General features: G+C 34.4%; 7 protein-coding genes across 8 annotated transcripts in view; 4 read left to right on the top strand and 3 right to left on the bottom strand.

Moving 5' to 3' along the window:
* LOC114194120 (ubiquitin carboxyl-terminal hydrolase 12-like) overlaps window positions 1-3,299 on the top strand; it is a 13,573-nt gene extending 10,274 nt beyond the window's left edge. For both annotated transcript variants that reach the window (XM_028084181.1, XM_028084182.1), the window contains exons 20-32: window positions 1-44; window positions 123-233; window positions 462-517; window positions 656-833; window positions 916-1,017; window positions 1,093-1,164; window positions 1,353-1,418; window positions 1,579-1,644; window positions 1,825-1,911; window positions 2,029-2,145; window positions 2,300-2,374; window positions 2,478-2,564; window positions 2,729-3,299. The exon at window positions 1-44 is cut by the window's left edge and continues 25 nt beyond it. In XM_028084181.1, the coding sequence (XP_027939982.1) occupies window positions 1-44; window positions 123-233; window positions 462-517; window positions 656-833; window positions 916-1,017; window positions 1,093-1,164; window positions 1,353-1,418; window positions 1,579-1,644; window positions 1,825-1,911; window positions 2,029-2,145; window positions 2,300-2,374; window positions 2,478-2,564; window positions 2,729-2,770 (1,103 nt within the window). In that variant the 3' untranslated portion in view covers window positions 2,771-3,299. The remainder of the gene's footprint in view (window positions 45-122; window positions 234-461; window positions 518-655; window positions 834-915; window positions 1,018-1,092; window positions 1,165-1,352; window positions 1,419-1,578; window positions 1,645-1,824; window positions 1,912-2,028; window positions 2,146-2,299; window positions 2,375-2,477; window positions 2,565-2,728) is intronic.
* A 9,451-nt stretch (window positions 3,300-12,750) lies between these two features.
* Window positions 12,751-20,341, top strand: LOC114193690 (receptor-like protein Cf-9). The gene is made up of 3 exons (XM_028083582.1): window positions 12,751-13,685; window positions 18,250-18,332; window positions 18,477-20,341. The coding sequence occupies exons 1-3, from the start codon at window positions 12,754-12,756 to the stop codon at window positions 20,183-20,185; spliced, it is 2,724 nt and encodes a 907-aa protein (XP_027939383.1). The 5' UTR covers window positions 12,751-12,753; the 3' UTR covers window positions 20,186-20,341.
* Window positions 20,342-29,072: 8,731 nt separating this feature from the next.
* On the top strand, window positions 29,073-31,642 carry LOC114193193 (ubiquitin carboxyl-terminal hydrolase 12-like). The gene is made up of 8 exons (XM_028082911.1): window positions 29,073-29,146; window positions 29,278-29,397; window positions 29,867-29,989; window positions 30,377-30,457; window positions 30,558-30,646; window positions 30,733-30,841; window positions 31,032-31,100; window positions 31,181-31,642. The coding sequence occupies exons 1-8, from the start codon at window positions 29,075-29,077 to the stop codon at window positions 31,265-31,267; spliced, it is 750 nt and encodes a 249-aa protein (XP_027938712.1). The 5' UTR covers window positions 29,073-29,074; the 3' UTR covers window positions 31,268-31,642.
* A 947-nt stretch (window positions 31,643-32,589) lies between these two features.
* On the bottom strand, window positions 32,590-34,903 carry LOC114193150 (polygalacturonase 1 beta-like protein 2). The gene is made up of 2 exons (XM_028082855.1): window positions 34,642-34,903; window positions 32,590-34,497 (listed from the first exon to the last, which is right to left on the bottom strand). The coding sequence occupies exons 1-2, from the start codon at window positions 34,699-34,701 to the stop codon at window positions 32,707-32,709; spliced, it is 1,851 nt and encodes a 616-aa protein (XP_027938656.1). The 5' UTR covers window positions 34,702-34,903; the 3' UTR covers window positions 32,590-32,706.
* Window positions 34,904-35,984: 1,081 nt separating this feature from the next.
* On the top strand, window positions 35,985-38,130 carry LOC114193976. Its single transcript, XM_028083988.1, has 4 exons — window positions 35,985-36,306; window positions 36,889-36,925; window positions 37,604-37,687; window positions 37,939-38,130. Exons 1-4 carry the CDS (start codon window positions 36,010-36,012, stop codon window positions 37,989-37,991), a joined length of 471 nt encoding a protein of 156 aa, XP_027939789.1. The 5' UTR covers window positions 35,985-36,009; the 3' UTR covers window positions 37,992-38,130.
* Window positions 38,131-44,356: 6,226 nt separating this feature from the next.
* Window positions 44,357-45,247, bottom strand: LOC114195152. The gene is made up of 2 exons (XM_028085542.1): window positions 45,105-45,247; window positions 44,357-45,020 (listed from the first exon to the last, which is right to left on the bottom strand). The coding sequence occupies exons 1-2, from the start codon at window positions 45,245-45,247 to the stop codon at window positions 44,357-44,359; spliced, it is 807 nt and encodes a 268-aa protein (XP_027941343.1).
* Window positions 45,248-48,900: 3,653 nt separating this feature from the next.
* On the bottom strand, window positions 48,901-55,330 carry LOC114193060 (CSC1-like protein At3g21620). Its single transcript, XM_028082761.1, has 12 exons — window positions 55,080-55,330; window positions 54,098-54,449; window positions 53,791-53,937; window positions 53,319-53,454; window positions 52,988-53,089; window positions 51,753-51,872; window positions 51,537-51,617; window positions 50,772-51,112; window positions 50,314-50,559; window positions 49,851-50,175; window positions 49,503-49,736; window positions 48,901-49,316 (listed from the first exon to the last, which is right to left on the bottom strand). The coding sequence occupies exons 2-12, from the start codon at window positions 54,415-54,417 to the stop codon at window positions 49,086-49,088; spliced, it is 2,283 nt and encodes a 760-aa protein (XP_027938562.1). The 5' UTR covers window positions 54,418-54,449; window positions 55,080-55,330; the 3' UTR covers window positions 48,901-49,085.
* Window positions 55,331-58,449: the final 3,119 nt, after the last annotated feature.

Raw genomic sequence — 58,449 nt, 5'->3', positions numbered from 1 at the left:
TGTGTGAACCTATTGATAAGAAATTAACATTTCGAGCTAGCCAGGTAAATTATAAACGCCATTGGTGCACTTTATCTTACTATCTTTGATTGGTTTATTGATTTGTTTTTCTATATTTGCAGTTAGAAGATGGAGATATTATATGCTTTCAGAAAGCTCCTGCTGTATACAATGAGGAGCATGTCCGCTATCCAGATGTGCCATCATACCTAGAATATGTGCACAACCGCCAGGTACTTTTCCTTTTTTGGGTTCAATCAAAGGCAATCTGTGTGGATTGATGTGATGTTAAAATTCACCACCCAACATTCAATTGTATTATGTTTCATTTTCTCCTCGTTCCTCCTCTGTCCATGCCTGCACATATCAGTATGTTTGTAACCAATACACCATGTGTTATTCATTATGTTTTTACTGCAAGATGTTTGCTAGTATTTTAATATCCAATTCATGTATTTTAGGTTGTTCACTTTCGGTCTCTTGATAAACCCAAGGAAGATGACTTCTGCCTCGAGATGTAAGCATTGTGTAATTTATTGGAGCAAATCATTAGATCTAATATATTGTAGTTTTAGCTGAGAGAACATGCAAGTATTTACTTATTATTTTGCTTGGAATTACATCCTTACCGTATATGCTGTACATGAATTTCTAGGTCAAGGCTCTATAAATATGATGATGTAGTGGAGAGAGTGGCTCAACAACTTGGTTTGGATGATCCATCCATAATCAGGCTTACGCCTCACAATTGTTACTCTCAGCAGCCAAAACCCCAGCCTGTTAAGTATCGTGGTGTGGAGCATTTGTCTGAAATGCTGGTTCACTATAATCAGGTAATCATTGACTTAATGCATAATCTTTCATTTTGTTTCTTGTTTAAAATCAAAACATCTTATTTCCCTTGATGCATGTCAGACTTCGGATATATTGTACTATGAAGTACTTGACATCCCTCTGCCAGAATTACAAGGTTTGAAAACTCTGAAAGTTGCATTTCACCATGCTACCAAGGATGAAGTGAGTATATAGTCATCTGATTTTCTTTTGGTTTTTATCTAGATCTTTTCTGACATTTTTTAACTGTTTGTTAAGGTGGTTATTCATACCATCAGGCTTCCAAAGCAGAGCACTGTGGGGGATGTCCTTGATGATCTGAAAACAAAGGTTATTTTGTCCTAGTATTGCATGCCTAAATTGTATTCTTACTGACCAGTGAAATCATATCCTCAATCTGTATTTTAAAAAAGTAGATACATGAAGCATGTTTACTGTTTTTGTTGAGTGCTCCAGTTTGTTATTGAAGTGGTGACTCTTTTGATATAAGTCTTGCTCATTTATTATTTTTCTCACAGGTGGAATTGTCGTCCCCTGAAGCCGAGCTTAGGTTGCTTGAAGTTTTCTATCACAAGATATACAAGGTGTTGTGTTACCTCTATTTTAACTGATCGTGGATTTATTGCTTATTGTTTATATTTTTCTGATCAAAATTATCGAATAATCGGAATTCAATATAATATTAAATTTACATTTACTTGTGATCTTGCAATTAATTGTTACCCTGCCTCTCTGTTTGTGCAGGTTTTCCCTCCCAATGAGAAGATTGAAAATATTAATGATCAATACTGGACTTTACGTGCAGAAGAGGTAGTAGTCTCGTTCTGTTTTTGAGTGGGCTGGGAAGGGAGATGTTAGCTTTTAATCCATGAAGTGTTCCTGCTTTGATTTACCTATATGATTGCATCAGTGGATTCTTTTATGCAGAATCAATTATTCATTTCCGTTTATGTGACAATATAAATGAGTTGCTACTCTTGTGGTTTGCAGATTCCAGAAGAGGAGAAAAATCTGGGTCCTCATGATCGCCTAATCCATGTGTATCATTTCACGAAAGATACGGCTCAGAACCAAATGGTATATAATTGTATTTGATCCATTTTGCGTAGCACAGTTTGTAATATCGTGAAAGCTTCCGACTTAGTTGTATGCCAAATGATATGTAATGTGTTTCCATTTGATTTGTTATGACAGCAAATTCAGAACTTTGGGGAACCATTTTTCTTGGTCATACGTGAAGGGGAAACTTTGACCGAAATTAAAGTTCGAATACAAAAGAAACTGCAAGTTCCTGATGATGAGTTTGCAAAGGTATTTCCTCTTTTTGTGTGTTCGGTGGTTATATTATGTTCCTTCCATTTTGGTTTACACTTTCTTTTGTTTTGTGGTAGTTTCATTGTCCATAAATATTATTAAATTTGATGTAATTTTGTCTAATTATTTATTATATTTTTTGTTTGGCCAGTGGAAATTTGCTTTTTTTTCTTTAGGGCGTCCTGAGTACCTTCAGGATTCTGACATTGTATCCAGTCGTTTTCAGGTACTCCCATTTACAGGCGAATTGTTGTTTTTTCAGTTGTGTTAATTCCATTCACTTTCTGTAACATTTGCATATGTGTGAACTATTGTATCTTGTGATATAGAGGAGAGATGTTTATGGTGCTTGGGAGCAGTATCTTGGCTTGGAGCATACTGATAATGCTCCAAAAAGATCATATGCTGTCAACCAGGTGAGTAATCTTGTCTGCAAGAACTATTTTCTGAAGTAAATTTCTTGTCTTGTATTTATTTATGTTGAGTTTGTCCACCATTCTGGTAATACTGGAGTTTAGTTCTAAAGTTTAAGAAAACTTGTTTGATTACACCATTTCAAATTTGTTGGGTTTTGTTTCAGAATCGCCATACTTTTGAGAAGCCCGTAAAGATTTATAATTAGAAAAGTTGGTATTGACGAGCTCTCGTCTTGCGTGGGATGAGTTTGGCATTCTTGGACATGTATGGGCTTGTAAAAACAGGGAAACAGCAAAAGGCTACTCTGTATAGGCCAACTAGTGAGATCAGCAATCCAGGTGGTTTCTGCAGATTTTATATTAAAATTGTGGTATGTAATTCTTTCTGTCAAAAGGAGTGACATTGCTCTCAACACTATCTGCTGACCACAGCCCGTTGAGCTTTACTACTTCCAACTGTGGAAGTTCTTCAAGTTGAGGTCATTGATCATCATCATCACTGCACTGTATCAGTACATAAGATTTTTGGATTAGTGAGTGTATACAGGGTATAGTTGGTTGACTTTTTTTTGTTTATCTTAATTGCTTCCAGATTTTGTTCAGTCAGTAGTTGTCAAATTAAGTGAGGGCTGTGGAATGGTGTAGCAGAGTTAATGTAATGTTGTAAAAGAGACTTGTCAGCCTCAGTATAACCCGATAGCATAAATATAGTTTCCTGCCGCACCATTTGCTCCATTTCCTTTGATTTCTTACCTTTTTATTTCCTCTTTCTTCCTGCACCTCATCCATCTTCCTGCGTTACCGTGCTAGTCTCATTTCATTTTAGAGTAGAAGTGATGCGTTGATCTATGGTTATAACCAGATGTGCATATTCCTTTATTTCATATTTTAAACTTTGTTGCACATAATGAAGATAGTATAATCTGGTTTATATAGCAGTTACTTTTTCTGTCCATCCAATGCAACAGAAGAGTAAATTTATAATAGGTATCCAATCTCGAAGTCCAGATTAAATTCTCATGTTGCGTGGTTGGAAACATTTTCTCCAATAGTTCATTAAAAGAAATGCAAGAATTGCAATATGGTTAGTCCTTCAGAATTCAGATTGAAAGTAAAATAACTGTAAAATGGCTAGTGCTGACTCACTTTCAGGTACCCGGGGTGGTTTTATTGTGGTAAAATTTTCTGTGTGGTTTTGGACATTTGACAGCTGGTGAAGTATTAGCAATCATGATGGAAGAAAAATATTATTTTAGCGAAATAATAATTCTTCTAATTAGATAAATTAAGGGTTTAATAGAAAAAAAGATTTATATGATTTAATATTTTAAAGGATTAAATATGTTTTTGGTCCTTTAAATTTTAAAATTTTTTGAAATTAGTTCATTTTAAAATTTTAAACTAATTTAGTTATTTATTTTTGAAAATACGCGTATTTAGTTATTTTAATCAAATTTTATTAGGTTTATTTGATTTTTATATGTATTTCAGGATTGTATTTGAGTTGTTTATACTATTTGACACATTTTTGTTTTAATGTTAAGTTAAATATTATTATGAAATGTGCTTGAAATGTTAAATAAATTTAACAAAATTTGATTAAAAGGATTAAATTCACATATTTCGAAAGATGAATGATTAAATTGGTCTAAAATTTTGAAATGGATTAATTTTAAAATTTACTAAAAGTTAAGAGACAAAAGAACGTATTTAATTACATAAAAAATAATAAATATAAATATTAGAAAAGGAGTAGAAATAAATAAATATGTATACTAAAAATTATCTAATTCAATGATATTGAGGTTTGTGTTTTTTAAAATATAATATACCATTAAAAATCTATATTCAAGATTCTGATAAAGATAAAAATGTTTCGGTAGTAATTTAAAACGGAGAGAGTATGAGATTAGAGCAAGGAAGGTAGGTATATACATATTTATTCCCAATTTAAAAAGTTGGATACAACCTGTACACACACTCATTCCTACCTGGTCAATATACCTATTCAATGCAAAAAAATCAAGATCGGACGATAACCATAATAATGTATTTATTTGCTACTCCTAAATTTAAAACCTCTAACATTTCTTCAAAATGTCATTTAGGTGATGATCTTTGATCATAAACAATTATATCTTCCTTTTATAAACTTAGATTTGAGAAAAAAATTTCTAGAGTTCCTTTCCTAGAAGGAAGAAAATTCTTTTCTTACTTGTTTCATTGTCATGATTGATTAATTCATATGAAATGTTTTAAATGGTTAGCTCACTTTTATTATTTATATTTTTTAACTATATATAAATTATATTATTCTATATCAAATTTCAAAAATATCGTTGTTTAATATATACTTATACTTTTAATAATAATAATAATAAATTTGTACATTATTATTAATTTATATCTAGATACATTTTTTTAAAATTAAACATTTAAACCATTGATAACTCTACTGATGGTGGAGATTTTCGCAAAAAACTGTTATTTTCTTTTAAGAACGGTCTCTTTATTTTTATTTTTACTATTTTTAGTTAATTTGAAGTGATAAAAATAAGTTCTATTTGAGATAAAGTTGATGATCTTGGATGACCTAATCTCGTAGGCAATGGCGGAGCTTATCTTAGTTTTTGAGGGACTTTGACTTCTAATTACTTTAATATATGTAAATTAATAATAATAATTTATTTTAATTTTAGTATATTTTGTATACATGTCATCCTCGAAAATATTGTATATTTCTTTTAGCTCCCTTGTAAGAATAGTGGACATTGACAATTTTGATTTTAAACTTTTACGTAAATTAGAAGTTGGAAAATTGTGACAAAATACTTTTGTTCCTTTGGGAGTTTCTACATGTAAGGATAAGAGTTAGGACCACATCTATTCGATATTCAAAGTGAGAAAGTATTATTTGTATTTTATTTTTAGTTATATATTTCACCAGACATGAGGCAAACAAATGATTAATTATGTATTTCCTAAGACTTTTTTTTGTTCTCATATTGGTATCACACTTGAGTACACGGTTGGAGGTAAACTCAAATTATAAATGGATGTAGTTGAGCTTTTCATGCTAACAACTTGGTTTACAATGAATTTTAAGAAAAATAAAATAAAATGATAATAATAATAACATTTTTTATAATAGGGGACAGAAGAGAATGTGTTTGTTTAACTTGGAAATTCATTTTTGTTTAACAAAAGAGTAAGGTGAAGTTCCAAAATCTGTGTTTTTCTGGTTTATCATTCTATACCCATTTGAAGTCTCATCTCATTCCAACAAGTCTCACTCATACATATTAACTGGAAGTTGTCATTTGTATTACAAAGACTTTAGACCTTTAAATGGATGCAAGACTTGGAAATTTCAAACATAATACTTTTTCTGCTCCACCAAAAAGGGAAATGACAAACCCAGTCCGAAAATATCTTCCAAAGCGGACGAACAAAAAACTTGTAGAATGAAAAAAAAAGAAAACTACGGCTATGGAGGAAGAAAAAAATTAGAGGGGTGATGAACAATAGACTACGGAGATGGAGAAAAAAAAATTTGGGAGAAAGGGAAAAAACCAAACCTAGGGATGAAGAAAGGAAAACGATTATTTGACAAACAAAATTTGACAAACTTTTTAACAAAGCTGAGCTGGCTGTCACATTTAAGTAGTTCTAATTTTTTATTTTATTTTAATAAAATTTTTCACGCTAGGAAAGGAAGAAATACTTTGCCCAATTGCCTTTCCTTAATTTTGCTTTTCAACTTTCACGCTCCACTCTCTCTCTCTCGCGCGCGCTTCTTCCAAATTTTCTAAGTTCTTTCTATGCTTCTCTTCCATACTCGTTCCTATAAAGTTGTTTTATGTTTCTCTCGCATTGGTTCTCGATAGAGTTTGATGTGTTGTTTTATGGATTGTGCTTTTGATTTCTGTTTGGAAGATATTATTGATAACTTTTCCTTTTTCTTCGTACTCTTTTTTTTTAGGTTTTTCTACGAAGTACTGTTTTTGGACCTGTCTTTGGTCCTCTATGTATACTTTGTTAAACTCCTTAAAAAGACAAAAACAAACCAGTTAAATGAGAATCCCCTTGTTAGTCATCCAAATATGGTAGCTCAAGTCCTGGGGTGTGGGTTTCCTTGTGATATGCAATTAAAATGATGTGAAAAAAAAAACTCCAAAATATTTCCAATAAATATGTACTAAACACATTGTAATTAAGTGGCAAACACAATTAGAATTTTTGCATAATAAATTAAACAGATTCCAGATTCATATTGACAATATATTTTACATTGTATTTGAGGTGGGTGACAAGTCCATGTGGAATCTAACAAAGGTTGTGAGGTGTGGGTTTCCCCTATGATGTGAAATTAACATCATGTGCAAGAAAAACTCTAAAATATTTCCAATAACTATGTACCAAAAATGTATAATTAAGTGGCAAACACAATTATAGTTTTTGCACGACAAGTTAAACATATTCATATTGAAAATATAATTCACACTGAATTTGAAGTGGGTGACAAGTCCATGTGGAATTCAACAAAGTTGTCGGGTGTGGGTTTCCCCATGATGTGAAACTAAAATCATGTACAAAAAATTCCAAAATATTTCCAACAACTATGTACCAAACACATTGTAATTAAGGGACAAACACAATTAGAGTTTTTGCACAACAAGTTAAACAGATTTATATTGACAATATATTTCACAATGTATTTGAGGTGAGAGACAAGTCCATGTGGAATCCAATAAAGGTTGTGGGTTTTCCCATGATTTAAATTAAAATCATGTGCAAAAAAAAACACCAAAATATTTCCAATGATTATGTATCAAAAATGTTATAATTAAGTGGCAAACACAGTTATAGTTTTTGCACAACAAGTTAAACATATTGATATTGAAAATATAGTTAACACTCTATGTTTGATACCTAATACTTGGGAAAATAGTTAATATATATGTTTTAAATTAATTTTTTCCCAATTGCATGAGTCCAAGCCTACACATTTTCTAAATATCATTCAAGTTTGACCTTGTAAAAGTTGTTCATAAGGTATCCAAGGTAGTTAACCACTTATTTATTATAATTATGAAAAAAATAGTATTACATTTGCCAGATAATTACTCTATGTTTGGTACCTAATACTTTGGAAAATATATTTGGAACTTTGTTTTTGGAACACATTTGATTGTTTCTTTTTTAATTAGTTCATGTCAACTTAAAAAAACTACCACATAATTATTTGTCATTATTCATCTTGATTTGGTTAACCCTATGTGCTAAAACTTGTATTGTGTTTGCCACTTAATGACAAAGTGTATGGTACTTAAAAAGAGAAAATATTTTCTAGTGTTTTTTCCACATCATTTCTATTTCACAACATGGAAAAAAACACAAACCCACTAAATTTTTATAAACCCCCAAGGACATGTGGTCCAAGTCAAATACACTTTGAAATAAAATGTTCATCTTGATATGGTTAACCTTGTGTGTAAACATTTGTATTGCGTTTGCCATTTAATGATAATGTGTATGTTACTTAAAAATTGGAAATATTTTCTAGTGTTTTTTCCACATGATTTGTATTTCACAACGTGGGGAAACACAAAAACCCACTAAATTTTTATAAACCTCCATGTACATGTGACCCAGGTCAATTACACTTTGAAATAAATTTTTCATCTTGATTTGATTAACCTTATGCGCCAAAACTTGTGTTGCGTTTGCCACTTAATGTCAATGTGTATGTTACTTAAATATTCGAAATATTTTCAAGTGTTTTTTCTACATCATTTGTATTTCTCATAATGGGGAATCCATAACCCATTAAATTTATATAAACCCACATGGACATGTGACTCAGCTAAAGTACAGTTTGAAATAAATTGTGCATCTTCATTTGGGTAATCTTGTGTGCAAAAACTTGTACTGCATTTGCCGATTAATGACAAAGTGTATGGTACTTAAAAATTAGAAATATTTTCAAGTGTTTTCCACATCATTTGTATTTCACAGCATGAGAAAACACACAACCCACTGATTGTTTTATAAACCCCTATGGACATATGACCCAGGTCAAATACACTAAAATAATGTGTATAAGGAAACGCACATCATAATTCTCCATCATATGCAAAGGACTCAACTCCCTTTTATGCACAAACAAAAGAAGCATCATAAATAGAACCTTTAGATTGGTTATATATATGGATTAGACAATTTAAGACTAATTTGGAACTTGACAATTTAAGATTAAATAACTTAAATTAAGAAAAAAACTATGTATCATCACAACACTTCAAACCTACGTATAATTCTACTCCTCTAAGGATTAAATAAATATATTAAGGGCTTTAGTTAATAACTCTAAATTCAATAACTACATATAATTAGACAAATTTAAGGAAATCCATGAATATTTAAACTACACATAGTCCACGAGATAAGGATTACACTTACTTAGAATCTTAAGTACATTATTCTTTTAAGAATTATGATTTCATTTATTAGATGCCAAACATTATTTATGGTACAGTAAAATGTACTCACATTGTTTTGATCAACTTATTAGATCATTTCCTCAAACATATGTACATTCTTAATATGAAATTCTTCATAAGCCTTTTCAAGCTCATCTTGAGTGATATAGTCGCTTCCACTTCTATCAAAAAATGAAAAAGTTGCACCTAAATGATCTTCTCTGTAAACCTTGTTTAAATGCAATGTTGCAACAATCAATTCTCTATAGTCAATTGTAAAATGTTATCAACATCAACCTGCAATGAGAAACACAATTGGGAGATGAATTATAAGAATATGGTACTAAAAATGTGTGACATCATGTATGTGCAAAGGCGACAAATTTTTATTCAAATAATTCAACTAAAAAGTAAAAAACACCTCCAATATTTGCTATCAGAGCTGGTGTAGAAGAAATAATATCAAATAATCAAATTACAAAGTTCAGGATTTGGAGGATATCATTTTCACAATAAAATATAAAATATTGATATTTCTTGAACTTGTAAGCACAAACAATTAAGCATGTTTAAATAAATGGTCAAAGATGAGAAGAGACTAGTACTCTTGGGTTTCTTGGATCCTCAAGCCATGAAGGAAACATTTCCCATGTAACTATAGGTATGGCTGTGAATAAAGCAACAAGAATTACAAAAGCAAAATCTCAAAAGGATCACCAAATCGAAGGGGTTGAAGATTACCAAAATAAAGACTAGAGGACTTTCAATTATAACAACAACAAAAAAGACATAGGAACCTAATCCAATTTTTCAACACTTAAGGAATCAGCAAATCATGCAAAAAAAAAAAAAATTTGTAACCTAACGCCATCCAAGCCTATTGTCTCATAATTATTATTGTCTCAACATCACCATCTACGAAAAAGAATGATTACTTTCCCTAAATTAGAAATCAAAACCCAAATACCAAAAAAAAATCCCTAAAACTACAAAATAAAATAAATTCAATAATACAAAGCACGTGAAAATGGGGGGACGAAAACAGGGATGCAAACACAGAGGCTTCGAATAAAATTCTAAACCCAGAAAAAAGAATAACAGGATCTCAAAAAAAAAAACAAAATACAAGAAGAAGGAAAACTAACCTACGATGTCGTCGAACTCCAACACTGGAACAACGAAAGCAATGCAAATGAAGGCGGAAACAGTGAGGACGAAAGCCATGTACAAATAAGAACACACCAAACCCTTAATATGGAAGTAACCTTCTGAGAGAAGGATTGAGACAAACGTCTGCCGCGAAGGATTATGGAGGAGAAGCAGCGAGACACCGAAGAGAGCTTGAAGGAGGGAATGGTGACACAAAAGAACAGCTATAGAAGCTTTGAAAACGAAAGTTAGGGAAGAAAGTTTGACAGTATTTATCCCTTCTCAAAGCCAGAACGAAAAATTATCTACAAATAAAAATAAATAAAACAATGACATATAAAAGCCAGCTCAACTTTGTCAAAACTTTGTCAAATTTTGTTTGTCAAAGAATCGTTTTCCGATGAAGAAACCACAAACTGCTCTCCACTTCTCTCACCACTTCCACTCCGTTCTCTCTCCTCGCTTCTCTCACTTTTGTAACTCCAGCAACCTCCATTTCAAAATAAGTTATTAAAAAACGGTTGTTAACATATCATTTTCCATTCTAAAATATGTGTATATATTTAGAAGAAAATTTTATCTACATTTCATATCCTTTTAAATATTTAATAAAAAAATATTTTTTTTCACTTTCCTAATTAATTCATTTTAAACTATTTTTATTTTAAAATAGAATATTATTTATCGGTGTTGCATAGAAAATGGGATTTTTGTATACAACTTTTTAATTTTTCTATATCTATCCAACACCTAAAACAATTTAATATATTCAATTTTATTTTTAGTTCTTCTTAAACTATTTTAAATTTAGAAATAAAATTATAATTTTATTAATGTTAAGTAGATGTAGAAAGAAAAATAATCATGTATCATTATCCTTAATACAAAGACTTTTTTTTTTTCACATATTATCGTATAATTTTACATCTTATCCGTATTCATCTCGTTAACTAGCAGATATAAAAATTATCCGTTCTCATTACATCTTATCCGTGACAATATCTATTTTCTACCTGTTGCATATTTTATCTGTAGATACTGCATGAATTTTTTTTTTTCACATCCTAATTATGTATAATGTGTGGAAACTTTGTGGAATAATTTGTTGACATTCCTAATTATGTAGTATGGACTGGAAACTTTGTGGAATAATCTACGCGTAAGAGTTTAAGTCTAAAACATTGTTTTCATTCTGACAAAGACAACACATTTTTTTTCTATTATAAACACTTTTTTTTGAACCACACTTCTAAATTATATAAAATACTCTAAAATTTTAGATGTTTTTTTCTGTCTGCATTCGAATAAAACCGGGAATTGAAAATTAAGAGTGGATATTATCAGTGCAATTATTGTGATGGGTAAAACATTCGAAAAGTAAATTCAATAAATAAAAAATATCAAAGACTGACTTTGTTCTGTGGTGGAGACTTTTGCCAAAACTTTTTTTTTTCTTGCTCAATAAATAAAAAATATCAAACATTGATGTGTTTTTTTTTTAACTTTTGTTAAGACATTTTTTATTTTTATTTTTGAATGATTCATAAACTTTAACGTAAAGTAGAAGTTGGAACTTTGTGACACAATAGTTTTATTTCTTTGAAAGTTTCTACGTGTAAGGATAAAAGTTAGGACCACATTTATTCGATATTCATATTGAGAATAAATATGATTAAAAATTTGGTTTCTCATTGAATGAAAAGCTGAAAGGTGAAGTTCCAAAGTGTGTGTTTTTTGTGGTTTCTCATGAAACATTCTACATTCCATACCCCATTATATATAGTCTCATCACTTCTTTGCCTCCTCCTCTTATTTCTTATTCTTTGAATAATACTTAATTATCAAAATTCACACACCAAAACTATATAAGAAAAGAAACCTTGAATTATGAAAAAAAAAACTTCTAAAAAAATTAATCGAGTAAGATTGTCTTTATACGGTCATCTCCATTAATAAAAAAATATTGAGGTCAAATTAGTGTATTTATTCAATATTAAATATAAAAATACTAAATGTTTTTTTTAAATGTCCATTTCAACATAGATTTTTTAGAGATTTCAAAAACTTATTTAAAAATCCCTTTTGTGAAATTTTTAGTGGTGGCGGTGAAGATAAAATTAAAAAGGAAAATGCAAGAAGTGTAAAAATTCTCACACATGTCATTTCTATTAGAAAGTCTTGAATGCAAGAGTTGGAAATTCCAAACATAATACTTGTCATTTCTTTTTGGAAATTGGTAGCCATCTTCGCACATAAGACTTCAATATGAAATAGGAAAAATATAAAAACAAGTAAATAACACAATTCCAAAAGCTTTAAAAAATGTGGAATTAGTTTGCTGATTAGATATACGGATTAAAAAAACTGTCACAAAATTATGAAAAATTCTTTTTAAGGAAATGGTTCTCTTAGATGACCATACATAATTCTAATTGATTTGTACAATACAAATTAAATTAAGTATTATTGCTTTTATTTTAAATTGAAAACAGGCCAGCTTCTTATATATAGATTGAACTTTCTGTATTTGATCCATCCAAATTCTATATTTGTTCCGAATGAGATTAATGGGTTGGGTTTTAGTGTCATACTTTATTATCTTCCAATGCCTGCTTATTTATTTTCCTTCTTATAATTGTTTGTTGTGCAACCTTCATGACAAATCTGCCTTGTTACACTTTAAAAACTCAGTTGTTGTTGTCAACTCTTCAACTTTTCCTTCATGGTTTAATTCTCGTTACTCGTTATATTCGAAGATGAAATATTGGAACAACCTAACAGATTGTTGCGGGTGGGATGGAGTCACGTGTGACTCCAGGTCAGGTAACGTGATTGGCCTTGACCTTTCTTGCAGTCTTCTTAGAGGTGAGCTACTAGGTCCCAATAGTTCTATTTTCAGGCTAAGGCAACTTCAACAACTCAACCTTGATTTTAATGATTTTTGTGGATCTTCAATACACTCTGCAATTGGTGACCTTGTCAACCTCACGCATCTAAATATATCTTGTCTTAATATTAGTGGTGATGTTCCCTCCACTATCTCTCACTTGTCAAAATTACTACATCTTCGTATCTCTAGCATCGGCTCAATACTTAGACTTGATGATTACACATGGAACAGACTCATTCAGAACGCAACTAATTTAAGACAGATTTATTTACTACACATCAACATGTCTTGTGTGGGAGAGAGGTCTTTGTCATTGTTGACCAATCTATCATCCTCTTTGCTTTCTCTACATCTCTTCGACACCCAAATCCAAGGGAAATTCCCCACCCATATCCTCAAATTACCCAATCTCCATGAAATAGTTCTGGCATGGAATGAAAACTTGAGAGGTGAACTTCCAACCTCCAACTGGACTACTCCACTAACATTCTTGTATCTATCTCGAACTGATTTCTCAGGATACATCCCTGATTCCATAGCCCACTTGAAGTCTCTTAACTCACTGTATCTTTCGGCTTGCAATTTTGATGGATTTCTTCTGTTAGGTAAACTTAAATGTGTGTAGTTGGTAGTTGGAAGGTGTGTAGTTGGTAGTTGGAAGGTGGGTAGTTAGAAGTTGTTGTATTAATTGTGAGTTAGGTAATAGTTATATTTAATGAATGTAGTTGAAGGGTAATGTCCAAAGGCCTATAAAAGGACCATGTAGTGCTTCATTTCAAGATACAACAAAATCTGAGTATAAATAGTGTTTATCTAGAGAGACTTGTTTGTCAACAAATTGACATCAGAGCTTGAGAGCCTGAGTGTTTGAGTGAATTAGAGAGTTTGATCGAGATGGCCAACTTAGCTAACAGCATGCCCCTGCCGAAGTTATCAAAAGGAGTCAGCTATGATAACTGGAGCCTGCAGATGAAGGCTCTCCTTGGTTCCCAAGAAGTATGGGAGGTGGTCGAAAATGGGCACCAAGAACTAGAGGATATTGGAGAAATGACGATAGCCCAGATTGCTACGTTAAAAGCAACACGAGCAAAGGACAAAACGACTTTGTACGTGCTGTACCGAGCTGTTGATGAGTCCGGCTTTGAGAAGATAGCAAATGCTATGTCTTCAAAAGAAGCGTGGGATATTCTGGAAAAGGCATACAAAGGGGATAACCGTGTGAAGCAAGTTCGGCTTCAAACTCTCAGAGGCGAGCTTGAAAGGATGAGGATGAAGGAAGATGAAGGGGTTGCCGAGTACGTCTCCCGAGTTGAGACCGTAGCGAATCAGCTCGGTAGAAATGGAGAGACGCTGCCTGCTTGCCGAGTGGTGGAGAAAATCTTGAGGTCATTAACCGACAACTTCGAGAATATAGTTTGCGCAATAGAGGAATCAAAGGACTTGACAGTGCTCTCGGTGGAAGAGCTTGCTGGGTCGCTTGAAGCGCATGAGCAGCGGAGAAGGAAGAAGAAGGAAGAGTCCCTTGATCAAGCACTCCAAGCAAAGGCAACCATTAGGGAGAAGAAGGTTCCTTATACTCAGAACACTCGAGGCCGAGGTGGTAGAGGCAGAGGAGGATATGAAAGAGGTCAAGAACAGGTCGGCCAACAAAATTGGCGTGGACGAGGACAAGGTGGAGGTCGTGGTGGTAGAGGTCGAGGAGGTCATTCGAACAACTCAGGAGTTGAGTGCTTCAAATGTGGTAAGTACGGTCATTTTGCTAAAGACTGCTACACAGGAGTCAAATGTTACAATTGTGGGAAGGTTGGACATTTCGCGAAGGACTGCCGATCTGAAAGCAAGAAGGAAACGAACTTCCTTTCCGAGGATGCTGAGGAAGAAGGAATATTGATGATGTCTAAGAGATCAGGTGCCGAGCTAAGTCCGAGCTGTTCTGACAACTCAGTTTGGTACCTTGATACAGGAGCAAGCAACCACATGTGTGGGGACGAGAATCTTTTTAAGGAGCTCACCAAAGTTGACGCTGGACACGTATCATTTGGAGATGCATCAAAGGTGGCAGTAAAAGGTCGGGGTACAATCTGGTACCTGCAGAAGAACAACCGAGTTGGAGAAATCAGAGATGTGTACTATATACCCGATCTGAAGAGCAACATATTGAGCATGGGCCAGCTGATGGAGAAAGGCTACTCGGTTTTGATGAAAGACCGAGTACTATACTTGAAAGACAAGTCGGATTGATTGATTGCCCGAGTAGAGATGAAGAAGAGCAGGATGTACAAGCTGGACTTGAAAATAGTCCAAGAGAGGTGCTTGAAACTTGATGTGAAGGATGAAGCTATGATGTGGCACTTCCGGTTTGGCCACTTGCATTTTGGTGGACTAGCCGAGTTGGTGAAAAAGGAGATGGTGCGAGGACTCCCGACGGTGGAATTTGAAAAGAAATTTTGTGAAGAGTGCGTGCTCGGGAAGCATCCAAGGACCTCATTTCCGAGGACTGCCGAGTACCGGGCAAAGGAACAACTCAGATTAATTCACACAGACATTTGTGGACCAATTACCCCTGAATCTTTCAGTGGGAAAAGGTATTTCATTTCTTTCATAGATGATTTTTCAAGAAAAACATGGGTGTATTTTTTGAAGGAGAAATCCGAGGTATTCCAAGTGTTTAAAAGGTTTAAAGCAATGGTTGAAAAGGAGACAGACATGCCTATCAAATCAGTTAGGTCTGACCGAGGAGGCGAGTTCATCTCATCCGAGCTCATGAAGTATTGTGAGGAGCAAGGAATAAGGAGATTTCTGACAACACCATACTCACCCCAACAGAATGGAGTAGCTGAGAGGAAAAATCGAACCATACTTGACATGGTTCGTACAATGTTGAAAAGCAAGAACTTGCCTAAGGAGTTCTGGGCGGAAGCAGTGCAATGTGCCATCTATGTGCAAAATAGATGTCCACATGCTAAGTTGAACGAAAAGACACCGCAAGAAGTCTGGAGTGGAAGAAAGCCGAGTGTGTCTCACCTCAAAGTGTTTGGCAGCATTGCTTATGGTCATGTTCCAGCTCAACAAAGGACCAAACTTGAAGATCGGAGCAAGAAGTACGTGTTTATTGGGTACGATGAAAAAACCAAGGCGTATAGGTTGTTTAACCCAATAACAAAGAAGGTGATTATGAGCCGAGATGTTCAAGTTGATGAAGAGAGCGAGTGGAAGTGGAACAACTCGGAGAAGGAGTCTAGAAGCTTGGAAGTAGATACACCACCAGCTGTGAGAGATCATGAGACTTCTGATGAAGAAGATGAACCTCTACAGCCTAGAGCGCGAAGCTTGCAAGACATATACAACTCGACTGACGAAGTACATGTTGTATGTTTCTTGGCAGATTCGGAAGACTTGAGCTTTGAAGAGGCCGTGTAGGAGGAAAAGTGGCAAATGGCAATGAATGAAGAGATCGGAGCAATCGAACGCAACAACACGTGGGAGCTAACCGATCTGCCCAAAGGAGCTCGGCCTATTGGCGTAAAGTGGGTGTTTAAGAAGAAAACAAATGCTGAAGGAGAAGTTGAGCGATATAAAGCTCGACTCGTAGTGAAGGGGTACAAGCAGAAGGAAGGAATAGACTATGATGAAGTATTTGCTCCAGTGACGAGGATGGAAACAATCAGATTGTTGATTTCCTTAGCAGCTCAACACAGATGGACAATCTTGCAAATGGATGTGAAGTCAGCATTTCTGAATGGAGTCTTGGAAGAGGAAGTATATGTTGAACAGCCACTTGGATACATGCGAAGAGGCAAAGAGAAGAAAGTCCTGAGATTGAAGAAGGCACTTTATGGCCTGAAGCAAGCTCCACGAGCATGGAATGAAAGAATCGACACTTACTTCAAGAAGAATGGGTATGAGCAGTGCCCTTATGAACATGCTCTTTACATAAAGAAGAAAGGAGAAGATGTGATGTTCATTGCCCTCTATGTCGATGATCTTATCTTCACAGGGAATAATGCTGAGCTAATTGAAGCATTTAAAGAAGTGATGAAGAAGGAGTTCGAGATGACCGACTTAGGTCTTATGAAGTATTTCCTTGGTTTGGAAGTCATTCAAGGGAAGGACGGTATCTTTGTGTCGCAGGAAAGGTATGCTGAGGAGGTCTTAAAGAAGTTCAAGATGACAAGTTGCAACCCGGTTTCCACCCCTATGGAACCTGGCACAAAACTTTCTAAGTATGTAGATGGAGACCGAGTTGATGCGAGCAAATACCGAAGTCTGATTGGAAGTCTCAGGTATCTTACAAATACTAGACCAGATTTAATGCTGAGTGTTGGAATAGCAAGTCGGTATATGGAGGAACCAAGGTATACTCATTGGAAGGCCTTAAAGAGAATTCTAAGGTATGTGAGAGGAACTGTATCACTTGGTCTGATGTATACCAGGACAGATGATTACCGACTAGTCGGCTACTCAGACAGTGATTGGTGTGGAGATGTTGATGACCGGAAAAGCACGTCTGGATATGTATTCTTCATGGGGAGCACGGCGTTCACCTGGCTTTCAAAGAAACAGCCCATTGTAACACTGTCAACATGTGAAGCAGAGTACGTTGCAGCATCCTGGAGTGTCTGCCATGCAGTTTGGCTTAGAAACCTTCTAAGTAAACTGGAATTGAAGCAAGAAAAGGGGACTGTGATCCGAGTTGATAACAAGTCGGCCATTGAATTGGCAAAGAACCCGGTCAATCATGAGAGAAGCAAGCACATTGACGTTCGATTTCACTTCATCCGAGAACAAGTGAAAGAAGGAAATGTAGAGTTGGAGCACGTTGAAAGTCGTGCACAAGCTGCAGATATGTTTACAAAGCCGCTGCCATCCTCTCTGTTTGAGAACAACAAGATGATACTTGGAATGAAGGACAAGAAGAGCATTTAAGTTTATGGGGGGATTTTGTTAGGTAAACTTAAATGTGTGTAGTTGGTAGTTGGAAGGTGTGTAGTTGGTAGTTGGAAGGTGGGTAGTTAGAAGTTGTTGTATTAATTGTGAGTTAGGTAGTAGTTATATTTAATGAATGTAGTTAAAGGGTAATGTCCAAAGGCCTATAAAAGGACCATGTAGTGCTTCATTTCAAGACACAACAAAATCTGAATATAAATAGTGTTTATCTAGAGAGACTTGTTTGTCAACATCTTCCACCATCATTGTTTAATCTTACTCAACTTACTCTCTTATATTTATCAGATAATAAATTAGTTGGCCCCATTCCAACCCAAATCACCAAATTCTCTAAGCTATCATTCCTATATTTGAGTGGTAACATGTTAAATGGATCAATTCCTCTTTGGTGTTATTCTTTGCCTTCCTTATTGTACTTGGGTCTTAGTTTCAATCAGCTCACAGGGTCAATTGGTGAATTCTCCGCTAATTCTTTGGAATTTTTATCTCTCTCTGACAACAATTTGCAAGGTAATTTTCCGACTTCAATATTTCAACTCCAAAATCTTAGTACTTTGGATTTGTCATCAACAAACTTGAGTGGTACTGTAGACTTTCACCAATTTTCAAAGCTTAAAGTTCTAAATGAATTGGACCTTTCTAACAATATTTTTCTCTTTGTAAACTTCGAAAATAATTTTGACTGCATCTTACCAAACCTTCAATACTTAATGCTATCCTCAAGTAATGTAAGTAGTTTCCCAAAGTTCTTAGCACCACTGCAAAACCTGCAATATTTAGATCTCTCTCATAACAGAATTCAAGGAAACATTCCCAAATGGTTTCATGAGAACCTTTTGCGCTCCTGGAAGAACATGAGTTACATTGATCTCAGTTTCAACAAGTTGCAAGGAGATCTTCCGATTCCACCTGATGGCACTCAAATCTTTTCAGTCTCAAATAATGAGTTGAGTGGGGAAATTCCTTCAGCAATGTGCAACACAAGCACCCTTTCTATACTTAACCTGGCTCACAACAATTTGACAGGACTTATTCCACAATGCTTGGGAACATTTTCTTCTCTTTGGGCGTTGGATTTGCAACACAACAACCTTTACGGAAGCCTACCTCTTAACTTTTCCAAAGGAAATGCATTTCGGACTATAAAGTTGAATGGAAATCACTTGCAGGGACCGGTACCACGATCTTTGACTCACTGTACAACACTCGAAGTTTTGGACCTTGGAAACAATAACATTGAGGATGTGTTTCCGTATTGGATAGAAACTTTGCCAGATTTACAGGTACTAAGTTTACGGTCAAATAAATTTCATGGTGTCATCACTTCTTTAGGCACCAAACTTCCATTTCCTAAGTTGAGGATTTTTTACATCTCCAATAACTATTTTACCGGACTCTTGCCAACATCATACATCCATAACTTTCAAGGAATGATGAATGTTAATGAGAGCCAAACTGGTTTGAAATATTTAGGCAACGATCTTATATATAATGATTCAATAAATATTGTGATAAAAGGGAATTACATTGAGCTCGAGAGGATATTGACTACTTTCACAATTATTGATTTATCAAATAATATGTTTGAAGGAGAAATTCCCAAAGTCATTGGAGAGTTGCATTCTCTCAGAGGACTTAACCTCTCCCACAATAAAATTACTGGTACCATTCCACTGTCATTGGGTAATTTAACAAATTTGGAATCGTTGGACCTCTCTTGGAACCATTTGAAGGGTGAGATTCCCATGGCTTTGGCCAATTTGAATTATCTTGCTGTCTTAAACCTTTCAGAAAACCGGCTTGAGGGAATGATACCTAAAAGTAGACATTTTGACACATTTAACAATGATTCCTATGTTGGAAATCCAATGCTGTGTGGATTACCTTTGTCGAAATCCTGCAAATGGAATAATGACAAAGGGAATAAAGAAAGGTCACAAGGTTCAACATTTGATGAAGAAGAATCAGGATTTGGGTGGAAAGCCGTTGCAGTGGGGTATGCATGTGGGATGATCTTTGGAATAATATTGGGTTGTTTTGTATTCTTTGCTGGAAAGCCCCAATGGCTTGCAAGACTCGTTGAAGTTGTGTTTAATGTGAGACTCCCTATAACAAACAATAGAAAACATGTGATTCATTCGGGAAGGAATTAGTTTAATGTAATTTTGTTTTCTGTGTGTTTAATGTAATTCCAAGCACTCAGTTTGTCAGTATTTTATTTTTGTAAAACTTGTCTGTGTATGGAAAGCAACTTCCTTTCTGAATAATACTATCATTGATCTATTCAGCTATGGAAAGGCATTATAAAATATTTACGCGTTCAATCTATAGTAGTGATGGAAGTGACAATTTATAAGGTACAAATTTGTTATGTTTTTCTTGGACAACTTTTGTTTGAAAGAGTTGGGATTGTGTTTTATCGTTTACCTCAAATCGTACTAAGGACCAACTCTTTGTTATCTTTTTCTGCACAAACTCTCTATTAGTTAACACATAATAAAAAGTGTATCTAGATAGTAATTGTCCGCGATCTCTTCTTCACTCTTCACTTCGATTTTCTCTTATTTCTCTTTCACTTTTTTTTCTCTCCTCTCTCTTAGATTTCACCTTCAATCCTCAAAATTTTTATGTTTTTACAATAGAATATTTATCATATAATTTTTTTATTAATCATGACATGACTGATTTCTTGTTTCGTCATCTAATTTTTTTTATCTCTTCACTTATTAACAAAGACTTTGTCTTTAATATACAATAATATTACGAATAATAAACAATATAAGTCAATACTCATTTTATACTAATCGTAAATATTAATAGTGAAATTTCATATATCTTAAAATAAGAAAAAGGAAAATAGGAGAACTCAAGAGTAACGTCACAATTAGCAAAAACTTAAAAGATAAAAATTAAATTAAAAAATATAAATATTTTTAGTATTGGACAATTGTTTTTAGTAAAAGCTAAATTAAAAACATGAGAAAATTAAACTTTAATTAAGTTTAGAAGTAAAAAAAATGAAAATTAAATATTTTATTTATTATAAAAGATTTAGGAAAAGGAAAAAAGTTTGTAGAGTGAGAGTAGGGGTAGAAATTCTTATGCAATCAGATAAAAAGACCTTTTTTTTTTCTCCGTGATCAACTCTTTAATATTGAAAATGGAAATTATTTTCTCTGCTAGTGAAGAATATAAAACTTAAGTCAGAATTAATTTAGAAAAAGATAATTGAATATATATGATAAGGTGCTCTAAAAATTAAAGTCTCATTTAATGATTAAGATAATATAAAAATTATTCTATTATTCTCGTTACTCATTTACTCTAATGATACGACGATCCTTATTCCAATAGAAATTTGGGCTCAAAAACAAATTTAATATTTCTATATTTTTAACAATTTTTTTAACTTTCCATTTACACAAATTTACAAAACTCAAAATTCTTTTTTTTTCCCTCTTTCTTGTCTTCCTTTGTTTCTCAATAGTACTGTATATCTTTTTACTATAACTAGTATACTGACCCCATATATTTGTTTTATTTTGTATATTAAATAATAAAATAGTGAAAGTATTATGTAATGAAATATTATGAAAATTAAGTTATATTATTGTAAGTATTGTGATTCAAGTAATAAAATAGTAAATTTAAGTGATGCAATAATAATTTCAATTTTAAATATAATAAATAGAATTGATATTGCAATATAATATAATTAATTGAGCGGACATTTTTTTACTTTTTTATTTTTAAATTTTTTAGAATAATAATATAATTGCTATTATATTTATTTAACCATTAAAAATACTAATAATAATATTAATATAAATTATAAATTATAAAAATTTAAAAGATTAAAACTCTATTTAACAAAAGTATTTAGTATAACAACATTTTCTATAATTAAAAAAAAACACACTTATAATAATAACACCATTATGAATAGTAATAATAATAAAAATAATAATAATAATAATATCAATAATAATAATAATAATATTTATGCTATAAATATTAATATTAATATTAATATTAATGCTAACACTAAGGCTAATGTCAACTATAATAATTTATAATTATATATAAAGATATACATTAACAACAAAACAAATAAAAATGACAAGTAATTGAAATACGATCCTGTAGTAAATTAATTTAAATGTGTGTCTAACTATAATCATAATAATAATAATAATAATAATAGTAATAATAATAATAACAATAATACCACTATAATAATATCTCGTAATGATAAAAATAATAATAATACAATAACTACATCTATATATATATATATATATATATATATATATATATTTGTTGTGTCCTCTTTTGTTTATATAATTTTATCCTCTTAATTATTATTTTTTAAATTAAAATAATTATTCATAATAAAAATTATTTGTCTATTTTATCATTTTAATAATTTTAGTAACTATTTTTATAATTCAAATAATTACACAAATATAAAAATAAAATGAACAACAAAACAAATAAAAGGTGCAAGTAATTGAGATATGATCCCATAGTAAATAAATATAAAATGTGTATTTAACTATAATAATAATAATAATAATAATAATAGTAACAATAATAATAATAGATAATGATAATAACACTAAAATAATATCGCGTAATGATAAAAAATAATAATAATATAATACAACTACGTACGTAAAGAGATAAATAAATAAACAACAAAATAAATAAAAGGGTCAAGTAACTAAAAGATGATTCACAGATAGTAAGTAAAAGTAAAATGTGTATGTAAACATAATAATAAAAGCAATAATAATAATAATAATAATAATAATAATAATAATAATAATAACTATTATAATAATTATAGTTCTAGTTATAATAATAGTAATAATAATAATAATAATCTATAACAATATATAAAGAGGATTTTCTCTTTTGTGTCAACATTTCAAATACCAATTTTACCCTTTAAAATATAATTATTTATAAATTTTCTTCTCTTTTTCTCTGTTTATCAACTATTATTCTCTCATCTTTTCTTATATATTTCACTTTATTTTTAATAAATATAATTTTATTTTATATATTATAACTTAATAACATTACATTATCATCACTTACTATAATATCATGTATATTTAAATATAATTGTAGTTAATAATAATAATAATAATAATACTTATAGTTAATAGTAATACTAATCATAATAATTATAGTTAATAATAATAATAATAAATTATTATTATAATTAGAACTGATAATAATAATAATAACTATAATTAGAGTTATAATTGATAATAATAACAATAATATAAAAATAAAATAATTAATATCATAAAAATTAGGTTATATTGTTGTAAATATTATTATCAATAAAATGAATTTGTAAATTCAGTTTTAAATATAATAAATAAAATTAATATCACAATATGGTGTAGTTAATTGATTTTACAAAATAATTATAATAGTATATGACTCGTGCGTGTATGCACTTTTTTTATTTATTTCAAATACGTTTAGAATAATAATATAATTGTTATTATATTTATTTAACCATTAAAATAATAATAATATCAATATAAATTATAAATTATAAAAATTTTAAAAGATTAAAAATCTATTTAGCAGAAGTATTTAGTATAATAACATTTTTTATAATTAAAAAAAACACTTATACTAATAACATCACTATAAATAGTAATAATATTAATAATAAAAGTAATAATGATACTAATAATAACAAACAAATGATAATAATAATAATAATTTTTATGCTATAAATATTAATGTCAATGCAAATACCAAGGCTAATGTTGATATACTAATAATCTATAATTACATATAAAGATATATACAAGAAAAACCAAACAATTAAGAATGACAACTAATTAAGATATGATTTGTAGTAAATAAAATTAAGATGTGTGTCTAACTATAATAATAATAATATCATTATAATAATAATAATAATATCCTGTAGTGATAATAATAATAATAATAATAATAATAATAATAATAATAATAATACTATTATAATAATATCTCGTAGTGATAATAATAATAATAATAATAGTAATAATAATAATACACTAACTAAATATGTAAAGAGATACACATTTTTATGTCCTTTTTTTGTTTTTACATTTTTATCCTCTTAATTATTATTTATTAAATTTAAATAATTATTTGTCAGTTTAATTATTCTACTAATTTTAGTAACTATTTTTTTTCAATTCAAAAAATACCAAGACATAGAGATAAAATGAATAACAAAACAAATAAAAAGAGCAAGTAATTGTAATATGATCTCGTAGTAAATAAAAGTAAAATATGTGTCTAACTATAATAATAATAATAATAATAATAATAATAATAATAATAATAATTAATACCACTATAATAATATCGCGTAGTGATAAAAAAAATATTAATACTACTACTAATAATAATATTATTAATATTAATACAACTACATATATAAAGAGATAATTTTTGGTGTCCTTTTATTTTATCAATTTTATCCTCTTAATTATTATATTTTAAATAATTATTTATAATAAAAAAATTATTTTTCAGTTTTATTATTTTACTAATTTTAGTAACCATTTTTTTAAATTGAAATAATTGTTCAAATGGAAAGATAAATGAACAACAAAACAAATAAAAATGATAAGTAATTGAAACATGATTTCTACATAGTAACTAAAAGTAAAATGTGTAGGGATGTCAAAAAACATATGTACCCGCAGGTATCCGCAACTGTAGGAAACGAATATTAAAAATGGATATCCACAGGTACGAATATTTTGTATACTCAAATGTTAACAGGGCGGGTACGAGTAAAATAGTATCCGTACCCGTGAATACCCATACCCGTTAAACTTTAATTCATAAAAATACTCATATATATATATATATATATATATATATATATATATATATATATATTAGTAAAAAACATTTTGACCTAATTTTTTCTAAGTTGCACATCTTGTCTTCTCTTCTGTCTTCATTCTTCCAACTTCAAGTATTGGTACATTGTCTTCTTTTAGGTACACCCCTTGACATTATTCTCTTTCCTTTCTCTGAAATTAGGCATATACATCAAACCCTATATAGATAGTGACGTTTATGGTATGTTTGTTGTCAAATGATGGAATCAAAATAAGAATACTTAACACGTGGCAGTTGAGTTTTATTTTTTGTTTATTTTTCAGGAATCAATCGAAAACGGTGAGTTTATTGATCAAAACAGTAATTAAAGAATTTTCATTGTGTTGAACGTCATTTTATATTTATTTTTATAATTATTTGAACTTGTATGAACTTGAGTTTATTTGAACTTTATTTAAAATTTATGACACTGATGTATTTTATTTTATTTGAATTTATGATTAAATATTTGTTTCTTAAATTATTTTGTAAATATCTGCGGGGGTAACTGTGGATACTTGCGGATATGAAAAAAATAGACGAGTATCCGACGAATATGGGTACGGATACGGGACAAATATTTATCCACCCGTACCCTACCCGCCTTGTTGACATCCCTAAAAATGTGTATCTAACAATAATAATAAAAACAATAATAATAAAAATAATAACTATTATAATAATTATAATTCTTAATAATAATAATAGTAATATAATAATATTACTACTATAATAATAGAAATAATTATAATTAATAATAATGATAATAATATTTATAGTTGATAGTAATAATGATTATTAATTATAGTTGATAGTAATAACCTGTGACAAATCTTGACAATTAATTTTGGAGGAGCCAAAATAATTTATAGTAAAAAATTTTGAACTCATCAATAATTTTTTCGGAATAAAAATCTCCAGTTATTCCTTTTTGAATGTAAATAATCATATTGCATTCAAGAAATTCATCTTTCATCTTATTCTGAATTTTGTTTTGATAATCTTCGTTGTAAAAAATGAAACATTAAGAGTTAAATAAAATGAATTAGAAAATCAATCTAAGTAAAATATCTTTAATTTGTTTGTTTTTTGTCAAATATTGACATAATTCAATAATGATCGACAAATCCTTCAAATTTGAATGAGTATGAACATCAATAATGAAATATTGTAGTGAAATTTTAAACTAATCATATATTTATCAATATACCTTTTTTTTTTAAGTTTAAGACAAAAAAAATAATTTATCATAACTAATAAAAATTGAGATGTAATTACTAACAAAAATATATAATAGTAAAAATATTATATATTACAAATAAGAGTAATAACTTTACTACTAATAATGTTAATAATAGTAACATATAATAATAATATTAATATTTGTTATAATTTTACTACTATTACTATAAATAATATTATAATAATATATTATTAATAATTAGAAATACTAATACTTGTAAAAATAATACAAATAATAATATTATTTATAATTAATATTATAGTTGAAATAAAAAATAAATGAAAAAACAAAAACAAATTGACTTTTGTAGGATTTGAATCCGGGTCCTTTTGTACCAAAGTTTTAAAATGACGAAAAAACTAATTTCTATGACACGTGTCAACAAAAGAAAATGGATATTGTAGTAATTTTGGTGGTATCTTCTTTTCTTAACATGTAATAGATAACCGATATATTTTCTTCCACGTGAAGACATAATATATATATATATATATATATATATATATATATATATATATATATATATATATATATATTTCATCAACCCTTCGAATCATATAACATTTTTGGACTTCAACGACATTTAAAATAAGAATATTTTAACTCATTAAATACCTAATTTAAAGAAACAAAATCATTAAATATTCAAAATAAAAATGATTGGGGAACTCTGAGAGTTACTTAAGTATTTTAGGTGGTGGGGTTACAATGGTTATGATTCTGATGAACAAAGTGTACTACATCAGGTTTGTTTGTTTGAGTTCTCTGTGCTTTTACTTCTAACTTGGCATGAAAATTTTGAGACTGAACTCCAGTTTAAGTTGGAAATGGTATTATGATTATTGGTAACATAGTTTAATGTATTGAACAATATTCATCTGTAATTACTTAACTGAGAAGTATAATGTATTGGAAATGGTATTGTGATTCTTGGTAACACAGTTTAATGTATTGCAACTTCTCTGTTTATTTTGTTTCTCTAATCTAACGTTTGATCGTGGTTCTACTTTTAGGGTTTTGGCTCTCAGTGCCATTGTCATTGTGTTTCTTCCTCAAAGTTTTTAAGTTTTATTTTAATATTGGAATATGGCATCAGCAAACCCTAGTGGTGAGAATGAGAAATCAGAAGGTTCTCTTTTCTGTGTTTCTGGGATACCAAACATCACCTCAGAGAAACTGAATGCAAAAAATTATTTAGCCTGGTCTGCTTCCGTAGAAGTTTGGTTTCTTGGACAGGGATACTATGATCATTTGGAGAAATCATTAGTTGAAATTTCAGAAGAAAAACGTGATCACTGGAAAAAGGTTGATTATCAACTCTGTGCTTTGCTATGGCAATCTGTTGAGGCTGATATCCTAGTGATTTTCAGAGCTTTCAAAACATGTCACACTTTTTGGAAGAAGGCACAGAGTGTTTTTGGTTATGACAATCAAGGGCTCTATGATTCTGCAAAAGAACTGGTCACTCTTAAACAATGTGATCATGACATGATTTCTTTTGTTTCTAAGGCCCAATCTGTAGTTGAGAAGCTGAAAACATATATGCAAGCTGATACTTTGGAAGAAATAAAGAACAAATGTGATAATCTGTTAAAGGTGCTGGTTCTTCAAGGAATGCATCCAGATTATGAGCATGTTCGCCATCAAATTCTGACTGATCAAGAGCTCCCGTCAATGGAAAATTTATTTATTCGTCTTCTACAAGCTCCTTTTGCTAAACCTGGTGGTAAAAGAATGCGCTCCACCAAAGACGCATGCCATTCATTTCCTGGGTTGCCAGAAGAAACGGTGAATATCTCAAAGTTTGAAAACTTGTATAGTCATGTTATCATGTCTGATTTTTTTTCTTCCCCTTTTTACTTGCTTGCATGTCTGTTTGTGTGTAACCACTGTGCAAGTTTCATTATGTTTTCACTGTAAACTATGTGCTGAATTTTTTTTATCTCTAATTTATTTTTTTTAGGTTCACTTTCTACGTCTACTTTAGATGACTGTTTTATTTTATGATAGGCATCATCTATTCAGATATGTACCTATCTATATACCCTTAGTTAAGTGGTGTAGGTTTCAAGTTTGATGGTGCTTCTTTGAGTATGAAATAAACTGATGTGGAAGGAGAATACCTACATTGTGTGCATTAGGAGGGATTAACTTACATTGGTGTAAGTTACCAACCTTTATTATTTAGGAGGAGCGCTAATTAACATACTAACACACTTTAGAAATCCTTTAAGAACTACAAAATCAAGAGAGACTTGTTGGTAAACTCACAAAAAAATGTAATTTTCAGTCAATAATGAAAAGTTTGTTCAGAAGACTGAATTCAAGGGTGTGTTACCAGAATTTATTTAAGTATCTTTTTTGCTGAAAATTTATCTAAAACCCACTATTGGATTAATAGTCATAATCATATACTAATATTTGCAGGATATTATATTGCTCTGTAATTATTTGATCACTCCTTCATGTGTATAAAAATGGCGTAATATATACCTCTAAGATATAAGAAAATAAAGATAATTTAATTATCTTCTTCTTGTTACAGTTTTTCCAGATTTGACATGAATATCTTGGTAATGTATACGATTACAAATTACAAATTTAATAGATTATGACAAGCACATTTGATTTATTACTATTGATAGCGTAAGAATAAGTGTAATATACATCAGTTGAAGCTGATCCTTTTTACACTTAGGTAATTTAAACTTTGCATAAACAATGAGTTATTATTTTTTCTTGTGAGAAATTCCTTTGGAGTATTTCAAGGCAAAATAAACCTAAGCTTAATTTGTTGCTATCTACTAAATTTCTATTTTAATATTTGTGTTGCTTTTTTATAGGATAATATTTACTGAATTTCTACAATCCATTAATTCAGGAGATGTTGAAGAAAGAAAAAAAAGAAAAGGAGCACAAAAAGAAACAGTCGACTCATCTTTACACTATTATAAAGGTTCCTGGTTGGCTAGTTCCTAACTTGCTATTCTAGACTGGAGTACTGTTTGTATTGCATAGATGCCATGAGTTGCTTAATTAAATTTCATTTATATATAACTGTAACACATGATATTTCTTATTTCCTAGGTGGCACGAGATGAAGACCTTTTCAAGCAGGTCGGGTTTAATATAGTTTTTGATCTTGTAGACCATGACAAAGTGAGAAGTTTCCGAGTATCACAGGATACGCCTTTTTACCTTTTTGAGGTACCATCATTCATCCCACACATAGCTCTCCTTGTAGATGTATTTTGACCTGGCATACTTTGCCTATTTGTTTCTTGCTTAAATTCTCTGAGATAAAATGTCTTATTATTCAGTTATGATTCTTGTAAGAGGGAAAGGTGTAATATTATCCTTTGACAGAAGACTATATTAAAAATGCTTAGTTTTTTCAAGATGTGTACTTCCAGTATACGCTTTTCAAAGAGAGGAAGCACTCTACAATTTTTTATTTCTTTTTTCTTATAAAGAATTTGTTGGAAGTCCCACATCGACTAAAGATAAGGCAATTTCATAATATATAAGTGAGGTGTAAATCTCATTTTACAAGCTGATTTTGTGGAGTTGAATTAGACTTAAAACCCATTTCTAATATGGTATATGCTCAAAAGACATTCTATTTTGTTAAGTTTGATTTTTTGTCTGATTACGTGTTAATCTGTGGAATACACAGGTAGAGATTGCGAAAGTGTTTGGTGTACCAGTTCCTTTCCAGCGCTACTGGCTATGGACAAGGCGGGAAAACCATACGTATCGTCTAGATCAACCATTGACACACTTGGAGAGAGCACAACCTGTACATTCTTGTATTTTGTTGAAAGTTCAAACTTTTTTGTATTATTTTGCCCATATATATATCCAGTGCTTGTCCTACTCTGATCTTCGTGTTTCATACATTTAGGTTAATGTTGGTTTCTTTTTTCATTTTGTTGTCTTTTATTTTTGTTTTGCCAAAGAACTCCTTTTACCACACATGTGTGTTTGATATGTTCTATGCTTCGTGTCTACATCAAGCTGCCTTGCCTGTTGCTTATTTTAGATTTGATTTCTGGGGCTGAACCTAAAGTTAATTCGCTGCATTAGCTTTAATTTTAAGAATTTCATGTCTGCCGTTGCTGACCTCCTGAAAATGAATGAAAATAAAAAAACTGTAAATGTTTTCTCCATCTGATTTGCATTGCAGGTTGGACAATTTAGAGGTGTATCAAACAAGGCTCACAATGCTGCAGAATTAAATTTGTTTTTGGAAGTGGAGCTTGGGCTGGTAACATTTGTACTTATGGAAGTTGTATTCCATTTTGATAGAATGAAACATTTTTGTCCAACCAAACTCTATACTTATTACAATCTGCGTTGTTTTTTAGGATTTAAGACCTATTGCACCACCGGAAAAGACAAAGGATGATATATTACTTTTCTTCAAGTTATATGATCCTGACTGGGAGGAGCTACGGTATTGAGTGATGTCTTTATTCTAACATGTGGTTGTGGTAAAAGGTGAATCTTTGTGGACATCAATGTATTCCCCTATTGTTGCAGTTATGTTGGAAGACTCTTTGTCAAGAGTAGTGGTAAGCCATCAGAAATTTTAACGAAGTTAAACGAAATGGCTGGTTATGATCCTGATGAAAAGATTCTGCTATCTGAGGTTTGTGTTTCTTCACTTTTTAATATTTTTCAGTTGTTAAGCGCCATGAATTTTTTTAGAAATTCATCCCTGTATGCTTCTTGACTCTCCATAACCCTTACTTTCAAGAGAAGAATATTTTTTTTGCATGTTTAGGTTCTGGTCTTATTGAGTGACTTTAAACATGTTTGTGCCAACTATTATTGTGCAGGAAATTAGGTTTGAACCAAATCTTATGTGTCTTCCTATCGATAAGAATGCAACATTTAGTCAAAGCCAGGTAATGGATAACCGCGATTGATGCAGTTTGAGTTACTGTATCTTTGGTTGGGTTGTTGATTTGTTTCTCTGAATATGCAGTTAGGGGATGGAGATATTGTATGCTTTCAGAAAGAGTCTGTCGAAGATATCGACTATCCCTATGTGCCTATAGTCCTAGAACTATAATATTTGCATCTCAATGGGTTGTGACAATGCAAAAGTGAAAACTTTTCTTATTCTCTTCCATCTTTACTTGTCTAAGTTGCTGTCATTTTGGTTCACTTTTCTGTTTCTTCCTTCCAATGAATAGCTTAGACCAGCTGATGAAGCCTCAGAAATTGCTTTTCTACATATCTGAAAGAATTCCTACAAGGTATCAAGACTTTGTCTCATTATTGAGATACTCGCTGACTTAAAAGACTTTCAGTGAACAAAACTTTGACTAAAAAATTGGCTTAAATTTGTCGAATTAGGGATTCAGCTTCTGCTCTTCCTTTTTGAAGTTTGTACTTTTCCTAGAAACTTCAATGCGGTTTGATAATATAGAAAAACTGGAATCAACTCAAAATGTTTTTTTATTAATTTAGTTATTTATTTTTTATGTCTAATGGTTAGTTTGTTTTTTTTTTCAAAATCATAATGCATGTGTGATTTTAATTTGCAAATATATTTTAGCGGGTATTGGGCATTTTCTAGATTGAGTGAAAGAGTGAAATAATTACAAAATCCTTTTTCTAGATTGAGTTATGACTTTTTAATTTATGGGCATTTTCTGTTATGACCATAATTTCCATATTATGATACTTTAGGATATTAAATGTTGTCTAGCCTGTTTCTAGGTTGTTACATCATAGTTAGAAATTGTACTTAAAAATATGATGTCTTAATAAAACATGATAGGTAGAATCATTGAAAGAATATTTTCCTAAAATTAAATATAAAACGGATTTTATACAGTGACTTAAAACGGATTTTTAATTTTTGGTGTTCTTTACGAGTGTTAAAGGAGGATTGAGTACGAGGGACATCTATATCACAAGTGAATTCACTAAAATAATTTTTATTTGATGTAATTCAACTATTCTCGCTATAAGAAATAGAACTTATAGTTGACTTGATCCCTACTTTAATATTTATGATAGTAATTAAGATATTTCAAAACTAGAGAATCATCCATTAAAAGGGATTTTTTTTTCTTTTTACTCTTTCATTGGTTTGGTCTCAGCCTAGTTGTCGTTAGTCCAATCTCAGTTGTGATGTTATCGGTTCAACCTTAATCAATGTGTTGTTGATCATTAACAAAACTAATCTTTGACTGAAGTGAATAAAAGTTTTTTAAACAATGTTGTGGAAACTATTTATTAACCAATGTAAGTCAGAATTTGCCAGGTATTAATACATAAGATTTTTGGATTGAAAATATTGAAATTATTTTTCTAATAATATATACCAAAATTACATTTAGATTAGCATTAGTAAAAAAAATTCAGCCAATAAAAAATGACTAATGAAATTAACTTTTTATCAATATTTATAGGAATTATTTTCGAATTGATATTAAGCAAAACAAGTTACGTTACAGGGAATGCCAATCTTCCACACACACACACACTGGTGCCAACAACTTAATCACCAATGGTCCAAGTCATGTCATTTTCAAAGATCCAATGACACACCTCAATTTGCCCCGGACCCGACCCGAGGGCCAAGAAAGCATCATGAGATGGGCTCCAAGCTGACGTGTCCAAGTGACAGATGGCAACACCGCGGTTGATCTTGGCTTTGCTTTTCGGGTCTAACAAATCCGCTTCGTAGACCCGAACCTTTGGAACTGAATGACAATAATAAAGCAAATAGGGAAACAGACTCTGGTGACAAGAAACTGATTCAGTAACTCTCCCACCGTTGATCCCATTAACCCGACCCACCATCACATTCCCCTTCGACCCCTTCACGTTCTCTGTGGTCCGAACCACAACGTTCGAACCCAACACACCTGTGGCGAAGTCCACCATATCCTCAATGGACCCCACGCACCTCTTCGTCTCACCTTGGCTCGGTGCTCTCTCGCACTCGCTCACCGAATCCATCACAATCTTCGCCAAACTCGAACCGACACCAACCCCAAAAACCCGGTTCACCCCGTTAACAGTAAACGGTAACTTTGACAAAATTACCCGGGGCAAAAACGACCTTTCAGGCATTTTATCTCTAATATCTGGCATAGCCATCACCGTTCCTTCTTTGAGCATAAACTCCCGAAAAAACTTACCCTCCTCAACCCACTTTTTTACCATTACGCCACTGAAACTCTCGTTTTTGTAACTCGCAAATGTTTTAACGCCCTGTTTGGCATACTCGGCGAAAGAGGAGTTGATGCGGTACCCAGAGAACCCAAACCTCTGTTTCTCACCACCCTTTCCATACCCGATGAACTTATCGGAATTACTGTTATCCGATTTATCATACCCCGTGAAACCCACGTCAGCACCATTAGATCCTTTTCCGTAATTCTGAAAAGAGTCACTCCCGCCGTTGGATTCAACCCTGTAAGTATCGAACCTATCAACGGCGCCGTCACCACCGTTACCGTAGCTCTCGAACGTGTTCGTTGGATTGTTCCCGTGGTTAGCGTAGTTCTTAAACGTGTCGTTCACTCTAACGCCGTCTTCGCCGTAGCTCGTGAATCCGGTTAGGGTAGGGTTGGAGCTCGTGCCGTAGTTTTGAAACGAGTTTTCCGTCTCGTTGCCGCGTTTTCCGTAACCGGCGAACGATTGTTCGCCGCCGTTACCGTTCTCGGTGTATCCGGCGAAGGATTGGGTTCTTTTTCTGGCGTCGCCGGAGTAGGAGGCGAACTCTAGGTCGTCGGAGCCGTTGACCGGTTCGGCGTAGTTTTTGTAACTGGAGATGCCGGCGGTGGCGCCGCTGCCGTAGCTGTGGAATGTGTCGGTGATGACGTTGCCGAAGGAGCCGTAGGATATGAAATCTTCGCTGTGGTTTGTGGAGGCTTTGCTGTATTGGCGGAAGTCGTTTTGGGGGACGTTTTCACGCTGGTTGTCGGAGTAGTTCTTGAACGAGTGGAGTCCACCGAGTCGACTCGTCCCGTAGTCGGAGAAGTTTCTGTTGTTGTAGACAGCAAATTTGGCGTCTCTGCTGGTGCGTTCGGCAGAGAAAGAGAGAGGTTTGGAATAACAGAGTAAGCGCGCGGCGGAGCAGAAGCGTGGGAGGTGCGCTGAGAGGGTGTTGTTGGCGGCAAGTTTGGCGAAGATGGCGGTTTCCGCGGCGGTGAGTGGAGAGGCCTTAGAGAGAAGAAAACGCGGCTTTGGTGAGTTGTTGGTGATTTTGTTGTCCCAGTAACGGATTAAGAAAGCCTCTGGGGTGAAAGGATTTTGGTTTTTGTCTCTGGCGCTGCAAACCTGCAATATTGATATTGGTGTTGGATAATGATAATGAGTATGAAGAATAGAAATATAAAAATAGGATTTGACATTTTGTTTAGTAAGACTAAAAAAGGTAAAGAGTTATGGTGGAAGAAAATGCAGGTAAAGAAAGGTGGTTACAGTGAGAGGTGAAAGGAGAAGAAGTAGAAAGATACAGTTGATCATGCTCATAAATTTCATGGATAGTGACAGAGAATTTTGTGAGTGAGAGTTGTGATGTGTAATGGTGGCGACTGAGGATTTTGGGTGGTGTACTTGTACTACTTAGCGGCGGCGGCGGCTGCTGCTGCTGTGAAGACATTACTCGTGTTCTTAGCTAACTCGTGTTTTCAAGATAATGTGGCTATTAAAAAAACATAAAAAGTAAAATAAGCCTTTTAATTATAAAAATATAATAAAATAATGGATATCATTTTGTTTGCTTTACATTTTATACTTTAAAATTGAAATTAGCTTTATAGATTTTTTTTTTACTTAAAAATTTTATAATAAATTTTGAAAAGTTGGGTGCGCTCTTGACATGTGACGCATGATTTCATGGCGGCTAATGAAGGAACCATACCACCATAACCATTTATTGCACTTTGTTATGGGGCTTTGCATTTTACACTTATTTTATTTATATTTTTTTTAAATCAAGTTTCAGAACTCATTGTTCTAATTGATAAATGATTCAGAAACTAATTTTCCAATTTTATTTAATGAAATTTTAAATTTTAGAAACATTACTATTTTAACACGATCTAAAAACTGAATTTTAAAATGTTAAGAATTTTAATTTTAATACTTCTCAAAATATAATTTAAAATTTGTTAAAATTTAACACTCGCATAGAATTTGTTAATAATTTGATGCTTTATGAGTTGACATGGCAGCTGGTGACACTACTGCTACGTCTTGGATGAACTTTAATATAAAAGCATAATAAATCTGAAAACAATTTAATATTTTTTGTCAGTAACTAAACAATTTATTATTGAAAAAAAATTATATAAATTGGAAAATTGGAGAACCAATGTTATTAAAGTTTTATAATCATTTTATTTACTAAATAAACCATATTAGAAAAGAAATAGAACGTGTTAAAGGTTAAAGGTATCATTATGTTAGTTTCAGCTGTACATAATACTCGCTAACAAAACCATATTCTAAAAAAAGTTTAATAAGTATGAAAAATGGATTTAAGCTTTATATTGTTAACCTTAATCGTGAAATGAAACAATGGTATTGTTCATGGGTGAAGGGGTAGACAGGGTATGGCTGCTTTAGAAAAGCCCATTATATATTTTGTTGTATTTGGGTCATCGCTTATGGCCCAAGCCCATGATTCTTTTTTATAAAAATCTATTTTGCTAAATAAATCAAAGAGTATCAAAATTAAGCGAAACAAAAGAAAAAGAAAAAACACGCGCGATGTGACATGTTTGAAGAGCATAGCTCCACATACTAATATTATTATTATTATTTTTATTTGATTTTGTTTTATCAATGGCCACTCTTCCTTACTGCACTCTTCATCCTCTATCTTCTTCTTCTTCTTCTCTCAGTCCTTCTTCCACTTTGGTTCAACTTTGTTCATGCTCTTCCACACCTTCTCGTTCTCTTCTCCAATTCCCCTCCAATCTCAGACGCAAAGCCACCAAGAAGCCCAGGCTTTTGATGATCGTTCACCCCATTTTGCTCTTTAACGGCGTCGCCACCACTTTCTATTTCGACACCCAAACAGTCATCGTTACTGTCAGTGTTTTGGCCGCCATTGCTCTTTCTCTCTTCCTTGGCCTCAAGGTTCTTCATTTTCATTTTTTTCATTATGGGCTTCTCTCACTTTACATAAAAATAAAAACTTTTTATTATCTTTTCTAGATGTAATGTTAGACTTACTATTTTGCCATAAGACCCGCGTGCATTTAGTGTTTATGTGTTCAGATATCTACTATTTCAGAAAGGTGTTCACTTTAGCATATCATGACTCCAATTTTGCCAATTATTCTGCCTTGTGCTTACTCTCTGCTGCTTCAATTTTGGTTTTGGAAAATTGTGGAGTGGGAATGATAAATGTGATAGAAAACGTACAAAGAAAAACAATGTGGAAGTGAGTTATAAGAGAAAATTAATGTACACCTATGATTATCTTTTGAAATTTTTGGGTTTTGATTTGATATAGTGATAAGCAATTTGTTTTTTGAGAGGGGTGGTGGTGTTGGTGAATGTTGACAGCCTACCTCATTCAGAAGTGTAATATAGTATGCATATGCATAATTGTATCAACATTTGCTCACGGAAGTGTGTGGTACTTTCTAACAGTAACATTATGGGTTAAATTAAAGTTGATACTTCTGTTTGGTAACGAGTGAAGGGGTTTTGCAGGGTGATCCGGTGCCTTGTGAGCGATGTGGTGGCAACGGTAATTATCTTTCTGCATTTGAACTTGATATTGTAGTGCTTTAGTGTTGAATTTTAGGGAATTGTTGAGGCATGAATCATGATGGTAACAATACGAGGAACATTAAGATATTGGTAACGAGGATATCATTATCCATGTACATTCACTTGAATCTTTGTAGTTGGTGGGATAATGATTGTTTTGACTGATACTGGGATCTGCTTGATTTGGCAAGTGCTTTGTGAAAGTTTTTGGACCAGGGTAATCTGTAGAAGTTTCTGTTTAACATATGATCTTTGAATTTTTGGCTTGATGACTGATGTGGTGTTTGTCAGCCACTACAATGTATGATATAGAACATAAAGCTTCCACACCAATTTTTTTTGTATTAGGATTGCGCTTCTATTATCCCAATAACTTCAAAGTTTTCTCTTACCCCTTTTCACCTATGCTTTCTTCCTTCAATAATTGTATCACTGTGAATGAAGATGTATTCTATGGTAATAGGTCATTTGGATTGGATAAAGAAAGAGTAGTACCTATCTAAGTGATGGCTATGGATGAGAATTCTACTTTATACTGTCATTGTCCCTCTCACTATTGTGATTCCTATGGACCTGCGTTTTTACATTGCATGTAAAATTAAGGGTAGTATTGTTGACAGAAGATACTATTTTGAATGACATTGCTGACAAACAGGTGGAACAAAATGCGTGTTTTGTGACAATGGCAAGATGAAGCAAGATACGGGGTTAATTAACTGTAAAGTATGCAAGGGTTCAGGTATATCTTTCTGTTATCATATGCGTAAAACAAATTATAATGATTGCATTTTCTTACATGAATATTTTGGGTGCATTTCCTTTCATTTACCACCTTTAAGGAATAGTTTGATGCTGGTATGTGAAAATCAATATATTGTATCCCCTAAAGGGGAAAAAAAAGGAGATTATACTCTTTTTCCCCAGATTCAACAATGGCTTACTTAAGGTCTTCACTGTTCTTTCTGTTTATGCATGTGTTTCATTCTATAGGATTGATTTTCTGCAAGAAATGTGGAGGTTCTGGCTATTCCCGTCGGTTATGAGCTGTGGAATTCCTGTTATATGTTAAAACTATGTGTTCTGAAATATGTAAGATCTTGTAACAATTTTATTGTTCATAGTGTATATTTCTGTGAATCATTTTAATCAAGTTATTCTGAAGCCCTTTGAGGTCTTGACTAATTGGTTTTGCATAAAATCAGTCAAATTTTGATCATAACAGGTAAAAAAATGGTTTTAGTCATATTTTCATCAAACCTTAAATATGTCGATAGGATTTTATTTACTCATTTTGTTAAACAACCATTTTAAATTGACATGTATCAGGATGAGAAACTGGGTGAAATATGTTTTTCTCACAATATTTTGATAATTTTTATTTTTATAACAGGTTTTCATTCAATAGATTTATTTTGGTTTGGTATTAATCGATAGTTAAGTGTTTACAAAGACTTTAACGAGAAAACTTAATTAATGGAACAGTTATTTATGTGATATGGTCTGGTTTTTATAAAAAATATAGTGATTTTTATTTTTATCCAATTAGTTAAAGTTTGACTAGTCTTTGTATATCGTATTTTGATCCGTCAATAATTTTAGTGTATTTTTTTTATTCTTATCGTTATGTGAATACGTAAAATTAAGTTTAATAATATTTTAGTATATTTGGTGATATCCATATTTTTTTATGATTTTTATCTTCTAAACATTACTCCATGAAAATGTTTACTAATATGAAAAGAATTATCATTGATTAAAAATGACGAAAATTATTAATGGTTTAAAAAAACTTATTTAATCCATGTATTTTTGCTAGTCTGTCTTTATTTAAGTTCTAAAAATATTATAAAATTTGTGGGACTGCGGTTAGTAATTGTTGCAGTTGGAACAGTAGCCTTTATATTTTTGAAAAATAATGGGCCTTAAGTGTCACATCACATTTTTCATCATTTTCTTCTCAATCCAATCGTGGAAATTAGTCTTGTTATTAAAAGTATTACATTTACCGACGAGGAAGACCAGGCTGATTAGTATTTTATGGCAAGACAAAATAGTAAAGGTATTTTATATATAAATATTTTAAAATACATGTAAAAAACACACAATGTCATTAAAAAATAAATTTAACACATCAAGGAAATACCTTATTTTAGTAAAAGAAGGCGTATAACATTTTCATTTAATTTACACTTATGGCATAAATTTTTGTTATCATAGAACTTAGATTGAATCTTACATATATTTTTATTTTATTTTATTAATATGCAATCTTTTACTTTTAACTAGTGTTTTATATTGTGTTAAGTTTAAGATAAATATTTATTTTTATGGACTTATTATCATAATTGGTAACAGATAAATTAAATCTTCAACTCTTAATAAGTAATTTAAAGTGTGATATAAGATATTAAAATGGATACACATTATACAAGGAGAGATGATGATGAAGGAATTTTTTTGCCAAGTCACAGAAAATATGCATGAAATGCACTTTGTAACGTCCCATTTAATTATTAAGCGAAATTAAAGGAAAACGTCACACAATATAAGTACTGTAGCGTAGTCCTGGAGGCCTTAACGCAACCCCGACAAAATTCGGGTACACCACGATGCCAAGGAAAGCTGAATACGAATACAACGTAGAATGTAGCGTAGAAATACGGAAAGAGATACATGGGCCATAGCCCTAAATAAAACACAAGAAAAACTCCAGCTCAGATGGCTAAGCAGCGGAATCACCATTCGCTTGTTGACCATGAGAACCTCGCCCAACTGCTCCCATCAACCAAGTTGATGATCATCGCAAGGAAAAACGGCCACATACAACACAAACATGTAACGAAACGGGTAAGCTAGAGCCAATCAACATATTCAACATGCAATCAAATATATTTTCCTCATCTCATCCACATAGCAACCAAACATATTATGACTCTTCATTCAATACACTACGACTCGACTCGACTCATCCGGATACGTATAACTCGGTCGGATTCAGCGGATGCTTGCACTTGTGGTGGATACCCCTGCTCGACCCTGAGCTGCTCGATCCTGAGCTATGTGATACCAGTGTTACAATGAATCAAAATCTCTCCCACCACAAGGTTAGCCCTTAGTGAGTTTCAGGCCTCCTGCTACTCCCACCACACGAGTCAGTCCGCTCTAAGTGAGACTAACTGGCTCCTCGGAGCGTCAGGATGCAACCTTACCTTGAATCCTTACCTAGTTATACAGATGGGGCACCACCATGAGCACCCACTAGCAGGGGCCATGGAATTACGTCCCGACCACTGAAGTGCGACCCCGGAGGTCTCACCTAGAGACTCCAAGGAATTACACGCTGACACGGACCAACATTCATAAATCAGCAATAAGAGATTTTTGAATTATATTTTTCAATTCCATATCAACCCTTGAAGTTTAATCCTCATATCAATCACATCTCAAATCCATACCTCTGATCATCACCACCCCAATGAGTCTGGGCCTAGTCTCATGTCAATATCATGTTCCTTTAATTTCAAACCACACATTCATTTCTCACGTTAAGCCTCATACCAACCCATTCATCCACAATTCATGAATCATGCCAAAAATATACTTCATGCTCCATTACATACATGTTCATCATCATACAATCATACTCAACCAACATGGATCACTCGGGAAGCATTAAACATCCAAATCACAGCACTGTCTCGCCCAGCATCTCGCTCAGGCGAGACGTGCTCGCTCAGGCGAGCCTCCCCCTCGCCTAGGCGAGAGCGCCAAAAACTAGGGCATGGGCAACACGGGATCTCGCTTAAGCGAGATCCCTCTCGCTTGGGCGAGTTGCCTGCTCGCTCAAAAATTGAGCGAGCCGCCCGGGCGACTTTTCGCGCAAAAAAACTTAGGCGAGCTCCCTGTTTCATCTCGCCTAGGCGAGATGGACTCGCTTGGGCGAGACTAACAGGTCTCGCCACTGTTCTTCGCTGTACCGCCATGTTTTTCGGCCAAACAACACATGCAAGCTATTCACACGCATCAAAACAAAGGATCAAACCGTACAACCAACAGTAAACTCATACACAGATCAAAGGATGACTCAAAACTAGAAACTCTAGCTTCCCGTACCTGGACAAGCTAGTTGAAAACCTCGACACCCAAACTGTGGAGGACGAACTGCTTCTAGGAGCGAACTCGAAGCTGGAAAACAGTGCAAGAATGGGTCAGTTCGGAACCCCAACAACAGCTCACGAAAAACAGACCAAGGGAAGGAGACTACGAGTCCGAGGCACTTACGTGAGCTAGGAACGACCAAACGGGAGGCGGACTGTCAACACGGTGGAACCCTAACGGGGAGAGTGCGGCTACGGCGGCTGGTTCTGAAAGGAAAGCACAGACCTTCCATTAGGGCAACGTAGCAGGGCTTATATACACTGGGCCAACCCTTAGGCCCACTTAGGGGCAGCCCATTAACTTTAGGTCAGAAAAGAAATGGGGCCTTACATTCTCCCCAACAAGAAAATTTTCGACCTCGAAAATAAAGACTCACCAGGTAAACAGATGTGGATGTGATTTTCTCATGTCCTCCTCTAACTCCCAAGTCGAGTCACCCGTCCTTCGATCCCAGATGACTTTGACAAGACTGACGGTCTTTCCACGACGTTCCTCAACCTTGCTATCCTCAAGAGCGATGGGTGGTACTTCCACTGTGAGATCTTCCCTGACCTGTATATCCTCCGCTTCCAACACGTGAGCCGGATCGAATACATACTTCCTCAGCTGTGACACATGAAACACCGGATGAAGGTTCGCCAACTGCGGGGGTAAAGCTATCTCATAAGCCACTGGTCCAATCCTCCTCGTGATCTGATACGGGCCAAGGAATTTGGGTGAAAGCTTCCTTAAGCGGAGAGCCCTTCCCACGCCCGTGGTTCGGGTCACCCTCAAGAACACATGATCTCCTGCTGCAAACTCCAAAGGCCTCCTCCTACAATCTGCATAGGCCTTCTGCCTACTCTGCGAAGCCAACATCCTATCTCTCACCATCCTCACCTTCTCGGTGGTCTGCTCTAACAACTCTGGTCCAACCAACACTGCTTCCCCATCCTGATACCAGCAAAGAGGAGTCCTACACCTCCTGCCATAAAGAGCCTCGTATGGCGCCATGCCAATGCTCGCGTGAAAGCTGTTGTTGTAGGTGAACTCTATCAAAGGCAATACCTCGTCCCAAGCACCCAGATGATCCAGTATGCAAGTTCTCAACAAATCTTCTAACGACTGGATCGTCCTCTCAGACTGGCCATCGGTCTGAGGGTGATAAGCTGAACTCATGGTGAGCTTGCTACCCATAGCACTCTGTAACGTCTGCCAAAACCGGGACGTGAACCGCGGGTCTCTGTCGGAAACTATGCTCGAGGGTACCCCATGGAGTCTTACTATCTCTCTAATGTACAACTGAGCCAGCTTGGCCATAGACATCCTCAAGTTCATCGCCAAAAAGTGAGCACTCTTTGTCAACCGATCCACTATCACCCAGATGGTGTCATGTCCCCTGAAAGTCCGTGGAAGATGAGTCACAAAGTCCATGGAGATGCTGTCCCATTTCCACACTGGTACCTCTAACGACTGTAGAACTCCCCCGGGTCTCTGATGCTCCACCTTCGCCTTCTGACAAGTCAGACAGGCGGATACAAACTGTGCCACATCCTTCTTCATCCCCTGCCACCAGAAAGTTTCCTTGAGGTCCTGGTACATCTTAGTCATGCCAGGATGCAAGCTAAGACGACTCTTGTGTCCTTCCTCAAGGATCAACTTCCTCAACTCTGCGTCATCAGGTATGCATACTCTGCCTCGAAACCTCAGTATGCCATCATCACTCACAGCAAAGTCTCTAGCCTCATCTGATCCAAGCTGTTCTCTAACCCTGTTCAGACTAGCATCCAACAACTGTCTCTCTCTCATCGATCCTAAGAAGTCACTAGATATAGTAAGGGTACTACACCTAATGGACTCGGACCCCAACTCCACCTGTAGCCTCATGTCTCTGAACTTCTCTAGTAGCTCTGCCTCTTTTATCATGAGATGTGCTGTGTGTACCGTCTTCCTACTCAAAGCATCTGCCACTACATTTGCCTTCCCCGGATGATATAGGAGTTCGAAGTCGTAGTCCTTTAGGAATTCCATCCACCTCCTTTGCCTCATATTCAGCTCCTTCTGATCAAACAAGTACTTTAAACTTTTGTGGTCGCTGAACACCCGAAACTGAGCACCATAAAGATAATGTCTCCAGATTTTCAAGGCAAACACTATCGCTGCCAACTCAAGGTCATGGGTGGGGTAATTACGCTCATGCACCTTAAGTTGTCGTGAAGCATATGCCACTGTCTTCTTTTCTTGCATCAAGACGCAACCAAGTCCAAGATGTGACGCGTCGCAGTAGACTTCAAACGGTTTCCCCACATCCGGAATTACCAATATAGGAGCACTCGCCAATCTCCTTTTTAGTTCCTGAAAGCTCTCCTCACACTTCTCCCTCCAAGTGAAAGGTTGGTCCTTCCGGGTGAGCAAAGTCAAAGGTGCCACTATCTTGGAGAATCCCTCTATGAACCTCCTGTAGTAGCCTGCTAGTCCTACAAAGCTCCTGATCTCCGTGGCAGATTTAGGGCTTTCCCACTTTACCACTGCTTCAACCTTTACTGGGTCCACAGCAATCCCCTGGGCGGATATCACATGCCCCAAGAACTGAACCTCATCCATCCAGAACTCGCACTTGGACAACTTGGCATACAACTGCTTCTCTCTCAAAACACCAAGCACCAACCTCAGGTGTTCTGCATGTTCCTCCTGAGTCCTGGAATAGATAAGGATGTCGTCTATGAAGACTACGACAAACTTATCTAGGAAAGGTCGAAAGATCCTGTTCATGTAGTCCATGAACACTGCGGGGGCGTTGGTCACACCGAACGGCATAACCACATACTCATAGTGGCCATACCTCGACCTAAAGGCTGTCTTCTGTACATCATCAGCCTTTACCAAAATCTGGTGGTACCCTGATCGCAGATCTATCTTCGAGAACACTGATGACCCATGTAACTGATCCATCAAGTCGTCAATCCTCGGGAGCGGATACTTGTTCTTGATGGTCATCTTGTTCAGTTGCCTGTAATCCACACACAAGCGCGAACTCCCATCCTTCTTCTTTACCAACAACACTGGTGCTCCCCAAGGTGAAGTGCTGGGTCGGATGAACTGTTTCTCCATCAGATCCTCTATCTGTTTCTTGAGCTCCACCAACTCTGCCAGAGCCATACGATACGGAGCCATCGATATCGGACCCGTCCCTGGTACCAGGTCAATAGAGAACTCCACTTCTCTACTGGGAGGCAACCCTGGTACTTCATCTGGAAACACGTCTTCAAACTCATGTACCACAGGTATGACTGATGGTCTCTCTCTCTCCCACCTCCATACGAGCGAAGATTATGAAGCACTGCGCGCCACTCTGAATCTCCCTCACCGCCCCCTGGGGGGACACTAACTCGAGATCCTCTGAATCGGGAAACAACAACCTCTTCTCCCGGCAGTCTATAAGGACGCGACTAGCAGAGAGCCAATCCATCCCTAAGATCACTTCCAAGTCTTGCAAAGGCAAGCAGATTAGATTCACCTTGTACCTGCGTCCCTCTACCTCTACTGGACACCGAGCACACAAAGACGACGTCGTGACCAATCCTGACGCCGGAGTAGACACCGCGAGCTCGCACTGTAGCTCGCTTACTGGCAAACCCAGACGTTCCACACAAGCAAAAGACACAAAAGAGTGTGTCGCTCCAGAATCATATAACACACAGCAAGAAGAACCAGCTATCATACAACTACCCATAACCAAGTTACCTGAGCCTGATGCCTCCGCCCCTGACATGGCGTACACTCTGCCCGTCGCCTGAGGCCTGTTGCCTCTGTCTCTCCCCTGATGCTGCTGGGGTGCCTGAACTGGAGGGCGTGTCGCTGCCCTAGAAAGGTTGGGGCAATCTCTCCCAAAGTGGCCTTCCTTGCCACAGTTGTTGCACCTGCGGTAACCCTCCCTGCGTGGACAAGCATGCCTCGGGTGGGGTCCTCCACATGTGTAACACTGCACTCGACCCTGCTGAGGAGGAAGACCCCTAGACCCCTGAGACTGATGGTGCGGTCTATCATATGGCCTCCTCCTCTCCTCATGTCTGGGCCTGGACCCAGATGGTCCACCAATCCTCTGGGGCGGCTGTGACTGCAGTGGGCGCTGGCCTTCCACCTCGCGCTTCATCTTCTCCATCACCCTGGCCTTCTCTACCAGAGCGGCAAAGTCCTTGATGGACAAAGGAGCCACCATCAGGCGGATGTCACCGCAGAGCCCGTTCTCAAACTTCCTGCATCGCCACTCCTCATCGAGTGGCAGGGTGTAGAAACGGCTGAGGTGTTTGAACCTCTCAACATACTCTGTAACAGTCTTCCCTCCCTGGGTCAACTGGAGGAACTCCATCTCCTTAGCGTATCGGATGCTGTCTGGGAAGTACTCGGAGAGGAATCTCTCCCTGAAAACCTCCCACGTCACTGGATCATCCCTCTCCTCCAGGATGGATCTGGTGCGGCTCCACCAATGCTCCGCCTCTACCGTGAGCATATAAACTGAGAACGCCAACCTGTTCTCCGCAGGGCACATCTTGGCGTCGTAGATGCGCTCTAGGTCCTTCAGCCATTGGTCTGCGGCGTCAGGACTAGCCTTCCCGTCAAACTTCGCCGGGTGGTGCTTCAGAAAGTCCTCCAGACTCCACTCCCTAACTGCAGGTCGTGGTTCAAGACCAAACACAGGGGCAGCCACCCTGTTCTCCTCCAACTGGCGGAGGGCCTCCATGTGCTGTCGATGAGCATCCTCAGCAGCTACTCTTGCAGCCTCCATCTGTTGCATCACTGCCTGCTGCTGCTCAAGCGACGCCGCCTGTCGCTGCATAGATGCCTCGTGCTGCTGCATCATCGCAGCACTCTGCTGCGTCATAGCTGCTACCATCGCCTCTATAGCCCTGGCGATATCAGGTACGTCTCTCTGGGATGATTGCGAAGTCCTACGAGGAGGTGCCATAGTCCACTGGCACATAGAAAACCACTTGGTTAGACTCGATAAAGACAAAAATTCAACTAAGAATACTCAGAAGACACAGAGAAAGCTAAGCGGACATCCAAGTCCACAGACCTAAGGAATGACCGCTCTGATACCATAAATGTAACGTCCCATTTAATTATTAAGCGAAATTAAAGGAAAACGTCACACAATATAAGTACTGTAGCGTAGTCCTGGGGGCCTTAACGCAACCCCGACAAAATTCGGGTACACCACGATGCCAAGGAAAGCTGAATACGAATACAACGTAGAATGTAGCGTAGAAATACGGAAAGAGATACATGGGCCATAGCCCTAAATAAAACACAAGAAAAACTCCAGCCCAGATGGCTAAGCAGCGGAATCACCATTCGCTTGTTGACCATGAGAACCTCGCCCAACTGCTCCCATCAACCAAGTTGATGATCATCGCAAGGAAAAACGGCCACATACAACACAAACATGTAACGAAACGGGTAAGCTAGAGCCAATCAACATATTCAACATGCAATCAAATATATTTTCCTCATCTCATCCACATAGCAACCAAACATATTATGACTCTTCATTCAATACACTACGACTCGACTCGACTCATCCGGATACGTATAACTCGGTCGGATTCAGCGGATGCTTGCACTTGTGGTGGATACCCCTGCTCGACCCTGAGCTGCTCGATCCTGAGCTATGTGATACCAGTGTTACAATGAATCAAAATCTCTCCCACCACAAGGTTAGCCCTTAATGAGTTTCAGGCCTCCTGCTACTCCCACCACAAGAGTCAGTCCGCTCTAAGTGAGACTAATTGGCTCCTCAGAGCGTCAGGATGCAACCTTACCTTGAATCCTTACCTAGTTATACAGATGGGGCACCACCATGAGCACTCACTAGCAGGGGCCATGGAATTACGTCCCGACCACTGAAGCGCGACCCCGGAGGTCTCACCTAGAGACCCCAAGGAATTACACGCTGACACGGACCAACGTTCATAAATCAGCAATAAGAGATTTTTGAATTATATTTTTCAATTCCATATCAACCCTTGAAGTTTAATCCTCATATCAATCACATCTCAAATCCATACCTCTGATCATCACCACCCCAATGAGTCTGGGCCTAGTCTCATGTCAATATCATGTTCCTTTAATTTCAAACCACACATTCATTTCTCACGTTAAGCCTCATACCAACCCATTCATCCACAATTCATGAATCATGCCAAAAATATACTTCATGCTCCATTACATACATGTTCATCATCATACAATCATACTCAACCAACATGGATCACTCGGGAAGCATTAAACATTCAAATCACAGCACTGTATCGCCCAGCATCTCGCTCAGGCTGAGGGGTCTCGCTCAGGCGAGACGTGCTCGCTCAGGCGAGCCTCCCCTCGCCTAGGCGAGAGCGCCAAAAACTAGGGCATGGGCAACACGGGATCTCGCTTGGGCGAGTTGCCTGCTCGCTCAAAAATTGAACGAGCCGCCCGGGCGACTTTTCGCGCAAAAAAACTTAGGCGAGCTCCCTGTTTCATCTCGCCTAGGCGAGATGGACTCGCTTGGGCGAGACTAACAGGTCTCGCCACTGTTCTGCTGTACCGCCATGTTTTCCGGCCAAACAACACATGCAAGCTATTCACACGCATCAAAACAAAGGATCAAACCGTACAACCAACAGTAAACTCATACACAGATCAAAGGATGACTCAAAACTAGAAACTCTAGCTTCCCGTACCTGGACAAGCTAGCTGAAAACCTCGACACCCAAACTGTGGAGGACGAACTGCTTCTAGGAGCGAACTCGAAGCTGGAAAACAGTGCAAGAATGGGTCAGTTCGGAACCCCAACAACAGCTCACGAAAAACAGACCAAGGGAAGGAGACTACGAGTCCGAGGCACTTACGTGAGCTAGGAACGGCCAAACGGGAGACGGACTGTCAACACGGTGGAACCCTAACGGGGAGAGTGCGGCTACGGCGGCTGGTTCTGAAAGGAAAGCACAGACCTTCCATTAGGGCAACGTAGCAGGGCTTATATACACTGGGCCAACCCTTAGGCCCACTTAGGGGCAGCCCACTAACTTTAGGTCAGAAAAGAAATGGGGCCTTACACACTTTCCTAAAAGAGAAAGAATTATAAAAATCCTGAATTGAGAAAGTGAAAGATAATCCATTTTCTATTGTATAAGTATTTCTTTAATTTTGAATTGTAGTTCTTTAATTAAATAGTAGAGGAAAATATATTATATTTATTGGTTGAACTCACCACCCGAATTGAAATAATGGAATTCAGGTTCAATTAATTAAATATAATCTTCATTTAACTTTTTAAAAATAAATAATTAATCAATCAGAAGAATTAACTCCTATTTTAATTATTTGACAATGACGTGCACTAAAATCATTTATTAAGTTTGGCTATTTTCACGTCTAAAGAGGGATATCAATCTGACAAATGGGTTATTTTAATTATTTGACAATGACAAACACTGAATAAAATCATTCATTGAATTTGGTTGTTTGCATATCTAATTTCCCAATTGTTGTCTGTAGACAGAAATAGGTGATACTAAATTTACAAACAACTTGGTACAAATAATGCGACGAGATAATCCCTTTTACCTGTCACATTGCAAATAATGGAAAGTGGACACAAACAGCAACTGATAAACACAAAATACAGTTTTTTTTTTTTTCTATTAATCCATTATGTTTTGGACAGAAGAAAGAGTAATGCTGTTAAATAAAATTATGAATTGATTCATATATCCATCTACATGTAGAAAAAAAAAAAGTACTAATAAATTTGTCACAACAGATCAGACAGTCAAAATTTGAACTGTTATATACTTCATTGAAAATTCACCTGTCTCTGATTTATATACAGAAAAAAGGTAGCAGAGTTATGATTTTATATAGCAATGCTACCAAGAGTGAACTTACATCTAATGCTAGTTTTATTCTGTGCATTAAACGTGATTTTTCATCACATTAATTCAACTCACTCTACTCACTCAAGATGACAATGAACCGCTGTGTTTGCTTGGCAATGGTGTGTTCCTCCGAGACTGGCGTTTTGTTTGTACAACTACTGGTTCTTGTTCTTCCCACTTTTCACTCATGACTTCACTGTCACTGTCATCATCACCTTTAAATACAGGATGGATATATGCATTCTGAATGAACTCTTTCAAATTGAAGTTTGGCTCTCTTGCACGCTCCAATGTGTCCTTCATCATTGCCTCCTGAAGTTTTCACCAAAAGGGAGGAAATTTAACACGAATTTGGTGCAGAAATGGATGAACTAAGATGCCATGATCAAGAAAAGGATAAAAAAGGCAATTTCAAAACAAAGGGTTTCCAAGAAACATTTCTTTTTTGTTTCTTGCAAAGTTAAAAAGTAGTATCCCAGTTGCAGTATCAAGACTAACCTGTAATGGATGCTTAATAAAAGCAGGTTCGTATCGTCCCTTGCAATACAAATGGAATGCTATTGTCAAAACTGGGAGAGTGATGAGCAATGGAGTTGAATTAGCAGCTTCTTTTGTACTCAGTAATCCCATTAACAGAAGCTGTGAGATCACTAGTGCAAATATGATACGTCCATGCACATCAGGCCAGAATGCTGCAGCACTCTCATACTCTTGGTTGTAGACATTTATTATCTGCCATCAGAAATCGTGCATTAACTTAGATATTATTGTGTATGTGATTAGTTTATGAAAACAGTAACTAAATTCGTGCATAGAAACGGAAAAATGTCATGACAAAACTTTTACCTGATGACGGTAGACAACATATGCCAAGCCAAAGAACACTATGATGTATGGAAGAAGAAATGGCGTGACCACAGCATACACAAGGCCAAGTAAGAAGTAAAGTTGTATTTGAGGCTCTCCTGTATTGAAACCAAAGGTCCCCGGATCCATTGCTTCTTCACGATCCTTTTCAGTCTTGACTAAGAAGAAATTTTTCAAGTGATAGAATATCAATGGCTTCAACCTTAAAATCTCACCAGCACATCCAGCCCATCCATCTACCATTATGTAAGTTATGAAGAACGTTGCCTTCATTGGAATTGAGACACCAATTGTTATTGGGATTCTGCATACACAACATATGTTTACTTTTGGTTATTGAAAGCTATTCAAATGAAAGGATATTTTCTATGATTGTTTTAGGATTATCTAAATGACTATGCATTTGGTAAATGTTTGGAGTAGTAGTACTAGGAGGGCTTACTCATTTGCTGACTGGTGGAGAAATTTATCTAGCTGTTGGAATGCAGTCCCAGTAATTATGCTCCCAAGAAACACATTAATGAACTGGAAGATGTAATATCTAGTGGCTGCTCTTCTTTCCAGAGATGAAGTGCTAATATAACCTTCGAACTTGGACATTATCATCAATATTGTTGGCAGAAATATGAGAAATATCTTCAAAGCAATACCGGGAAGGAAACCTTGTATGAACGCTTTTATGACTTTGCTGTATAAAAGAGAATCATAACATTAGTTTCCATCAGACACCATTAAGCTATCAAAGAGCAACACAAGGTCATCAGTAACATTTTGTTTTCTCATCGTACTTGGTCATACATAGAAACCTCCAACATATTCTGGGTTTTCATATTTATTCAATAAATTTTGTATTATGCAAAAAGGAAAATAAGATGATATTGAAACTAAAAAAACACTTACATTTCAATAAAGGGTTTAAGAAAAGGTACTGCTTTTTCAATGCCTTCAATGTTAGCCAATGACTGAACAAAAGCTATGGGGATCATGAAAAAGAATGTCAGAAAGAAGAAAGCTACAGCAACTATAAGCCTCCTTATTGTGAGTGAAACATATGGTATTGCCATGTTGTCCCAATACACATCACGAGGTTCTGGGGCCCACTCAGTCAACCATACGGTTGGGTTTCTGGACTGTTGAGTTTGTGCACAAACAGCTGCACCCCAACGAGTTCGGAAGGAAACAAAAGCCGCTGGCATTATATATTTAGGATTCTTCGTCACCCTATCTTTCTCCAACTCTATCTGAAAATGCAGAGGAACATCAGAAAATCAATTAACAACTAAATAATCTATGATGCAAGAAATGTATATAACAGAAAAGGGATTTGGATATGTATAATGAATCATTATTAATGATGATCATAAGCAAATATTTGAGTTTCAAAGATGAGGATAAATTCTGTCAGTGATGGAAAACACCTTTTATATTGTTATATATGTTATGAAGCCGTTTTAAACAAGTATGCAAACACTACTGATAGCAGAATCTGTTATTCTATTTTAGGTGTACGAAAATCATTTAAGATAAGTATGCATGCCCTCAGTGTTACAGCACCGATAATTAGCTCAGATCTCTTTCATCTTTTTTCTTTTCACAATCGAGAGTGGAATAAAATTTCTTCTTAGTTATCAGCATAGTAAGATAGACATAGGAAGCACTGCTTACTTCTTTTGATAATCTGTTAATTTCAGTAGTATAAAAATCAATTGCATCCACTCGATCACCCCAAAGACCTAGATAACCAGTCTGCAAGCAAGTACAAGATAGTGGAGTTATATGGTGCAGGAGAAAAAGAAATGGAATGTCTTTAGAAAAATAACAAGAGTTTACTCTGAAAATTTAAAAAATAGAAGACAATTCAAAAAATTGAAAATAGCATACCTTTTTAGATGGCCTTGTGGATTGATTTCTAGAATATTTAAGTTCATAGTAGTCAAGCCAATTCTGTGTTTTCTTCTTCTTAGAAACTAGACTAGAAAGTTTCTTTGCATTGTAAACAACCTGCAGGAATATCTTTATAAGTAAGGGGAAAAAACAAAAAGTGCTTCGTAGGATAAAACACAATAAACAGTCTGCAAGAATTTGTTCTGTGGATGAAGGTTTAAGACGGGTTGAACTTGATATGTTGCTATTTCTAGAGTGAAAACCAAGAGAGGATTGAAAATACTTATATTGGATGAAAATGGAAATATCACAAACACAACTAAAAATGTTGTATACAAAGAAATTTTTGAAACTCTTTGACAATGAACACATTATAGGTATGTCATTTCTAATTTTCTTTTAATTTGAAAGTTTGTATAAATATAGATGCATGATCTATTGTTGTAATTAAAATATTTGTTATAATTTTGTTGTTCAATGCAGGATCTATTGCGTAAAGTCCAAGGCTTACAATGAACATCATGTTGATTTAAGAAGTAATCAAATTTGTGTACCAAAGGAAGTTATAAAGTTGATTAACCAAAAACAGATTATAGGTATGTAATTTGGTCTTCTTTTATTGTTATTTTTTTAAAGACATTATATTATAACCTTAGAGGTTAATAAATATTACAAAATCAATTCCTATTATCAAAAATATTACATTTAAAAAAACCCGTGCGTTGCACGGGTAGAAAGACTAGTACAAGTACAAAATAAAATGAAGCTAACTGGCTTGGTGTTTTGTATAATAACGAGAGATCATCTCAAAGTTCAAGGTTTTTCCTAGCAAAATCCACTTCAACAAAGCATTTAACATAACAAATTTTGGTCATTGACTTGATCATGCTACAATTGACATAGGTATCACTTGAAAGTTTCTAGTCCAATGTGTAATCTATAGCTATTAGTAACAAACAGAAGATGAAGTTTGTGAAATATACTATTCAAAGCAATATTACACTAAAATTTAACCCAACTAAGAAATATGTATTTCTTTGCTCGTAAGATTATAACTAATCCTAAAAAGGAGATTAGGAAATAACTATCCATTTGAACACAACAAAAATTAATATGAGGATAGCTATAAATGGTAAATATTGTTAATCTGATACACTGAAATAACAAAAACCATATTACAAGCTGTGAAACCAAAAAATAATTTGGAAAGTGTGATTAAAGAAGGATCAGACCTGATGAGTGAGATAGTGATCTGGATGGTTGACCAAAAAGAAATGTTCCACTAGCTCACTAACTGATTCATCAGGATCAGGTGGTACATTTCTGACAAGTACCTGCACAGATGTAAAGGACAAAGTTTATTGTCACAAGTTTTTGTTCTGTATTTATGATGGTAATGAAGGTCAATTGGATCGTTACTTGAAAGAAGGACAGTTCTTTTGATATAATAAGGTAGGAGATATGTAGAATTTACTAATCTTTGGATATAAATCCTTATAACAGAAACAGAGGTTCTACGATTATGAACATATCGTCTTGTTCAGATATAAAACTTATTCTTACTGTGAATTGGTCTGGACGGCGTCTTTCTGATGCTAGAAAATGCAGTCTCATTGTTGCAACTATTTGATACTCCCTTTTCAAGATATAGCATGTCCAGAAGGTAAAAGCATAAGCCATTACCAAATGAGTCCAGAATCTGCAATCCATGTAAACAGCATTAGAAGATAATCACGCTTGTTCGAAAAAATAGCCAGCTACTTCCCGACGAGATTAAGGTTCTGGAAGGAGCTATAAATTTGTTTCAACTTGATTAGAGGATTTGCATGGAATACCTCAGAAATGTATGTACTAATTCACCCAATCTACAACATGTACAAAATGAATGTATGCAACATACTAATACTAATGTGCAATACTTTAAAATTAACACACACATATTATTAGAAAATTCATATACATGAAATAATATGTAAAAGGCAAAGAAAAGTAGAAAATAAAGCAAACAAACCAACCGGGTGAAAAGTGTGCATACCTATTTGATCCGGTTGGAATATTTGAAATTGAAAGCTTATCTATCTGACTATAAGTCAAATTGGAACGCTCCAAGGTGCTATTTGTCCAATTGACAGGAACCATAACAGAAAAAGCTAGGAATGCAATGGGGACAAAGATTTTCAGCCTGCATTTCAATCAAGTAAGAAGACACAGTTAGTAAAAAAATCAAACAGTAATGTTGGAGCTAAAAACCAGGAAAATTCTGGCAAACAAACTACCATTGGAAATGAAGGAAAAACCACATGAGAAAGAATGAAAACAATGAATGATTGATCAGAGCATACCCAAGTAAGTAGATCCTCAAGTAAACAGCAGAGTCCAAGCCTGCATGGTCAATTAGTTCAGGTTCTGGCATTTGCAATGCTGCAGGCATCCAGCTCAGGAACCTTATATATGATTTGAAGTCCAAATTGACAAACTTGCTGACAAATAACCCTGCTTGCAATGGACTGCTCCTTAAACCCTTCAAATACCATTTTGGAAAATACACCCTATCGTTTATAGGTTGAATTCGAAGTATGGCAAAAGCCAACAAGAAAGTAAATGCACTCAGGATGTTAATTGCTGCGGCGAGTCCTATATCACTCAAAGAAGCCATGAGCATATGGCAACTTAGAAAAACGAAGCTACTACTCCCTGTAAATTATACAAATAAGCATGATGTCAAAATCAACACATTTCTTTATAAGCTTTGAACTTAAAAGTACAACCTTATTTTGCAGCAGTGATAGGTGGAAGACAAAGCAGACAATGACAGAAAGATTTAACATCCGATTAGAAATAAGAACTGATGTAAAACTGATTTTCCCGTGTTGATATAGACAAAAAACAGAATCATAATGTTTAAAGAAAAAGTTGTAAAGTGGGAGAGGCCGAAAAGTCACAGTCACAGTGAGTTTTCTGTTCCCCCAAAACTTCACCCAAAGTCATAATCAAGTGAGGAAGTAAGTACTAATCAACCCTTCTACCTCATAATCTCTCGGTGGTCAAACTATAATCCACTTCTAAACAAAAGAATGTTTTTCTGTTAGGCATAACCGATCATGATCCTGAATCCCATTTCTCATGCAAAACCCAAAATTAAAGCCAAAACTTCATGACATATTTGTTCTTCTAGCCATTTCAGCCACCAATCAACAGAAAACACAGAATTCAACACCCAGAAAGATTCAGCATTAGAAACCATAGCAACTAAAGAACAATGAAAAAAAAAAGCCTTTGAATATTGTTATCACATAATAGATCCACTCCGTTGGGGTACATTACCTTGTCTGCCACACCAAACTCTCCGAACAGAAAGAGAAAGAAAGGGAAAACGAGCTGAGACAAAAAGAAAAAAACGCAAAGAGTAGTTTTTCAACACAATTGAGGTGATGACTCTGCCACTGTTAGTTGAACCGACCACAGGGAGAAAACCCAAAAGCCAGAAAGTCAGCAATAAGCAAAAGTTACAAGCTTTATGGCATTTCTTTTCAAAGGGGTCCGTTGAGGATTTATAATTTGTAGCGGCACGTCTTATTCAGGTGAGGTAAGATTTGTGTCTACTCATCATATACACCATGTCGACCATTCACTGTATACAATAAATCCTACATCTATAATAATGAAAAACAATTGAAAATAAAAACTTTAACTAAAACAACATTGGACTGATAAAACAGTAAAGCAAATTTGAGTAATTTCATGAAAAGATGGTAATAAACAGTGAATCTCTTGCAATTAGTTTTGCGATTTTACCTTTTATACTATGATCTTATGATGGTAAAAAATGTTAAGAAATTAAAATAAAACAATTAGGATTTTCAATTGATAAAATTCTGACATTGAATTGTGCTTGGTTGGACGCACATGGCACGAGGTGGTGGGGTCGGAGAGAGAGTGTTATAGAAAGGAAGGAGATACTGTCTTTGACGTTTCCTTTCTTTTCCTAACGGCTACTTTTTTTTTTTTTTTTTTGTAATTGTTAATTCACTGTAACAGTTTTAAAAGCCATGGCCAGCCAAACAGAGATTTAAAAGAAAAAAAATTAAGAGTTTGATACTCTACGTTTAGATAATTAAAAGTAAGCTTATTTAGTCTTAAATAGTGGGTTTGAATTTAAATCTTGTCATTAATGGTGATTTCGTTCCATAAATTAACTCAATGGTGATTGCCTTCCATAAATTTTGGTAAATTTTCCAATTAGTTTTGTGAAAGAAACTAAATAAAAAACGACACGTAAAGTTACATATTAAAAGTTATACTGAACAATTTTTTATTTAGTTGAAGATGTGTATGAACTCATATAATAATAAACATCAAATTTTATATTGAACACTCTTTGTGTATGTGTATTACTATTGATGCAAGTTATATACGTAACTTCAAACTCTGTTATTTTAATTCAAGTTGTGACGTCTCTTATATAGTATTATTGAGACTTAACTCAGTGAAGAATTTTGATTTTACAGTGACACATCCCTCGATTTTCGTTGGTACAAGTTTTAACGTTTCCAATAAACACGGGCCCACATGATGAATGTTGAAAGCAGTTATTGAAATAAGTTTAAAGTTTTCAATTAATGAATATGTTTATGTTTCCTTTGTCAAGTGTCTATTAAACAGTGCAGGGCGCGTGACCATAAAGATTTTATTTTTAATTGAATCATCTAATTCCACATACAACACTATGATGTTAAAATGAGTTTTAATTGTATTTACTATTTTAAATCTTATCTTTTTAATAATTTATGGACACACAATAATGCAAATGTGTTTGCTAGAAAAAAAAATCATAGCAAATTGATAAGTCGAGATTGTAAATAGGATGATTAACTGTATTCGTAAAAATTGTTCTAGTATAAAAATATATATTTATTTTTACGTCATATTTAAGTCAAACAATACAATTTTCAGTTACGTCTAGAGATAAATAAATAATTAACAACTTATGAATACATAACAACAAGTTTTAATAATAACGTGATAATATCTTTGTAAATAATAAAATGTCAGTTAAATTTTGTTTAGATGTTAGAAGTTATATTATAATAATTAGAGATAATTAATTTGAGGTCATACTTTCAATTGAACTTTTATTAAATATTTTTAAAAAATATATTTTTTAGTTAAGTTTTTGTTATTTAATTTTGTGATTAATCAGATGATGCGACTATCATTCTATGTCTCCTAATCTTGCTTTATTATTTCTCTGTGTTAATCAATATAAGATACTAAAGATATTAGTTAAGAAAGTAATCAATCAATTTTTTCATTAAAGATTATGGTAAGAAAACGACAGTTTTTTAGCTTTTGGTCTGTCCATTATGTTTGCTATTTGATTTGTTATAGAAATGTTAGTTTCTATAGAAATTATTGGTTTCTGTGTGATCTCATTTGATGTAGTTAGGAGACAGGCTTTTACGTAGTTGGGACTTGGGAGGCCCAATTCAGTGACATAAACTGGGGGCAAGCCTTGGGAGTTTCTGGACCACCATGGCCCAAATTGTTGAAGAAATGATTGAATGAAGAAAGGGAAATGAGAAAAGAGAGACCTAAGAGAGAGACAAGAAAACTGAATGGACAAATTAAGAAGTGCTTGTAACCTTTTAGGAGGGTAGGGTTGGACCTTCTTTCTTCTCAATTGTCCTTTGTTTATATCCAAAAAGAGAGGTACCATGATTAAGAATCACAAGAGCCTCAGAAACTCACATCATGTAATTTGAGTAATATGAAAACATCTACATCCAAAGAAGTTGTAAATGTGATAAGTGTTGCATGTGATATTAATTGTTATGTGTCAAAACTAAATGAGTTGGATCATAATTCAAAGTGGCACTTGAACTATTATGCTCCTAAATAAAAAGAGTTACATCCTGACTAGTGACTATAACTTTTAATTTAATGATAAATGCTTGATTCTAACATTCTAACAATAAGGAATCAAAGCTAAAAAAAGTGTAATGTGACAAAATCATTGATTAGTTTTAATCTTAAAGTTTAAGTATTTTAAGAAGAGTTGTTATTTTTTATAAAATGACATTTTTATGTTCTTATATATGTCTGGGTTTTCTCAAAGATGGTTTTAACTTTAGCATCCTTAATTTGTATGCAAATTTTGTTGGATTATTGCTAAAACGTCATTAGAAAGAACAAGCATGTTATCTAACAAGTCAATAATTGTGAAGGTAATTATATCCTTAGTAGCTCCGTTTACCTTTATTAGGAATATTGCAGAATCATTTTGATTTTTAGTTACTCTTCATATTATTTCACACCAGTTTGACTCTCATCAAAATTTAAAAGTTGCACTTGCACACATGCAGCACAAAAAGCAACTTTATTACCTTTTATGAGAATAGAAATTTAAAAATTTGTTAAAATTTATAATATATATTAAGAAATGTTATCATCAAACACTTTGTATTTTTATCAAACAATTTTTTTATTTTATATATATTTCATAGTATCATAATGTTTAGAAATCAAAACTTAAAATTGTTTAAATATTTTTTCTCTTCCCACCTTTCGAATATTTTTTAAGAATAAATCTGTTATGCATAGTTTTCAATGGACAATATCTTGAGTGTACACTAATAGACAACAATTTTATCATTTAACTTGAAATCAAAACATTAACGACCATCGTGGTGTCAAC

The sequence above is a fragment of the Vigna unguiculata genome, chromosome 8 (assembly GCF_004118075.2).
Source record: "Vigna unguiculata cultivar IT97K-499-35 chromosome 8, ASM411807v1, whole genome shotgun sequence".
NCBI lineage: Eukaryota > Viridiplantae > Streptophyta > Magnoliopsida > Fabales > Fabaceae > Vigna > Vigna unguiculata.
Note: the sequence above shows the minus strand (reverse complement) of the source record. Positions and strands in the feature narration are given on the sequence as shown.

Bases quoted from the DNA above. Each gene is read 5' to 3' on its own strand.
- LOC114193690 (XM_028083582.1), top strand. From the start codon at position 12,754: ATGAGATTAATGGGTTGGGTTTTAGTGTCATACTTTATTATCTTCCAA. The intron at 13,686-18,249 runs GTTAGGTAAACT...TTATCTAGAGAG, and splicing joins AATTTTGATGGATTTCTTCT to ACTTGTTTGTCAACATCTTC. The intron at 18,333-18,476 runs GCCCCATTCCAA...ATCAGCTCACAG, and splicing joins ATCAGATAATAAATTAGTTG to GGTCAATTGGTGAATTCTCC.
- LOC114193193 (XM_028082911.1), top strand. From the start codon at position 29,075: ATGTTGAAGAAAGAAAAAAAAGAAAAGGAGCACAAAAAGAAACAGTCG. The intron at 29,147-29,277 runs GTTCCTGGTTGG...CTTATTTCCTAG, and splicing joins ATCTTTACACTATTATAAAG to GTGGCACGAGATGAAGACCT. The intron at 29,398-29,866 runs GTACCATCATTC...TGGAATACACAG, and splicing joins CGCCTTTTTACCTTTTTGAG to GTAGAGATTGCGAAAGTGTT.
- LOC114193150 (XM_028082855.1), bottom strand. From the start codon at position 34,701: ATGAAATTTATGAGCATGATCAACTGTATCTTTCTACTTCTTCTCCTT. The intron at 34,498-34,641 runs GTAACCACCTTT...TCAATATTGCAG, and splicing joins TTCTCCTTTCACCTCTCACT to GTTTGCAGCGCCAGAGACAA.
- LOC114193976 (XM_028083988.1), top strand. From the start codon at position 36,010: ATGGCCACTCTTCCTTACTGCACTCTTCATCCTCTATCTTCTTCTTCT. The intron at 36,926-37,603 runs GTAATTATCTTT...GCTGACAAACAG, and splicing joins TGAGCGATGTGGTGGCAACG to GTGGAACAAAATGCGTGTTT. The intron at 37,688-37,938 runs GTATATCTTTCT...TTCATTCTATAG, and splicing joins TAAAGTATGCAAGGGTTCAG to GATTGATTTTCTGCAAGAAA.
- LOC114195152 (XM_028085542.1), bottom strand. From the start codon at position 45,247: ATGGAGAAGATGAAGCGCGAGGTGGAAGGCCAGCGCCCACTGCAGTCA. The intron at 45,021-45,104 runs GTCTAGGGGTCT...TTGTCCACGCAG, and splicing joins CCGCACCATCAGTCTCAGGG to GGAGGGTTACCGCAGGTGCA.
- LOC114193060 (XM_028082761.1), bottom strand. From the start codon at position 54,417: ATGCTCATGGCTTCTTTGAGTGATATAGGACTCGCCGCAGCAATTAAC. The intron at 53,090-53,318 runs GTAAGAATAAGT...ACATCTGTGCAG, and splicing joins GCCGTCCAGACCAATTCACA to GTACTTGTCAGAAATGTACC. The intron at 51,113-51,536 runs GTAAGCAGTGCT...CTGCATTTTCAG, and splicing joins TTAACAGATTATCAAAAGAA to ATAGAGTTGGAGAAAGATAG.